Source organism: Saccostrea echinata, unplaced genomic scaffold, assembly GCF_033153115.1.
Source record: "Saccostrea echinata isolate AGI-Se365-2 ecotype Australia unplaced genomic scaffold, CSIRO_AGI_Sech_v1 ptg000001l, whole genome shotgun sequence".
Taxonomy (NCBI): Eukaryota; Metazoa; Mollusca; class Bivalvia; order Ostreida; family Ostreidae; genus Saccostrea; species Saccostrea echinata.
Window position 1 is genome coordinate 6,381,928 of NW_026889750.1, and position 72,089 is coordinate 6,454,016.

At 33.2% G+C, this 72,089-nt stretch overlaps 1 protein-coding gene and 1 pseudogene across 1 annotated transcript; both read right to left on the bottom strand.

Annotated features, from left to right (window-relative positions):
• Window positions 1–11,033: 11,033 nt before the first annotated feature.
• Window positions 11,034–12,131, bottom strand: LOC133181979 (uncharacterized; annotated as a pseudogene).
• A 20,075-nt stretch (window positions 12,132–32,206) lies between these two features.
• On the bottom strand, window positions 32,207–34,415 carry LOC133181987 (uncharacterized). The gene is made up of 2 exons (XM_061316672.1): window positions 33,992–34,415; window positions 32,207–32,319 (listed from the first exon to the last, which is right to left on the bottom strand). Exons 1-2 carry the CDS (start codon window positions 34,413–34,415, stop codon window positions 32,207–32,209), a joined length of 537 nt encoding a protein of 178 aa, XP_061172656.1.
• Between the last annotated feature and the right edge of the window lie 37,674 nt (window positions 34,416–72,089).

Here is a 72,089-nt window from a genome sequence, read left to right on the forward strand (position 1 = left end):
CTGATTTGAATGCTTCCTTTGCTTGCTGATTTAATGCTAGTGATCCTTATCCTGATGCTGTTTTATAATTAGGTCAATGCTACCGGAAGTAGCATCATGCTACCGGAAGTAGATAATGAATTTCAGCATTGCCGTTTAAAGCAATAAAAGTGCCTTTTACAATTATTTGATCATAATATCTCACTATGTATCAATAATGTGAATACTTTAACCAATATTCTTTCTTTCTTTTTTAATTTTTTACTGAATTAAAACTCATTGATTTTCTGATGCTAGTAGGATAATGCTGATTTTATGTAGGTCAATGCTGGTTTTATCCTTTGCTTGCTGATGCTGATCCTGGTAATGCTGTTTTTTAAATGCTGATCCTGATGCTAGCTCGATCCTGATGCTACTAATGCTTATGCTGATGCTGGTTTATGTAACAAAATTAGTTCCCTGCACTGTACTTCTAAAAGCGGGTTTGAAAATAAAATGATCAGAACATAAATCAATTTCCGCCTCTTTTGTATAACGTAGTAACATGGCATATGGACAAGCGCTTGTGGTACCTTTTGCAATAAGTACTTCATTTCCATCTCTATATTGATCGTTTTTGCATTTTTCAATAATAATTTTTAAATAATTTTGTTCAACAATGATATTATTGCATTTCAAAGAACTCAGTTCGTCAAATCTCAAAAAACCAGCAAAAGCTTTCAAAATCATAGTTAAATTTCTAAATAAAAGAACATCTGTACTGTCAGTATACAAATCACACAAATCTTGTAACATCTGACGGTCGACTGGATCTTTCCTGCGCACCGGTCTACCAGTTAAACGTTTTGCTGATTCCTGTAATGATTTCACGAAGGAATTTTCGGTAGGATCTGGATAACCACTAATTTCATGCATCCATTTAATCGAGTAAATAGCACTGTTCACTGTAGAATACGACGCACCAGAATCTGGCAAATAAGTAATATATAATGCAACGTGTACCGGCTGCGCTGGAATTTCACTCTGCTCGTGCTCATTTATGAACTTCTTCCATCGTTGAAAATTATGTTTGTAGGCCTTGTTGGTGCCGTCACTCTTCGATGATAAGAGATATCCACACATATGCTCACTGAAAGACCCCAGCTTGCTGCCCAATGAAATGCCACTATCAGTAACTGCTTTGTTTATATGTAACTGCACTCCTAATCCTGGAAAAAATATTCATTACCATTAAAAAATATATTCATAATCTTGTGCACTGTCAATTTTAGAATTGGATCCTCAATACCAACATCTTAAATTTCGATGGAAATTTTTGCAAATACTGATTTGTTACTCTTGCCAAGCGTTATTAATTTTTCATTAGGCAAATAATCATAAAATTCAACAAAATGTTTGAAACAGTTTCCTTCAAATATCAAAGGCCAATATGGAGATGACTTCCACTCTGGAATAATCAACGTTCCTGAGGCCTTTTCCGCTACCATTTTGTTAATAACTCTAGGTATAAAACTGGGCGGGGGAACTAACCAATTATTTTCACTTTCCCATACCTGTGTAAAAGCGTCAATTACCTCTGTACCAGGACACCAATATTTTGAATTGAATCTTTCACATTTTTTATTGTAATGAGTTGCAAACCTATCAACAGTATGAACTCCCCACAATTTCTCATAGATGTCAAATACCTCATTGTGAACTGACCAATCATCCATGTCAGTTACACGGCTCAAAAAATCTGCCCTTTTGTTTTCATATCTAGGCTTCCATACATTTTGAACCTGAACACTGTTTTCACTACAAGTCTCAAATATTTGATTTGCAATGACTTGTAAATATGGCTTTTTGCTCCCAACTTGCATAATTTTGGAAACGTTTTTACTGTCCGAAATTACATTTACCTTTGTGTTTTCAATGATATTGACTTTACTTTTCATAACCCTGTTAACAGTTTCAAGCTCTCTCCATGTTGAGCTCTGCATCGCTTCTTCTTCTGTCCAATTTCCAACTACACTACCCATAAAAACATTTTCATTTCTCTCATTCAAACTTTCAAAATAACCACCAAAGCCTACATCTGAGGCATCGCAATATAAATACAAATTGCATACATCTGATGCGCTTACCAAATCAATTGAACAACCATTTTCATTCAATGTTGACACACTTCTGCGCCAAAACTCAATTTCTTTCAAAGCTTCCGCAGTTATTTTTACCTGAGCTTCCCAGCTAGCTTTGCTTGATATGCAGTAATATAAAAATCTTGTTCTCATTCTAACAATATCACCAAAAACGACTTTCATAGATATTATTTGACCAACAATTTTAGCCAAAAATTTTACATGAAAATGAAGAACATTTTTCTGTACTTGGCAGTGTAAAGCATCTAAGCAAGAATTTTAACGTTGAATTCTGTCTCCACTGATGTGAACTTGACCTTTTTCTGTATTCCACTGCAGACCTAACCATAAACAATTTTGACTTGGAACCCAATTACATTTTTCTTCTGCAAACAAGAAGCCCAAATTTTGAAAAATGTGTTTTATTGAATTACTTGCATTTGATGCCTCATCAAAATTTCTGCCTGCAGCTATACCGTCATCTAAAAATGTAATAATTTTTATTCCTTCTGACCTTAAGCGTTTCACCGTTTCTCGAAGAACTTTAGAAAATATGTACCCTGCTGTAGAAATGCCAAAAGGTAGTACATTAAAAACAAAATAAGAAACTTTTCCATTTTCTTTCCATGAAAACCCTAAATATTGTCGATGTTCCTCGTATATTTCTAAATGATGATAAGCTGATTTTAATTCAAAAGTAAACATAAAATCTCCGACTTTAAGGAGGTTGGATCCTGACATTAAAAGTAATGAGAATTTTTTATCAAGTATATTTTTAGAATTTATACAAATAGCTTAATTAAAAATCAAAACAAAAAACTGGGGTCAATGCGCTTCTTTTGGCGCTACAGAGCATATAGTTTGACCTTTTTGCACTGTAAAAACGTCTTACACATAAATCAACTTTTTAAGTTTTTCCTCCGATATTTTTTATTCAAATAAGTTATGGGAACAAACACAGTTTTATTTCATCTTGAATAGACCCATTAAAATTTTTGACAACGAAAACATTTTTTAAATTACTCCGCACATTCAATTATTTGACCTTTTTGCACTCAAAACATTTCATTTTGCTAGCATTACAAATTTAACAAGCAAAAAACTCATTTAAAAGTAATGACATTTAACTGAATTTAAGAAGAATGGTTAAAAGTATCTTGTATATTCAGAAAAGAAAGTTAAAAGTGGGGGTCTGTGATGTTAATTTTTGGATATTACTAAAATAGTGCTAATTCTGAGCTTAAATTAGGGCTTTTTTTTTTCTTGATTTTCACAATATATTTGATTTACTTATCAAATATGATGATTGAATTCATGACAGTTTATTAAATATATAATTTAGGACCAGTATAAAACAGTTCACTGCACAAAATAACTCTGTGTGCAGACTGCATGTAAAAATAGGAATCCAAACTTAACATACTTTAAATATTTCAAAAGAGAAAAAATGATCATTTTCTTCTAAAAAAACCTTCCGTCACAAAATATAGTTCCTTACTTAATGCTTTTGGTATGGAATTTAATCATCACTACTGGCTTTCAAAACCCCTGTCCGTATGAAAATCCCCTGTCTTTCTCTGTAACCTACAGCATTTCCACAATTATCTACGGTATATCTACAGTATGGTACGGTATGTCTCCTCTGCATATACAGTAATTCTCAGTATGCCACTGTATGTATCCCCAGCATGCCACAGTTACCTACAGTAGGCCCCAGTACCCCTACGGTAGGCCCCAGTATGGCTACTGCTTCCTACAGTGACCTACGGTATGCCACAGTATATGCCCCAGTAGGCCCCTGTATTGTTCACCGAAGCAAAACGGAAGAAGTATACACACTTCCAGAGGCGCTGTTTATCTAAGATGTGAGGTTGTCAGTTCAGTACACAGGATTATTTCCTTGAGAAACTTTTGAACATTATTTTATACACATAGTAATACAACTGAAGTCAACTGATACGGGTCTCGTGATCCACATTAGGCAAAAACTTCATGCATATGTTATTGCCACAAAGAAAATATCGAAATGGTCAATAATGTTGACTGATCTGAAGTGTACATTTCTTGCTGACAAAATAACAAAAATACGCTAAAAACATTAAAACTGTTATGATTATTGATTTATTCGTACATTTCATTATGTTTACAATTGTTAAGAGACTTATAGGGTTATGCAGTGATTCTGAAAAGTTTACAAATCATTGCTTCAAAAAAAAAAAAAATCATCAATTAATGAATTTTATTTATTTTTTTCATTTTTTATTTATTTATTTATTTATTCATTCATTCAAAAAATATTTAATTTAAAGCATCAAATTGGGAAGGGCATACATTACGACCAATAATTCTGCAATGAAGATTTTGTTCACATAGTACGGCTACATTAGAGACCTAAATGTATATACTAATATATATGCTCCTGGCTAGTGGCTACATGTGCTTGTAAAATATATTCCTTGGTGTTTTAATAAACTTGAACACGTCGTGTAACTAATGACCTATATCCTTAGTATAAAGGTCCCTGGTGTAAGTAAATCTCACCGATGCAAATATTTGAAAAAGCAATCCGCGTCGATACAGGAATGTAAAATTTATTTTATTTAGATTTTCTGCCTGCTCAGCGAAAAAAAAGTAACCATTCTAATAAATGAACATAGCTGTATACGACAGCAGTGTGTCTGTCATAGTATCTAATGACAAGGTAACACAGCTCTTTTTCTTTATTGTCAACCGATTAATTTTCTTTTTTTAATCGACCTTTGTTTATTATCTTCAACTTTAACATTTTTTTTTTGACAATTATATTTTACATATAATAACATGCTGTCCAGGCGCGGATCCAAGAATTTTTCCAGGGGGGATATTCCACCCAAATTCCAAAAAAAAAAAAAACCCACAAATTCCATTTCCTTAACGCGAAAAAAACCTATTTCGTGGTGGGATCCACGCTTTCTGGGGGGGGGGGGGTTCAAAGTCATGTTTTATTTGCTTCAATATAACTTGGTTCGGAATGCCCCCCCCCCAGGTTAGAGCATGCTGTCAGTATTAATTTTAATCGGAGAAATTCAATATTAAACGTATAATACAAGATAAGTTTATGCAAAAGAGGCACAAGTAAATTATATGTAATTGCCGACGGACAGTGAATTGTGTAATCTGTATAAAAACTGTATACATGATTTTCTAAGAAATATTGGCATTACAAATTTACAAAATAACGATTTAAATGTTCTATTCATATATCTATTAACTCATTTCCCACGTCAAAATGCGAGTTTCAAATATAATGCATATAACATACACTGTAAGACAAAGAAAAATCACACGCATGTAATTAATATATATTGCTAACAGTGATTTATAGGTCCGATGGGCCGGGTGTTGTACATATATGCTTATTTGTCTAATGAACGTAAAATTATTGTAAACACAAGTCACTATGTATAATAAAATATTTACTTACTTACTTATTGTATAAAATTTTAAAGCAAAATGGATGCGAAAACCCTTTTTTTCTATTTTTCTGTCTTTTTTTTCCTAGGGGGCAAAGCAAACAAGCCAACAATTTTTTTTTTAAATCTGACGTTTTGTGTTTAATGAGGGAACAAGTTTACTATTAAACAGAGATGAATTACAAATATATTGAACCTATTAATTCCGGCTTGGTTGACAAGAAGTGCGACATCTATTTTGTACATGGAAATTTCGGGGGGGGGGGGGGTATTTTATACAATGGAAAATTAAATCGAAAGTCAAATATTTATTATCAAAACACGTTTACTTAGAACAACAATATTTGACAGACAAGAAGCTCATCTTGAGTTCCCCCTACGAAATATATACGTTTAGAAAGGTACATGAAAAATTCAACAGAAATGTATGTGTTAACCAGCACGAAGAGGACTAAGTAAGTAAGTAAAATGTTTTCATAAAAAAACATCAAAGGGTTGATTATTTTAGACACCGTTTTGATTTTCTTAAAAATATAGTATAACTACATCACAAATGTTTCATCATAATGTTACGGGATCGAGATCCGGAAAAACTCCTCAAAAGAAATCGCAAGAGGCTGACCTTGACAGATGAATTAAACGAGGACGCATTTTTCTTCATCTTCTTTCTGAATGTATTATAGTAAGTTAAAGCTGTAGTGTGTGTTTCTCATAGTGAATCCTAAAAGGTGCAATTGTCATGATTGTGCGGGACTTCATTACTTTTTTTTATTACTCAGTGGACACTGGTTGTCACAGGAGTTCGCAATTTTATCAATAAAGTCAATAGAATCACTCGATTGACCAAGCATGAGCTATGCGTTCGCATATTGGCTGTGCTAACGCATACATGTAGCTCATGCTAGGTCAATCGATGCTAGGTCAATCAAATGATTTAACTTTATTTATAAAATTAACTTTATTGATAAAATTGCGAACTCCTGTGATTGAGGCTGTAAATAATCTGGTAATACAACTTCCATTATCAATAACGTACGTAGTAATTGTCAGTGATTTTTTTTCCCGAAATCCTTAGTATGAAGACAATCCAATTAAATGACAGCTTTTCCATGTAAGCAGACTTAGCAAGCCACTTGTTCATGCTAAAAAAACAGAAAATGGTATGGATTCTCTGTGATCGGGTTGGTGACAGTGACGATGCAAATGGACCTGATTAGCTGTATCAGCCTAACGTAATATTGTACAGTGTAACAGTAATACTTTGTTGTGACTTGACTTCTACATTTTGATCAATGTGAATGGATTATGTTTACTGTAGCATGACATATTTTTAATGGAAATGGATTAATGGAAAAATCTTTAGTTAAAACGAATTCGTTATTTGTGTCAGTGATTGTGATGTTCATATTATGAAACACAATATAGACCCATAGCTGTGTTAAAAATATATTGAACACGTTCGACAATTTCAAGAAATGGAGACCCTAAAAATTATTTTGCCATGTCTGGCAATTAAAAAAAAGTTACTCAGTATTTGATATTAATTTCTTTCTTTCTTTCTTTTTTTTTTTTGGGGGGGGGGGTTATTTCTAATTGTCAGGGATGAATATACATATATATGACGTGTATATACTAAAAATGCATGTTTACAAAAAAATGCTTTTATATTTGCTCATCTTAAGTTAATTGTAATTTAGAATTTGTGTTTCCATTCTCTTTGCAGTAAAGCAGCACATAAAATTATAATAAATAACTAGATTGAAGAACAGTCTTCGTTTACTGTTCATAGTGCTAGCTGTAGATACTTATGTCTAGAATAATGATAACGTAGTTAAGAGCAAGAAGTACGTAAAGTTAGCATTTTAGATTGAGGATTTAGGATATTACGATATTTATCGCATACTGTTAGACGAAGGATAAATGTACATGTATCACATTGACATGACATTCACAGGTATTGGTTGGGAAGTCCTTTCCCCAGCATTGTCGTGCATTTCATATCATGTATCAAACAACGAATGCGAACAACTCCGCTTGTTTTGGCGTTTTTGCATTGTAGATGTATGTATACACGGAAATATAATTTTTAACCCCCCCCCCCCCCCGAAGCAGCGTACATGTTAAAAGATTTCATTCACTCTTATAATATAAATTTCTTTTACAGTATAACAGGATTTAATTCTCATTTTCACTGTTTAGTTCAATGAATTCTAATAAAAGATAATTCAATTATACAAGGGACTTTAATTTCAATCCATTTGTCCTTAATTACAGATCAAAGAATTATATCAGACTTCGATCTCGCTTAGCTTGCGTTGGTGTTGGGAAAATTGATAACCCACTCTAATTTATGTTGAATAATCAAATTATTGATTTTAAATGTTTGATTATTTTGATATTACTGTCATGTCTTTATTTAATTACATGTATTTACAAACAATATAAACTTTTACATCTTCGGGCCAGTCTACATGCCGGGAGAATCGTAAATAAATTCATATTCGCACGTGTCACAATTTTCAATTTTTAAAGGACAAAAAAGTGTATGCATCTGCAGTGCCTTGGTATTTATAATGGAGTCAGAAATTTATCATCGCAGGTAAAAAACTCTTCGGTGTTTGATTTCTGAGAATAAATTGAAAATAACATGATAGTTCGTTGCGCCAAATTGTATACCTGATCTTGATCTGATCAGGAGCCCGTGGACTGTGGAATCATGTACATGATTAACAGAATTTATAAATGTTGCTGATATATGTAATGCAGAATAGACCATGGGTAAACGTTATCGTTTTTTTTTTTATTTCTAACCCCGACACTTAGCATCGTTTTGAGGGTGAGGAAATGGGGGGAATAGGCTTTTTAAAAAGTCAGATTTCTTTCTTTCTTTTTTTTTTTTGACGCTCTGAATTGTTTGAGAAATAAAAAATAGTCATGCATATTTCCGTGCCCTGTCTTGTGTCTAAGTATGTTCTTGAGGTTATAGTCAGAAAGAATGAGTTTGATACGACACAGTTTAAAATAAATTTTCAAAATAAATGATACGACTTATAGAATTTCAGGAATTAATAAAGACTTAGTATTGAATTATCTTCTTCTTTTTTTCCAAAGGTTTGAGAGATATATCCAGGTGTTTTAAATTCCGAATTTTTTTCACATCAATTAGCGTACGATACAAACTGCATATAAAGCAGAGTAAATTTTAAATTAAATTTGATTAATCTAAAGTGTAATTATGTTTCTCTCTCTCTCTCTCTCTCTCTCTCTCTCTGGACTCGAATTAGTTTAATGTCTGCTTATTTCAATGTACCAGTGAATAAGAGGATCATAGGCATTCGTGCCTGCTTTTCAATGCATTTTACATTACAAATATATGATATTTTTAAAACAGAAATTGTATAGCCGAAACTTATATTATTAATTCATGCGTTTCGCCCCTTAAAGAAGCGCATGAGAAACAACATCGATGTTGAAAGTATTAGCAAGGATAAAGTACAAATTAGCAGTAATAATTGCAAATATATTGTTTTTCAGTGTTCATTTTTTTTTTGATATTTTTTTTAAATTAAAGTTTTCCAGCATATCTATACTATAAATTAAACTGATATTTCATAGTGAATGTGAAAACGGTCTTGTTACGAGTGGTCAGTCAGTTGTTTATTTAGTCCTAACACCAGTGGTCAGACGCAGACAGAGAACAATAGGCAATTAGGACCTATTGTTAAGCTGACCACTGCAAATTACATTAGATATATATATATATACTAGAACCTACCCTGGTTCTGCCTCAGTGCATATAATGAAGTTGATAAAAGAAAAGCGCGGGGCGGATCAATGATTCTTAATCATAAGTGGGTCTGAAAATTGAAACTAGATGATAGAGTAAATGAAATTATTATTAAATTATAAATTCATTTCATTTTAAACAAAATTAATTCTGTATCATCATAAGAACCATAAGAGCATACTAATTAATTTTATGATCGGAAATCGGAAAATTTTGTTCTGATAAGGTCCAAATTATGCAGAATTTCATCACGATATTTAACAAAAAGGTGACGTAGAATTAATGTCTAAAACTGTGTACAAGTAATCAGGCCCTGTCTTTACATGTAGCGTATTTTACGGAGACAAGAGGGGGTGGCTTATAAACTTAATAGCTTTATACAATCCTCCAATTATAAAAAGTTAAAGCTCTCAGCAGTTTGAAATAATTATAAAAGTTGCGTATAAATTAAAAAGAAAATGATTGATCGATTTCACAATCGAAACTTGATTGACTTTTTGCAGAATATAACGTAAATCAAAACGAAGATTAGGATTCGTCAGAAATGCAACAAAAAGAATGGAAAATTACATTCAAATGATTTCTTGACCGTTTTAAAATAACGAGAAAAAGAGAAAAGAATAATAACATTTCAGTGCTGTTAATAATTGTTTCTGAAATCGTTACATAAATACATAAAAATTAAATATCTGAATACGACTTATAATTCAATTTTATCAAGTAAGCGTCAGGAAGAATAATTTGTTATCACGTCCCTCTGTTCATTAGCCACTGTCATTTTTATTAATGGCATCATTTTAAACAATATTTATCGGGAATTATGCTCCTAGATAAAAAAAAAACCTTCTTTACAAACATGTTATTTTTATCTGATTGAAAAAACATGCGGTCTTAATACGAACTATAATTCTTCTTTTTAATAAGTTCGAAGAAAGTCCAAATATGTTCATTCAATGTGTCAAAACAGACTGACCTTGTTGATGATTCGATGATTCAAAGTGATATAAAGATTCTCAGCCACTTACAACAGGACAGAACTTTTTCTTGAAATAATAGTGATTAATTTTCGTTATTTCTAATATAATGACCGTAATCCCCGTCAGAAATAAATCTATTATACTATTTTTTTTTAAATTTTATTTGTTACAACATAGCAAGTATATCGTTACTTTAGAGATGTAATGTACAAAAATCATCATAATCTTCTTCATAAATAATTTTTAGCGATGAATAGCTTCAACTGTAGAAACATTGCCTCTTAAAACATTGTGTACTTCTACCGTTTTGCTTCGGTTAACAATACAGGGGCCTACTGGGGCATATACTGTGGCATACCGTAGATCACTGTAGGAAGCAGTAGCCATACTGGGGCCTACCGTAGGGGTACTGGGGCCTACTGTAGGTAACTGTGGCATGCTGGGGATACATACAGTGGCATACTGAGAATTACTGTATATGCAGAGGAGACATACCGTACCATACTGTAGATATACCGTAGATAATTGTGGAAATGCTGTAGGTTACAGAGAAAGACAGGGGATTTTCATACGGACAGGGCTTTTGAAAGCCAGTAGTGCATGGAGTTTTAACTGAATATAGTTTATTTGGCATTGTAGAATCCAAATTTATTGTAAGAATTAAAGCATTACTCAGATTTTTTTAAATATAGGTTAAAATAAAAATCTGCTCAAAAGCTCAGGAGCGAACCTCGTTTAGCATTTCCTTTGCTGTTATAACATCCTCGTATCTAAACTTAATCTTGTGTAAATGAGGATTAATATGTCTACAATCAAGTACCAACCTTGACTTACCGTTTCTATTTTTAGCCACAGTCAAAGGATTTACACTGTAGGTTTTTCAGACACCCGTGACACACACCCCTTTTCTACCAAATTTTTGATCTCACCTGTGACGAAATCTGGTTCATCTCTCGCTGACCTATTGTTGTTTAGTTCAATAGCCACAGGGTTAGTTTTGAATGGAATTCTATAACCTGACTTTATTACATCCAAGACTGTTTTACCTGTTCCAATTTTCTCCCACTCATCGTATTGTGATCTTAAGCGACAAACTGGAGATTTTTTATTTATTATATCATTAAAATGTGCCAAATTTGAAATAGATAAAAAATCATCTAAGTTTTCACTTATCTTATTTGATTTGTCATCTTTCTTTGTGCAATCTCGACTCCAGTGCCCCTTTGCCCCGCAATCAAAACATCTGCCGGGTTTTCCATTGCTCGTTGACTTCTCGTCAGTCTCCATGCGAGTGGCTGTTGCCGGTTTCTTTTGATAGGGTTCAAATCTAGATCGCTTCTTTCCTCTCGGCCCTCATCTGTGCTCTGTACATCTTCTTCTCATCATCCGAATCGTCTGCTATCGGGTTGGCTTCGTACTCTTGAACCACTCTCCAACCGAGCTGCGACGAATCGGCTAACTTAATAACTTTTTGACGATTCTTAACCAATTCTATACCTTCAGCGATACTGCTTTTGGCTGACTCCACTCCGTCGTCGCTGTTCAAATGCTCCCTGGCCTCCTTCAGTTTGGTTAGAACTTTCGCTTCATGCTTATATTGGTTCTCATTTCCTTTTTTACGGAAAACATAATGCTCATTCAAATTTTCCTCAATTTTGCTGATTTGAGACGTGGAAATTTGCTGAATGTTTTGTTGGAATACTGTCAAACGACTGTCCATCATATTTTTTAGATTTTCTAACAATTCCGACTGTTGCCGAGACACAGCTCGATTAACTTCTTCAGAAATTGCACTCTGTACCTGCCTGGCGTCCATGACCAAAACACGACTCGCTCGGGATAGCGTGCGCTAGAAAGTGAACTCTTACTAACCACCCGTAAATACAATCGAACACGTTTTCTCAATACCGACATTTCATTGGCTGAAACCTACCTAACAATTTCACCTTAGTAACACCACACTTTCCTATTCGTTTACATGTCGTCAGGACAATTATTTTTCGCTATACTTCGTAACGCGAAAAAATGTAAGTTTATCCACATTGGATAAACCTTATAAAATTATCATTTAAAACATGTACATGCTGACATTTTCACCGAAATCAGAAAGTGTTACTCATGTGGAGACACTTATAACCCTAGGCTCTCTGACAAGAGAATAATATGCTTGAATAATTAAAAATTGTACACGGCTGAGGATTAATTTCTGTTTTACTGAAATTCTCCAGGATGAAATCGCTTACCCTAAAACCTTTATAATTAAATGATGAAACCAACGGATGCCTGCACTAAAGGACATGCGAAATTTGCGACAAAATAAACTTTCAATACAAGTATTTTTTTATTGCAGGAATGGTTAACATCTAATCTACAACTCTACGTAATTACATTAAATAAAAATAATGTATTTACTAGGCACGAATCTGTTTTCAAAGGCAGGGGCCATCACAATTTCTTGATATTTCGTACAATAATGAGGACGCCCACTTTTTACTGACATAGTCAGCACATGTGTGTCAATTGCTCTCCATTTAACAGTAGTTGTATATTTATTTGCATTAATAATGTTGTGTTAAAAGGAGATTAAAAAACAAACATGCACTCATGGTTTGAAAGAGAAAAAAAAGCTTCTCACATTCTCTCTCTCTCTCTCTCTCTGTTGTAACCAATTTGCAAGGGTTGTGAAATGTTGAATATTATAATTCACCACGTGATTTCTTCTCTTAGGTACAAGTGTAACTATGAATACAAAGTTACGTCACGTTACTTGTAAGGTAGTATGTTTTGTGCAAACTAGGATACAGTGTTCGAACACGTTAATTTGTCAGGTATTGAAATAAAATTTTCTTTATTCACGTGGACGTGCTGATATTGTTGATTTCGTTTTGAAAAGATTATTTTTATACATGTCATTCATTGTTATTTATCTAGTTTCATTTAAGACCAGGCTTCATGACCATAAAACAATAAAATTGTTCTCAAGATTTAAGAAATTTCTCAGCTGAGAATTTCAGAAAAATCTTAGACCATAAATAGAGTTGAGAATTCTCTCACTTGAGAAATTTCTTAACTCATTAAGACGCGCTTCGACGCACGCGCCGCTGTTTCCAAGGATTTTTACCAAGGAACATCGCACTTGCTGAAGGAACTCTTCAGATTTTTACGGTAAGAAAGTCATAGCAACAATAAACAAAAAATATTCGTCTGCTATAGCTCTCTATTTACATAAGCAAAAATGACAAAAAGATCAGCCAACTGGACAGCGGATGAAGAGATTGTTTTGGTAGAAGAAGTGGGGAGGCGGGAGGAGTTATTATTTGGAAAAATGAAAGGGGATGGGACTGTTAAAATTGGGGAAATTCGGGCTAAAGGATGGAAAGAAATTACAGATGTGTTAAATGCGTAAGTTGTATAAGTTGTGCATTTCAAAACATAATACTTGATAACATTAACGAAAAGGCATATATAAATATATTTTATGATATTCTTGTTACATGCTTCAACGAGTTCATTTGGACTTGAAGTACGATTCTGGAAAACCCCTGAATCCAATTTTAGATAAATCAACAATAATAAAAAGGATTTACTTCCCTTTTCTTACAAAGCGTGTGCTAGGGCCTATGATTCGTTTAAAAAAAAAACTCCAAATATTTTCATGAAAAATATTGAAAATCTGCCATGACTTTTCTTATACGTTCATTTAAATACCTTTAATTCCTGAAAATCCTTAAAAGTTCTTCCAAAGCTAGAAAGTTCGTTATGCTCAGTTCTGCATTATACAACACGTTTGTCTAAAATGACTATATGGTACTCAATATATCTTTTTTTCATACAGTATGTATGACTGTAGAATAAATACTCTCTCATTGAAAGATTTTCTTTTAAATTCCTGATCGTACCGTTGTCCGATGCTTTCCATGACCTTATACTAACAAAACGAATTATATGCTGTCGCACGTCATTCATGGGGTTCAAGAAGGGAATTTTTAAAATAAAGTTCTATCAGTTTTCGTCTCCGTTTTTCAGTGTCTGCATTTATACAGGCAACATAAAGTAAAACAAACATGAAATTGTTATAGTTATCATCTAGCTACATATATTGTAGGGAAAAGTTACTGTATATTAAAATGAAGTAATTTTTGTTACAGAAGATTCAGTTTAAAAAGAAGAGAAGAATAAGAGATAAAAAAAAATACTACAACATCAAGCAACGCAGTAATTTAATTTATTTAGGAATGACTCTAATTCTTGGCCAAATTATTCGAGTATAACCTGGTTTGGGTCAGTTTACGCTTTATAATCCGCGAAGCGGATTATAAAACAGCGTAAACTGACCCAAACCAGGTTATGCTCGAATAATTTGGCGAAGGATTAGAGTCATTCCTTATAATTTAATTTTAAAATCATTAAATAACTATGGGTGTAAAATTTCGTTACTTTTTATTAGTTCAAATTTGCCGCTCAATAATACAACCGTAGTAACGGAAGTAACGGAAGTGATGGGAATCGAGGGGAGGTAAAAACTGATACATAGGCCTAGCAGCCATGTTGTTTGGTTACATGTGGTAGGATCGAATTATCGTTTGAAATTAAAGGTACATTTATTAAATCTGGAATTTTCCATGAATCCTGAGGACTGGAAATGAGAGGATTGTATGGAAACAGATGATTCAGCTGGTTGTCAAGGGGTTGTGTCCCCATACCAAACCAGTTATACAGAAATAATTTGTGTTCCTTTTTGGATATTAACCAATCATAGGCTAGAATACAAACAAAATTAAATTATTACCACATATTGATATTAAATTAGTTGTTTCAAACATATATCTTAATTTCTACAGGAATTATTGAAAATATTTATTTCAACAGGCCCGTAGCGGCGTTTTTTCCAAAAAAAAAGGGGGGTGAGTGGGTCTGGATTTTTTTTTTAATAAAGGGTATTCTGTTTCACAAATTTAGAAATTCTTAATGGGTTGGGAATATATGTAATACTCATGTTTAGGCAGAAAATACCTCTGGTGAAAGTATCCCAAAAATGCCACGAGGAAACAAAAAATGGGGGAGGGGGGTAGCTTTGTACTTAATTTTCAGTAAAAGACTATTCTCAAAAATGGGGCGGGCTCCCTCTGTACTAGATGCCAGTTCAAAATCTAAAATGAATATTATATATATATATATATATATATATATATATATATATATATATATATATATATATATATATATATATATATATATATATATATAATTTTATATATATATATATATATATATATATATATATATATATATATATATATATATATATATATATATATATATATATAAAATAACATATAAACAACAAGAATCATCCTATCATAAAAACTTTATAGATAGGCAAGGACAAGCTGGATCAAATAAAACGCCCCAAAACTGGAGGTGGTAAACCTATCACAATGACAACAGCAGAAGATCTGTTTCTTCAATCCATGGAGGGAAGACCTCAGATAGAAGGGATTGAATCTGGGATTGATACAGATGGTGTGACTATATTTGAAAATTTATGATGTTTGAGATATGAAATGACAAGATCAGTTATGCTCAATTTTACTTATAATTCGGGGGGTCGTAACATAAAGGATACTTAAATCTAAAACCATGCTTAAGTAGAACTTAAATACAGTCTTAAACTTAAGACCGTAACTAGAAACGTGCTAAGATTTGACAATCTTAGCAAAACTTAGGCGGCCGGTAGAGGTGACTTAAGTATGTCTTAACTTTCTCAAACATATATTTAGAACTATTTAAGGTTGACTTTCTATGTTAATATATCCCTCTATTTATATTATGCATTAAAAAATAATTTTCTATATTTAATATACTGGTATAAGAATTTTAGTTTTTCGTCTCGTCGGGGGGGGGGGGGGTCATCACTGATTCCAATGTCACTCTCCAAATGACATATACATGTAAATGCAAAATATTATTTTGGGGATACGTTTGAAATATTAGTGGGACCTAGGTTATAAACACTAATCATTATAAGTAAATTGTATACAGTAATCAGGGATTTGTTTGTTCACTGTGAAAAAATGAGATGAAATGATTTTAAAAATTGTCGGCGAATTAAAGGATGATGACTAGAAAACTGATAAAGATTATCTGTAAATTAGATTGAATGTAGAACGCAACAAGCGAGGATTCAGACAGAGTTCACTACCGTTAACGTTCGAGAGAGAGAGAGAGAGAGAGAGAGAGAGAGAGAGAGAGAGTTGTTGACAAGTTGGAGATATATGAAAAATTATTTTCTGAAAACGATTCTTTTCCATCCTTCATTAAATTGTAAATATGTATATCATAAAACGTCTGCAGTCTCTGCTTGCTGATATGGGAGGAAACAAATTCAAAATGTCCCCATTGTTTTGTACTTTTTTATTAGAGTTTCAGATTAAAGTACATAGATGTTCGGTTATCGTGCCATGTCTGCGAGAATGACAATTTGAAAGCAAGTGAACATTTGTCAAACGAAAGAATAACAACAAACAGTAAACTGAAAACATCGCAGTCTCGAGTGATAAACAATATTCACGCATTTACAATGAACCACTAATGCCACTTTGTGACCGTGCAATATTTGTTTTCAAATATTTCGAATAATTTAAACAGAATTAACTTTAATTAAATATGAAATCTAATCTAACCTAGCTAAAACCGATAGGTAAAGACCTCAACTTTAATATATATGTGATTAAAAACGTAACTAAATCATTTTTACAAATATATATATATATATATATATAGATAGATAGATAGATAGATAGATAGATAGATAGATTGAAAAACTAGGATGATTCATAACAAATATTTTGAACTTAAGTTTGACTTAGCTGAGACCTACCTAAGTCCGTTTTATGTTACGGTTTAAGACATACTTAAGTAGTACTTAGGCAGGTCTTAAGACTGCACCTTAAACATACTTATGACCCTACTTAAGTCAAAAACTTAGCAAGCTTTATGTTACGACCCCCGGAAGCATAACCAAAAGTTAGTCTATGTTTATTTTCAACAGAAATCACATCGAGATTTGAAACCACAATTAATGTTGGGCCTACATGCAGTGCAATTCAAGAGGAAAACCAGCGTAATTTTATTAAGTATTTTCATTTGAAAAGAAATGAGATTTCATTAAAAAAATTAAAAAAAATCAAAATACTATATAAAACTAGAGCGAGCTCGTTGCAAAGCAACGAATAGGTCTTCCGTTGGAGCTGCGGAAGGAAGAAGTGACCTTGAGTCAAGGTCATGCCACATTCTAAAGTTATACATGTAAGCAATCTTGTAAGGGGAAGCAACTTACAATATTTCGCTAGGAAAAACTGTAAAGGAATGTACGTGACCTTGAACATTCCAAATGCCTTGCGTCAAACCATGACACACTCTCGTCATAAAACCCAATCTGTGTGTTACCGACTTGAAAGTTCACAGTGACACGTCATGTTCTTTTAGTCCATACATACAGTCAACACATCTTATCCTTAGTGACCTTGAACTTGAGTCAAGGCCATGTCACACTCTGCATGATACCAGCAATGTTTCACTAGTACATATACGGTAGCGAAATTACGGTTTCTCTGTCAGTGACCTTGACTCGACCAAATGACCTTGCATCAAGGCCATAACACACACTGGTTAAAAGCAATCCCAGTCTGTGAGTTTCTGAATGGATAAGTTCAGCCATGTTTTTCAGATCATACAGCGAGTCGGAATAATTTGTTAGGTTCAACATAATGATTAAAAAATTCATTGAGAATGTTTTATGCCCAGTTTGGATAAGTAGTAAAACGTGGAGATCGGTCCTTTGGATGAGACCGTATAAGGTCTCGTGTCGGGGTAAGTGCTAGCGTGAAAAGGATCTCTCATGCTATAAATTTTGAATTTACCGGGTGGCAGTAAATACTGACAACCGGTAAGTTCAAAATTTACAACATGACAGATCCATGGCACCTGATTCTACCTCTGATTTCAAAAGATTTGCACTGTTCCTGATTTGTATTGTTTGAATGGTCTTTTAAGCTTGAATGCTGCACAGGTGCTTGTGGACAGGACCCCCCCCCCCAATATACACCCCAGGGTCCAAGAATATTTTTATTCGTCTTTTTCCATAAATTAATCTTCTAGTACACATTTACAATGTACTCCATATGAAAAATCCATAAAAATAACGTAGAATTAACGTTTTATTAAAAAATCATACCCGCGGTATTATGAAATAGAGAAGGTAAGTCACTTCCATTTGTTAACACTGGACCCCTCTTGGATATCAGGCCTAAAATATCATATACATGTACCTACCACATGTCACCAAAATATGTTATTATATCTTGTTTCATCGTCGCAAGCCACGGGTTTTGTGTCCATTCTATTTCCACAAACCCGTGGCTGCCTCCTTCAAATTTCTCTCGTTCTCATGAATATTAATAACATACATTTAACCAATGGAATAACATCTGACGCTTCAAGTCAGAACCAATGAAAATGATCAGTCTATCTTGTATTTGGATGTAACCATAACCACGAGCTGTACATCAACTTCGGTTCGAATTTCCTTTCTTAACGAGTAACGCTATTCAGCGTTCTCACACAACGTCTACATTCGAAACCCTGTATTTTAATGTAAAACCTTGTAAGTATTTTAGAATATACGTTACTCACATCTGTTCTTCAGGATCTATCGTATTTTTTTTTCAATAAATCTGCCACGCTTTGCAAACATGATTTCATTATGGGCACCGCCATTTAAGCGTACCAAAAATTGCTACAGAGTGATTTCATTGGTCAGGGTAAATCTGGCGTCACTTAATAAATATTCAATGATTCAGTCGCGAGAACGAGAGAATTTGGTAGGAGGCAGCCACGGGTTTGTAGAAATAGAATGGACACAAAACCCGTGGCTTGCGACGATGATCTTGTTTCGGTAGATATTTTTTTGTCTTTAATCGTGCTATTTAAACGGAAGACCTTAAATAGTGTCTGTAGCTGTCACTATTTCGGTGTTTTCCAGAAACTTGATCGTAGAATTAGTCAAAGTCCACAACTGGACAATAAACTGATAAATCGGCTACAGTATATTATCTGTTCACAGAAACGACATATTGAAACTTGAAAAAAATAATCCAGAAGCAATTCATTTCATTGAAATTCTATCATGAATATTTTGTTTTAATCGATGGACTCGATAAATCAATAAACTGACCGAAGGAAAAACGTTGCACGTGCCGTAACATTCTGTACGTTTTTTTTTTATTTTACATTCTACTTGCATAATATATGCACATGTACATGTACATATATATTAAACAGAAACATAAATACCAAGCCCGTCGGCATTTAAAAAAAAGTAATAAAACATAATTTGATTTGATCTATTTTATTTTATTTAAACTCTATTAATTTGTTTTAAAAGTATGATTGATCTTTTTCCTTTTAACATACACTCAGGGTAAAAAAAAAGAAGTATATATTGACTCGCGTAACTTTCATGGTTGTAGTTACATTTGAAAATGAAGAAATAATGAAATAATGAAACGTTGAAGGGACTGGTGTGTTGTATGGCTAGACAACGCCTTGCACATGCAGAGAAAATTACCACAGGTACTCTAGGACAGGTGTGAAACCCCTAGGGCATGCCGTTTCCTGCTCTTGCTCTGCTAATCCCTATACACAGAAAATGATCGCGACTAATACTTAATACACAAAGAAACAGAATATATTCAAGTAAACTTGGCATTGATTTTTTTCTTGAGTATTATTGAGAATAATAAGTTTTAGTGATACCCCCCCCCCCCGTTTTAATTGTTTTGTGAAGTTCATCACCATGCACATTCCATCTTCTGTAATTGGAGAAATGTTTAAATTAAAAACCACTGTTTACAAAAGAAGTAAATATCGAGGGGAAAAAATTGTTATATTTTATTGATATCTTTTATAACGTTCACGCGCCTACTCAATGCAAACGCTCACCATCGAATATTACAGCTTTCCGGTCATTCGACAATTTCAGGGAAATGCTTGCACATTAATACAGTGAAGTGAAATTATTTAAATGAATTATATTGTTCTAAATTTGGTAAAAAAAAAAACCATGAACAGTATATAGATATATTTTCTTCCTCATAGGAATGCTGAAAACTGTTAATCGGAACTCGCACTGACTATTGTTTAGCACGTGTATGTAACATTGCAGTTCGCATATAATTTGAAAAGAGAAGTTATTAGAACTTATATTTCCGACATTAAAATTTGTCACGTTAAACTCTCAAATGACTCAGCTTATAAATAGTTTTCTTGATACTATTTTAAAAAAGATGTCGCTTTAGTATTGATATATAACTTAACAAAATTAATAATAATAAATAAAATTTAAAAAAAAAAACGATTAAATATATTCTACTTTACATTTTTTTTTTTGTTCATTCATTATTTTCACCTTTTGCGAAATACAAGAAAATACTTTCATAAATATACATACACTGCGGGATTTTAATTTGTTTTTTTTTTTAAAGAGGGAATTTCGCAAAATTCCTGTTCGGGGAGATAACTCCCGTTTGTTTACGATACTAGTTGATCGATGATTTAACCGCAGCGGGGACAGGTAGGTGATGAATTTCCCGCGGAGGGAACGCGGTTTACCAGTCTCACCTGGCCAAATCCAGCGTTGTGTTTATACCGCGACGGGGCGCGGGAAATACGGGATCCGCGTTGCATGTACTGTACATGTATAGTCAATCAGATTAGAAATACAGCGACTATCAGAATTTCGGGCCGTAAAAAAGATCTGATTTTGATTAGATTTCAGGTGTAGGCGAATGTGTGTGTACTGAGGGGTTAGTTAATTCATTCAAGATTTATGATATTGTTCGTTTGGACGAAGGCTTCATAAAAATATACACACTGCTTGTACAGGTACACATCAATGAATGTTCAGATTAATTCAAAAATCGGCGGACATTAATTTATTTTAGTTATCTAAAGGCAATGTTATTTCCAGAGACATTTATATTTTCTGTTTTTTGTCTCGGATTTTTCTTTTTTGTGATTTACCGGTTTACAAAGGCCTGTGATTTAACAGCTGTTCATAAACGCTGTCAATTAATATATGATCAGAGAAAACGAGACATCTCCCGGTAATTCATTTCTTATGGAACATCTTAGTATTTACCTGTGTAATTACGATGTTACAAACCGTGACGATGACTGGCCAGAAGGACTACCCGTTATGAAAACAACTCATGATCAACTCAGCGGACCTATAATTGACTTTAATATATGCTGTAAATCAATAAAATCATTTCAGTTTAACTGATATTTAATTGCAAAGATAATGGGAAAAAAGACTTGGGATTTAGAATTTTTCTGAATTTCAAACGCTCGATATGCATATATTTGGGGCGCTCTTGCATATGCACTTATAAAACGTGCATGTTCTCTACTTGCATGCGTGTACATTGTATGTATCCGTAAAACCTTAAGAGAGCTGATAAATGTGTTCTGATTTTCAGAAAAAATAATGGGAACCTATAAATAATTACATGTTTTTCATTTTGTTCGCATACAATAACAAGTTTAGTAGAAAAAAATAATTTGTTCAAGGTTAGGTGTCTAATAAATTTGTAATATTCAAATACAGTTACACATGTATGTCTCATTCTACATATTTTGGAGGCGCATGTGAATGTGGGATTTTGTATTTCCATACGCTCGATATGCATATATTTGGGGCGCTTTGTATATGTACAGTTGTACATTTTAAGGGCGTCGACAAAAGAACGTATATTAGATTACATACATGTACATTTAAGTTTCAAAAGTTCCATTACTAGTAGGAATTAATTAAGGTTACATATTTTGAATTTTATTATGAATAAAACAGACAATTAACTCGATATCGAGAAATAAATTGTTTATAAAAATAACTATGCAACTTTCCTGTAATTCAGCGAATAAAATATTAAATAAAATACATTAGCGATTTTATCAAAGATATTATGAAATAATCTGAAAAATTCAACATATTTATCCACTCATGACTTAGTTTACAAAATGAATTTGGAATGGCCATTCTATGATTTGTTTTTTGTATGACTAGGTCGCTGGATCACACACGTCGATCGATCCCCGGTGACCTCCTTTGCTACGCGCTATCGAGGGAGGTGTTACATAATTGCAAACACACAAAGTGAATGTAAAAGGCGCACACTTAATGGCTGTAAATAGTCTAAGCTTCAAAGTTATGTTTTATTTTCTCAGTATATTGTTTGTTTTTATATGATAAGAAGAAAAGGTTATCTTTTTTCCCCTTTTTTTAGTAGACTGGTTTATTCGACTTTGAAAAAAAGAAATAAAACGAAAAGTTGTCAAAAAATAACTTGGAAATAAAGCACAAAACACTTCAAGAACCTTATTCTAAAGAATATTAGCATCTAATGTAGCCAGATTTATTATTTATAGTAAGTTTATTTTAGTTACACGCATGAAGAGCTCTCGTTTACTTGCTGAATGAAAACAGTTACCTGTAAATGGGTCAAGCTTCTGGCGCATTTAAAACACAAGACTCGAACAAAATAACATTTTCATGAAATCAATAAGATGTTAAAGAACAACTTTTTTAACGACAGCCATTTCGAAATATTTACCGTTTTTGAGTTATAAAGCAAAAACTTTAAAGGGCTACAGATCCCTAATTTGAGGGGCCAGCCCCATTTTAGTGGTGTCAAATGAAAGGCCTTGAAATTGTGCACAACTTTTATTCTACATGTCTTATCAAAATATTTTTAGTTTTAAAGATACAAAGGAAAATATGTCTAAATTTTCGCTCTTTTAGGCGTTCTAAATTTTGACCCCTAATAAGCGCCATTTTGAATACAGAAATCGAAAAACAAAAACCGATGTGCACAACTTCAATCCTTCTATTATCTAAATTCGGTAGAATTTCTGCTCCAGCTTTTGTAGTCTCGGAGCCTTTGTCTGGAAATGAAGCCTAATAAATTTTCATTTAAAGGGCAATAACTCAAAAGCGAAAGTGACTTTTTGAACTGTTTGACAGCATTCTGATAGAGTTTTGTAACGTCTATAAACTCTGCAAATTTGAGCAAAATCCGTTGAGAAATGAGCGAGATATGAGGTCTCAAAGTTGGCGTCTAGGAAAAAGAAGAAAAAAAAAAGAACTAGAGCAGAGCTCGTTGCAAAGCAACGAGTAGGTCTTCCGTTGGAGCTGCGAACAGGAAGAAGTGACCTTGAGTCAAGGTCATGCCACATTCTAAGGTTATAAGCAATCTTGTAAGGGGTATCAACTTGCAATGTCTCACCAGTAGAAAGACAGTTAAGGAATGTTGTTTCTGACCTTGAACTCGTTCAAATGACCTTGCATCAAACCATGACACACTCTGGTTTTAAGCAAACCCCATCTATGTGTTACCGACTCGACAAGTTAACACATGTTCTTTCAGACCATTCATCCAGTCAAAACATTCTTTCCTTAGTAACCCTAAATTTAATCAACATGGCCGTAGGAACCGAGGGAGGGGGGGGGGGGCGTGCCCCCCCAAAAATTTGCCGATATATAGATTACTATAGTAGACATAGATACTATAGCTTGTGCCACCTCAATAAAAACGTCTGATAACCTTCTTTTTTTTTGCTTGTCAAGGAATTTTTGGTAGTTTGTGACCTTTTTTTTTTTTGCTTGTCAGGAAATTTATGGTAGTAGTGCCCCCTCAACTGTCAACTGAAAATGTATGGCTGTGCCCCCCCCCCCCCCAAAAAAAACCCCTGAATTTGCTTCCTATGGGCCTGATCAAGGCAATGATACACTCTGTATGGTATCAGCGATACCCTTTTGTGTGTTTCGGAATTGACAAGTTCACAGTTTGCATTTATTGCATGATAGTGAGGGAGTCATGAAGATTTCTTCGCCCATAAAAAATCATATTCCCCGAGGGCAACATGAAGATTTCTTTGCCCATGAAAAATCATACTCCCCGAAGGCAACGCCCGAGAGAAATATGATTTTTCATTTGCGAAGAAATCTTTATGTCTCCCTCACTATTATGCAATAAATTGTTTATAATACCGAATTAACCAAAATGCAGGAATTACAAAGGAGATCCAATGAATAAAGCAAACATGCATTTGATGAGAACGATATGAAAGAGATGTAAGTTACAGGTACACCAATAGCCTCGTTTCATTAAAAAAAAATTCCTACGTGACAAGTTTGTGTGATCACACCAGTAACATTCAAACACCATTACATTTTTACACATTTAAATCGACACAATCAATCAACGATAATATGTTGACGGTGCGACCGTTGGGCGAGTGCATTGTTCACTTAATTTTAAGATCCGCCTCTTCAAACAGCACGAGACATTTGGAACGTCTAGACTGTGACGTCTCATGACGTATGTTAGCTGTATTTCCATAAACGAATTTTGAAAAGTGAAAACATTTTAACAAAGAACGTTTAATCTACTATCTGTATGCAATTCCATTAATTAAGGTGATTTTTTGGGGTGAATTTTTAGTTGTTGTTACCGCGCGAACGAAGTTAGCAGCGTCGCTATAAACAATCTAACTCCTCACTCGTTTAATTGTGACGTCACAATCGTGAAACACGACGTTTTGTTGCAGGGCAAACATGATGGACACGTGACTTTCTCGGCCAATCAAATTCTATTTTACTAGTGATTTTTCACTTGTAAGCTAGTTTTCACAGAGGTATAATAAACGTTTTTTTAGACCATACATCGAAATAAATTATCATAATTTCTATAGTCGTAATTTATTAGGTTCAACTCACTGCTTTAAAGGATCATTGTAAATGTTTTGTGCCCGATTTGGATACTGAACAACGTGTGATTTTTGAAACACTGATGCCCCCATATGGCATCTTATGGCAAAAGTTAAAAGTTTCTCAAATGCAGGTCAAACTCCATGGTCAAGATCAAAAGATAAAAAAAAATGTTATTACCCAAATAAAGGTCTTAAACAAAGAAAATACTGTGAAATATATACTAGTATGAAAGCCACAACAGCAACAGTTTAAAAGTTATGGCCAAGGTTAATTTCTTTAAAAGGTCAAACTCCAAGGTCAAGGGATCATAATTGTTTGTACTTGAGGGAAGGTCTTAATTGTTACAAGGAATACACATGTGGTATTAAAAAACATAAGCCTTAGCACCAACTGTTCAAAAGTTAAAACCAAGGTTAAAATTTTCAAAAGTAGGACATACTCAAATGTCAAGGTAAAATGGTCAAAATTAAAGGTATACAATGACAGGCCTTGTCACAAGAAAATTACCTATATAATATAAAAGCCCTAGTACTAGTCATTCAAAAGTTATTGTCAGGGCTAAAGTTGTTTAAAAGTTGGTCAAACTCCAAGGTCAAATGGTCAAACATATTTATACCCAAGGAGGAGACTTATCACAAGGGATACAGATGTGAAGTATAAAAGCCATAGCACCAACTGTTCAAAAGTTTTGGCCAAGGTTATAGTTTGGTAAAATTTTGCGAAAGAGGATCAAACTCCAAGTTCAAGGTCAAGAGGTCAAATATGTTGGTACCTGAAGGAAGTCCTTGTTACTAGGAATACACATAAGAAATATGAAAGCAGTAGTTCCAACCAATCAAATTTTATGGGCATAGTTAAAGTTTTTGGGGACAAAGAGGCTAACACAGTCTAACAGACAAATAGACAGGTGGACAGGACAAAAACCGTATGCCCCCCGGATCTTCGATTACAGTAGCATAATAAAATATCGGCGTCTTTGGGTTTTCGCATTGGCCTTAAATCTGAAAATCCAAAGGATTACAAGGTGCATTACGATACGCTTTCACATCATGTTCTATAACCCAGAGCATATTGTCTGCAAAGATAAATATTTAATTCAGTATTTAATTAGCTATGCATAATTATCTATGTTGTTTTAAAAAGGAAATATAAAAAAAATATTTGTTTTATATTTTCGATGTAGAGATATACAGAAAATGTTTTCCAATTTTAAGTCCTATCGCAATACACATTTAAAAAAAAAGTGTGTGTTGGAGGGGGGGGGGGTGTCATTACATTTTTGCTGGGATTCGCCTATGTATGACCGTAGAGAAACAAAGAGTGGGGAGGGTGCAAGCAGCAACTAAATCAAAATTTACATATTAAAACTACAACAAAAGACTATTTTCAGAAGGTCTGCCCCCCCCCCCCCCCCGTACAATCCGTACAACGGACCTGTGAGAAAAATACTGATCCTACATTCAGAGTCCCAGGGCACCAGGAAAGAGTGGTAAAAAGAGAATATCGGTTTATTTCAGTCTATAAGTCGAATCAAAATATCTTTTCCTCAAGAGTCTTCTTTCTTTGAGTTCTTCCCAGTGATCGTGTGATTTATTTCATTTAATTTACGTTCTGTACTGGACTTGGAAAATGAGGACATCTTTAGGTTCCTGAGCTGGCCTTGAAGCCCGCAGAACAGATTTTCTGCTTTATGATAAATTCAAGTGATATGTAATACGGTATTAATTTTGTGTTGATTTTATTAATGTTAATTTCATCAAGAAATATGAAAAATTAATGTTTTAACTATACATAGTGAGGCATTTTTTGTGTGGAACGATTTTTTTTTGGGGTTTTCACGATTTTTTCATATGGTACACATGATGAGTAAGTGCAATAAATATAATTTGTGGAAAAAATGTCCAACAAGCCCCGGGGTTGAATATCGGGGGGGGGGGTCTGTCCACAAGTACCTGTTGTCAAGCCCGTAGAAAACAATTTCAGTTTTTTGGGGAAGGGGGGGGGCAAATAGAAATTTCCACAGGTACTTGTACTCGATTTTTTCCTATGGTACACATGATGAATAAGTGTAATAAATATAATCTGTGGGAAAAAAATGTCCAACAAACTTTGGGGTTGAATTTGGGGGGGGGGGGGTCCTGTCCACAAGTACCTGTGGAAATTTCTTGATACATAAACAGAATTTTTAAAGCATGTATTAGACATCTTTTGAAGGGGAGAGGGCACGGCCGTAATTAAAAGTTATATAGAGACTAGGAAGGAATGTACTGTCATTAAATTTTGGTTAAGAACTAAATTACCTAAACTCTTCACTTTCACATTTTCAATTACAGATTTCTTGTTTTTAAAAAGCTATACATGTACATTTATATGTATCTATTAGATGCATAAATTATGTTATTAATCATTTTATCTTAAAGGAAAAGTAAAAAATCTCAATCAAACTTGTTCCGCATATTATGCTCTCTGATTCATTACTCAACAGATGCTTCATATACATGTAAGAAGGGAAGACTGCAGGTGTGATAAATTCACAGCATGCAGCTCCAGCCTTAATTCCAACTTTGTTCCAAAATATTATTATTCAACGCGAAAAATTAGAATTAGCCGATAGAATATTTTGAATCACTTCGGAAATGCTGCCGTAACACCAGACTGAGTTCACAATATCGAGTAATTTTGATTGACAGGTGTAGCGCCGTTGTGCATGGATTTCGTGTAACTATATATACATGCACTGCAGATTGTGGTTGAAAATAATAAACAAACAGATCTAAAGAAAAGATATTGTATACTGTACATATATTTGTTAAGAACCAGTTCATTCATGAAACGAATTTAGTCGTATTATGTGGGCCCATGTTAGATTTGACAGGTTGATTTACTAGTAGAAATTCAATGGACCACAGTCATTTAGGGTATTCCGAATCACCCCGCACATCGCGACTCTCGGTAATTTACCTTACCGCTGTACCTCGCACGACACATGCACAGGTGTGACAACCAACCAGTCATTATTAGTAAGGTCTATACTTATTGCATACAACAAATAAAGAGGTAAACATAATGCGTTAACTAAAAGAATTAATTATTTTAATTCATTAACTTCCTATCCTTTTCGAAGAAAATGCCCGTGTAGAAACGTATTTCTCATCGATGTCGTGGCGTTGTTGGTGGATGAAACATGGCATATAAGGTATCGATAGAACGGCAATTTTATAAGCTTTTGTGAGTATTATTTGTTTTTTATAACACCTCAAAAATATACTAGTTATGGCCGCATTTGTAGCCCCCTACAGTTTCGAACCACGTGTGTACATGCCCCTAGCCAAATAAATTGCACACGCTACATGTATACTTGTTATATGTCAGATTATTATTTTTTTATAACATTGTTTTTCTTAAATGCAAGGGGTATGAAAGTAATGATTTGACAAAGCAAGAGGTATAATAAGACTATCCCGGGTCCCGGTATACACTTGATCAGTGTTGATCAATGTTCATATGTACGAGTACACGTATGCAAATAATTCGATAGCTTTTGAAGATTTCAACATACATTTTTGTAACACGCATATTTGTAATAACCACTTTATATACAAAACAAAATTTCATTCTCTTATATGGTAATATGGACGTCGTAATAGATCTGACTGAATGCTTGACATGCCTGTTTCAAAAACGTTTCCTAAGTTATCTTAAGATAAGCCTAAGTTATAACTTTAGAAGTTCCTAAGATTTATCACAGCTGTATCGCGAAACAATCTTATCTAAAAAAAATTCATGTCATTTCTTAAGTTGTGCCTTTAAGGACTAATAAAATAACATTCCCGCTCTATATACAACTCTCAGTATGGTATATCTTTTTAGATTCAAAAAGGAAGGGTGCGAGGATTGGGGATTGCCCCCACTTTTAAAGGATTTGGACACAAGTATGCTTAACTTTGCGAAGTGTGTTGCTAGATCTAAGCATTCACAGACACACCCTTTCAAGCCATCTTCCCTTCCGAACACACGATATTTGTATTTTAATTTTTAAACATTGTTCTAGGTGTTATACATTTACTTTATTTTGTTCTTAATAAGGTATCTACATGTAAATAAAATTTTAAAATGAATGCTTCGTAGCGAACACATGCGAGTTTATATTTTTCAAACAATCTTTGCCAATTACTACACTGCATGTACACGTTAGTTGTTTGTGCGGTGAAGAGCAACTATCAGAGTACACAATGTATTTCAACATCGAGGTGCCCGCGGCTCTCTGTGGCCACGTGTATGTAAACGAGGACTGGACTACAACACTTAAAGACACAAAGCGGCAGAGATGGATGAAACTGTTTGCTATATTACAAAGACTTGAATTATAGTACATGTATATTTGAAGGAATTTTTATTTATGTTAATGTTTATTTCATTCTATAAATAATAAATGGACATTCACAAGAGTGATGGTAAAAATAATATGTGCGTAGCATGCGTAGTAATTACAATTATTTACCGAATCCCCCATTCAATTACAATTGCAGATGAACACGGGATAGAGCAATACTTTTTTTAAATGTATATTGTTGCGTGAACAGACAAAAACAGCGATTAAAATTCAAAATGATTTTTATGCACCAGTGTTTGGAATTAAGATTATAAAAGATCGGTAAAGTAATCTTACTGATTCGATATAATTAAAAACATAACTTTCCATTAATTAATAGCTCTTTGTACAAAATTGACATTATACGCGATCACAAATACTAGCTTTGTTTATGGCCACAGGTGGCTAGTACACTGGTGACCTCGTTCAACAGCGTGGGAATTTGCGCGTTGGGTTACATAACTAAACATCGAGCTGAACATGGAGACCGTAATATGCATACAGCTAATGATCGTGAATTATTCAATGCATACAGTTTAAAATCACTTACAAAGTTTGTTGTAATAATAAACGTAGAAAGATAGATTTAATATTCTCCGCTTTTGAACACTATTAACCTAATTTAAAAAAGAAAAAAAGAAAGACTAGTTGTAATAAATAATTTAATAGTGAACCATAAACCACGTTTTAAACCTTATTAAAAAGAAAATTAACATTAAATACCGCAGGGTATATTATTGATAGCAAGTCTGTTTAAGTTATACACATGAAGAGGTCTGATTTCCTTGCCGAATGAAAAACGTTACCTGTTTACCTGGCCTGCTTTCTAATACGTATTACGCAGTACCTATGGTATACTCGAACAAAACAACATTTTCATTAGATCAAAAAGGTGTAAAAGAACAATTTTGTTCCCAAGATCCAGATCGAAATTATTACCGTTTTTGAGTTATAAAGCAAAAACTTTTAAGGGCCCAAGATCCCTAATCATAGGGGCCAGCCCCTTTTAAATAGTATAATATGAAAGCCCTTGCAATTATGCACAACTTTTGTTCTACATGTCTTAACAAAATATTTCTAGTTTTCAAGATATAAAGGAAAATATGTCAAATTTTTTGCTGTTTTCCGCGTTCTAACTTTTGACCCCTCTCTAGCGCCATTTTTAATGCAAAAATCAAAAAACAAAAACCGATGTGCACAACTTCAATGCTTCCTCTTTTCAATTTCAAATGGTTTTGTGCTCCAATTATAACCATTTCTGAGCCTTTGTCTGGAAATCGGAGGCATGCAAAATTCAATCAAAGGGGAATAACTCGTGAACAGAAGGTCATTTCCGAATTGTATTACGGTATTCTGACAGTGTTTTGTAAAGTCTAAAAGCTCTGAAAATTTGAACAAAATCTGTTTAAAAATGAGGAAGATATGAAGCGTCAAAGTTGGCGTCTAGGAAAAAAAAAAAAAAGAATAATCTTAATCATTACAATCAGTAGAAGGTCTTCCTTTGGAAACGGAAGACCTTAATAATAATCTTAACCATCAGAATCAGTAGAAGGTCTTCCGTTGGAAACGGAAGACCTTAATAAGCATTAATTCATTCATTTAATAATTTAACAGTATTTAAAAAAAAAAAAAAAAAAATTGTAAATGCACAAGAACCTAGCATCGGATCCTCAGCAACTGCTACAAAACATGACATCTCAAAGAAAGGTAAACTGTATGAAAATTTTTTTTTTACTATTTTGACCCAATCAGATAATTTAAAATGACGATTTTTTATAACTGTTTCATTTTACATATATAGCTGGTGCACGCAGCAGAAGGAAGTTGACGGAACTTGAAGAGGAAAATTTGCAGCTAGATAATGAGAGGCTTCGTCTAGAAATAGACCAGCTCAAAACAAACAAAGAAATCTTGGCACTTCAAAAAGAAATTCTAATACTAAAGAAATGGAAACTTGAATTTGATATACAGGCTCACTATCCCTTTTTCACAGATGCGCTTTCAACTACAAATCAATGTACAAATATTTCTGAGTGTTAATGGTAATGCCATTTACAATCTAATTATAATTGATTAATAAGAACGTTTGATCCGTCGAACTTGGATCACTGCATATCATGTTGTAGAGGATCAAGGGTTGTGAGGAAATATCCTCCAGGTAGTAGGATACATGTATTGCACAAGTTGATAGGGAGAAGAATGTAACAGTACTGTTCATATCATTCAATATGAAATGATATTAAAGTTTTTGACTTAAAAGGCATATGATCATTAATTTTTATATTGATTTAAATTTTCAAATATTCATTACAAATAAATAGTCAGAGCGTAAAAAATGATTTGGTAAATTATGCTTCAACTGTTTTCACTGATGAAATAAACACTATTTTAGACTTAAATTACAAAGTAACTCAAGAGAAAAATAATTCTGCAATTTCATCTCTCTTCCTACAACCGTCATGGTTTCCTGGAATCTGAACTCTGATATTGATACCCTGCGTAACAGCAAGATCGAAACAATTGTCATTCACCGTGATGTCGGATCTGTTAAAACCAATGTTATGCAACATAACGCATGCAGTTATATATTGTATTGCTCTGGAGTACAATACAATCCAAAATGAAGACACTGGAACCTTTTCTTCAGTATCCCGTATGTCTGCTCAATTAAAACTCTTGTGCAGCATTATGATCTATTAAAATTTTCTTGTGCTTCGTTCATGGGAGCATTGTATCGAGTCATCAAGTAGCGCGTACAGGAGTATCCGGAGTCCCCGAGAATCAGTCCGACGTGTACACCTTCAAAATATATACACATTCATTTGTGAGTAAAATATGTAAGCAGAGTAGATTGTTGATTAATTGAAATAATTTCAAATGGGAAAAGGTCGTAACCCCCCATCCCCACCCATTTTCTAAGTTCTGTTGAAAATGCTCACAAAAATGATAATTGCTACACCAAAAAAAAAAAAATAAATAAATAAATAAATAAATAAAAAAAAAATAAATAAATAAATTTCATACTTCATTTTGAGACTTTAAATACCGGTAATCATTTCAGAGGAATCATTTCTTGGCTGAGGAGTGTCAATCCAAATAGAGAATGTATAGTTGTTACACAAGTGTATCTAGGTACAATGTACCTGTTTCAAACTGATGACATAAAGCTGAAGATCGCCACACTCAACTATCGTGCGTTGAACCTGGCCATTTTGAACAGAGTGAAGTTACTCTAAAATTTGGATCGCAAACCATCTACAACATTAAAAGCTGTGAATTATTGTTATCATGTTTACCTTTATTCAGATAATCTGACATAAATTCAGAAAATTTTCAACTGTTTTTTCACTGGTCCTAACACAAGTATTCAACTGGAATTTAAATAGGGCAGAATATCATACCTTATATAATTATTGCTGTTTCGAGGTCAATACGAATACTCAGAGAATTTTTAAATCTACTTAGGTGCCATGTAGAAAAAAATAATGTCAGGCACGAAGAATCAAGTTTGAAGGGGGGGGGGTGTTATAAGAAAAAAAAGACAATTGTGGAGGAGCAATCAGCCTTTCAATGAACATTTTCATTCTTAATTTTACGTTCAGAAATTCTCAAGGGGGGGGGGGGGGTACCAACCATTCCTCACGTGCCTGTGGTGGGTGAGAGATTCATTTCTGCTTAAATTCTTAATATTCCTAGAATTTTGTCTTTGAACCATCAACTTTAAAATATAGGAATGGAATACTCTGATTATCAAATTATAAAAGAATATACTCGTATTGAATGCACCTGAACGTTCAATGAATGGTATCCTTTTCTATTGACAAAGTCAACTTCATTCACGGATGGCATCTTTATTCTAATAAATGTCCCGTCGACACATCCAAGAACTTGTGGAAATCCTATTTTAAAACAAAGTAGATAAGTATTTATTTTATTGTTTATAGATCTGCTAATTCTTCATCTACAGTGGTTATTGGTTTCTAAAATTCGCCGTTTCTCTATAAATGTAAAAATTATCATTAATGTGTGCTTTTATTTCAATTCTTTGCCTTTCATAGGGAAAAATCTTTTCTATGTTTTCATCTTTTCTTTCCCCACGAATGAGCGAAGGTAAAATAACTTTTTATCACTTTTTTTACATGCACAAAAAATATCCCAAGAAAGGGCCTCATGCATCATCTAATTTTAGAATAAACAAAAATAAATAAAATAAATATGAATTAATTACTTTACAGTAATTTATAAAAAAAGTCTTTACTTATACTTAAGTTTTTTTGTTGATGTTGTAATATTCTGTTTTTATTGAAAATAAACTTTATGATAATTAAAGGTGGCGCTTTTGTAGCATTTATTTTCAGGGATGTAAGCAGCCATCAAAGTTGTTGATGGCGTGGAAATATGCATGGTGTGCATGACTTAGAATTAAGGTAGGATATCAAAGTCCTTGAAATAACTGTTGTAATATAAATACCCGCAATCTTTCTGAATCCCTCCATAACTTTATGTGCCATTTCACCTACAGGGAAGATGATAACTCGCCTGAAGGCGCGGATAATTAAGGAAGTCACAGCCCGAATTTCCCTACCGGCAGCATTCCTGGAGATGTGGAGGCTGTCTCCTATCAGCAATTGTGAAGCACCGGTGGCCAAAAATCTCAGACATAATATGAGAGACAGAATCAGGGATAGAGCCATATTCCTCTTCGTTTCGCGTTCTGAACCAAACCGCAATTCCTCATGAATATACAAGATGGTGGGCCTTCTAAAACGGTATCTCTCAAAGAGTTCCTCGTCAGAGTAAGATAAAGGGTCCATCCGATCTCTAAAAACCCGTGGAGCAGGCAGTGCCCTAGCATAACGACGGTTGCGTCGAATACGTTGATGTGCAGCAGCCATGTTGAATTTTCTTGAGAAAATTCTTAAGTATGCTAAGAATCAAACTCAAGAATTTTCTTGACTTGAGAAAAAAATTGTCTGAGAATTTTTTATGGTCAGTAATTTTGCTCAAAGTTGAGAAAATAAAAAAATCTGAGAAAAAATTTAAGTTGAAAACTTTTTCTGTCTGAGAATTGTTTTATGGTCATGATCATGAAGCCAGTTCTGACAATGTTAGCTGCACCTCTCATGCATACCTATTCAATCAACGACGGGTAAATGTAAATTCTGTAAGGAGAAAAACATAGACTTACTTTATTTATTTCATTGCACCACTGTTTAAAATCAATTTAATTTAAATTTGGTTTCAATTTGACTGGGTTCGTTCATAAATATACTAATTGAAATTAGGTTTAGATATAAAAGCAACAGAAGCGACCTAAAAATACCTAAAACCAGGTGTTAAGTCAGTCATCCTTTATTTAACAATTATTTTCGTTAATAATAAGAAGAGAAAAATATATATCAGATGTTGAAATGAAAGAGTCTGAAGGGCGAAAATAAATAGAATCCAGGATATTTTTCACGTTTTGTGACTATCTTGTCGGATTTTATCTACTAGGTGCTTGTCAGGTAGAGCAAGAGTGTCGAAATAAATGGTTCCACCAGACGTCTGATTTAGACTACTGCCTGCACTACGGGAGTGTTCCTATGTCAGGACAGTACAGCTGCCATTTTTGATGTGTAACAGATAGATGTAATGCCGGGCAGGTTCCAGATAAATCCACTTATTATTCTAAAGTATGAAATTATTTATGAGAATAATAAAGAGAATCATTCAATTTTCACATAGGCTCAATTAAAACAGACTCTGAAACCCTGAACTAGTTCTAGACAATTTCTTAAATATTCCATACCTAAGAGATCAGATGAAAAATCTTTAACCAATAGACATATCATCTGGGTTTTCTTATGGTGTGTAACAGGAGAGGAGAAAAATGCAGCGGACCAGACAGGGATTCGAACCCGGGCCCCCTGAATCTCCAGTCAGGTGCTCTACCAACTGAGCTATCTGGCCACCGGCGATCGAACCCGTCTGACCGCCACATTCCTCCCTCCTTAAAGGTCTTTTGCCCCCAAAGACTCCAACCCAGGCTCTTCCCTGGCAGGCCTCTAACCTGTCACTTCCAGGGCATGGCACGGCACCAAATGTAACAGGAGAGGAGAAAAATGCAGCGGACCAGACCGGGATTCGAACCCGGGCCCCCTGAATCTCCAGTCAAGTGCTGTACCAACTGAGCTATCTGGCCACCGGCGATCGAACCCGTCTGACCGCCACAGGTGTGTAAAATGTTTCTTGCATAAGAGGAGCCTCGCAAGTGATTTAAGGCTAGGTTAAGGCGTTTCTATGCAAATGAGCTAATAAAAATGCAAAAGAGGTATATTTATTATACAGAGAAAGCTTAAATTCATTTTCTTATACATACTTAGTTCCCAAGGCATGTTATAGCTAGTGAACATTATGACGTCATATTATGACGTCATTGTTCTTTAGTACTCAAAGTAATAAAACACATCAACAAACGGCTTTGGCGCAAGGGCATACCCTGTTTAATTTTAAGTAAATAATGTATAATACAGCGAAGAATATTCTAAAGATTAATAAAAGTGCTGCACAAATCATATGCACTTTCTCTTTTGATGAAAAATTGGAGGAAACTTACGCTGGACTGTGAATTTTTACCCCGTTTCAACTCAAAACTTACAAATAATAACTAAACAATTGATCTGTCGACATTTGTGCAGCAATATCACAAATCCCTGGAATATTCTGCTTCTCATTAGACCCTGTTTCGGTAAAAATAAATAGGGTATGCCCTTGTGCCGAAGCTTTTTTATTTTTTTGATGTTCTTTATAACTTGTGTAGTAGAGAGCAATGACGTCATAATATGACGTCATAAAGTGTACTGGCTACATGTATCACTTGTCGCGGGTACCAAGTTTGCATAAGAAAATAAGTTTTAACCTTTTCTGTATAATAAGTATAGCCCCTATGCGTTTTAATTACTGTATAGGGGATTAATTTCACGGGTTGTAATTTTCACCATTTTCTCTCCTCTGACGCGGTCGCGGTTTGTTGAATTCGCGAAATTGGTATATATTAAAAGTTACCTCCCTTGTCTATATCCGTTTAATTCATTAATAGCATAGCTAAAGCGGCATTAATCAGCCTTATGTATTCACTTCAGGAAAAACAGGGTATACGTAGGGTTATATAAAATTGTAATATTTAATAATTACTTGACGATTAATTAAAACAAATGCAGTTATTAAAAGTCCTTGATTATAAACGTCGAATGATTTTCCTATATGCTTTTACGATGAGTGCATGTACACACCAAGATCTTCTTTCCAAAGGGATAATACATCGCGGCGAAAAACCACTGGACGGTAATAAATGTGTTAATGTATGTCGACGAAATAATATCCTTCCACATCTTCAGCAAGTTCGATAGTTATTTGAATGATTTTTTAAAACCAAAATGTCGATAAAAACTATTACGCATAATAATGCAGGTAACAAATACACGGGGTAACATAAGTTACGCACGGGTAATCAAAACCCATGACCCACGTGTTTGGATTGACGAAACATGTAGCGTTGGCTATTAAAACAGCTTTTTAACAAATACATGTTATTATCTGCTGATTTGAATTAAAGTAAAGCGTGATAATTAAAATAATTGAAGGACAAGTACTACTCGTAATTACTGAAATGACCATGTACTGCACGTAAAAATACCTATCGTAGTCTATTCAAAATTTTCAAATAAAATATGGAGGTTATTGAAAACTTATTCACTGTTTCTTGAATTCACGGATTTATTAACACCGTGAATATAGCGAATATTAACACCGCGAGTTATTTTCCCTCTATACAGTAGTTCATTTTCATAGAAACGTCTATTTTTAGCCCTAAGTCACTTGCGCAGAGATAGTACTATAAAACCTTGCTAATATAAAGCTTACCTGAATGTTATTAAACGGTTTTTACTAAGTATGCTTTACCCTCATTGATATTCCATTAGTCATTAAGAAAATCTTAGAAAAAATGGTAACTGAAATGGACATGTAACTTGTCATTTTATACAGTCATTCAGATATTCTAATTAAAGTTCGTTATTATGAAAGAAATAATTTAATTGACAATTACATGATCCAGTCTTCATAAAAGGAATTACAAAACAAACAATCATTCTGAGAGTATTGCATTAGCAATACTAGTCCCCTACCGGCAAGTGTAATCTGGTTCCCGTTAGAAATTGAAAATGCCATAATTCAGTCAAAAATCATTGAAGCAGGACGAAATGCAAACTTGATCTATAACTCATCAAGGTTAAGTCACATGCCAAAAATCAGCTCAATATCTGCAAGCGTTTAGAAGAAAATTGCGGAAAACCCCTAAAAATTGAAAAGGCCGTAATTCCGTCAAAAATCAATGAAGCGGAACGAAATGCAAACTTGATCTGTAACTCATCAAGATACACTCACATACGAAAAATCAGCTCAATATCTGCAAGCGTTTAGGAAAAAAGTGCGGAAAACCAAGTGGGACAGACTGACAGACAGACAGAGGGACAGACGGACAGACAGACAGACGGACAGACGGACGGACAGACTCAGAGGAAACCTATAGTCCCCTCCGGTTTCACCGGTAGGGGACTAATAAATGATGATAGAAGAAAAAGAGTTTTAAATCTATTAGTAGTTTTCTAGTGTTGGAATCTTTTCCTAGCTTTGTTTTGATCTTTTGTTCTTAGTTTTTATGAATCTTGAATTTCATTTAGATTTGATCTCTCCCTTTTATACACAGAGGTAGCAAATTTACTTTAGAGAAGCCAAAGATGATCTTTTTTTGACCAGCTTAGTTTACATCATGTAAACAAACAAAAACTTTCATGTCCCAGTGGAAAAGGGAATCAGCCATCCATGTTTCATGATCTCTTTAAGGTCCTGAAATAAAAAAGAATAATCTTATGAACCTTTATGAATGGTTTCCAGAATATTTGTGCTGAGATTGTCTTTCAAAGATATAGTTTTTGAATTCCAGCACTTGTTATTAGTTTAAACTGTGGCATATAATATCAGATTATGATAAGGAGCACAAATGTTTGATATATTTAGCTCAAAATGTAGATCAAAATCTCTCCCCTGATCGTGATGATCAGCAAGGTCCAAGTTATTCAGTGTAAGTTTATCACAATGAGGTGGCATTAAAAAAATCAAGGCTTATTTCAAATAAAATGCCAACTGAGTGTGCTCTGTAAAAATATGACATATTAATAAAAAATGTAACCTCCTATAAAGCAGAGAGAGAGAGAGAGAGAGAGAGAGAGTATGTATTCCAGACATGCCCGCTTCCAAATACCAAGGTTCTATATCTTGCCCAGTATTTTATCCTTGGATCTACACTAACTGTAATCTTCTAGTTGTTGCAGATATCCTCAATCATAAATGATCAGGTGGATTTTGGAGAAGGTCTGATTCGCAGTATCCAGATCGAATTCTTCCTTGTCTAGGTTTCATGCAAATTTTACTCTCATTAATGGATATGTTTTATCTTTGTTTCGGATATTCCGTCTGACCTACGGTTTTATTGTCATCAAAAGTTGCATGGCTACTGCCAGTAAGGAGAGATACTACCAAATATATTTCGAATGCTCCAGGTGACCTATATTTTTTGGATAAAAGATAAAATTTAAATACTAGAGAAGGCCAATTTCAAACTCTTATATTGACTAATCTTTCTCCATGGTTGGAATCTTTATTTGACCAAGAGGGTTTAAAAATTAAAAGGAACTATTGAAATAAAAAAAAGACTAGGGAATGCTATTTTATAAATCGACGTTTCAATTTAATGGATACTAGCATATTAAGAGGATTAGCATTGTAAGATCTTTCAAAATCGTTTATCAAGTTTTGCAGACCAATTATATAAATTGTACTCAAAATACTTTTAAACGAATAAAAAGTTTCCAGGGAAATAATGTCTGTCTATTTGCCCTTATATAATATGATCTTTAATGATTGAAAAATAAAGAATACTAGAACAGAATCATTTATAAGTTATTTTTCTTTTTAAAATACTTAGAGGTTGTTAAATTGACATAATTATTCATAGATTGCTAAAGCATAAAATAAGATTCATATGAGAAAATAAAGGTATTCTCATTGCAGAGCATATTTCGAGATAAATATGCAATGGACACATCTCTTGTTTTTACTGGAAAAAATGAATACAAATAAAATGTGAAAAAAATTAGAGAAAGAAGATTGATTGTTAGTATCAAAACTATGGGGATTGTACACAAGAAATATTCTTATCAGTAGGCATTTAGTTGTTAGCAATTTTGGTCTCTTTGAACTTTGAACACTGATATATCACATTAACTCACTAGACACTACACACATGATAACGTATTGCGTTAGGTAACAATGTACAATGACACAATCAAGATCCGGGATAGGTATGCCGAGAGGTCGAGGTGAGAGAAATAAGGTCAATTGATAAGTATGTTAATGTGAGTACTTATTTGTCATTTAGTAATTCTAAAAAGAACAACATTAGCTGTATATGGCCTCTCCATCGATATATATTTTTAAAAGGGAATAAGCTGTAAAATGATGGCATACATTTTATTTTTAAAATCTCAGTTGCATACAAACATATATTAATGACCAAAGAGCACATTTAGTTCGTTTAGTTCTTATACAAAAATTTAAAAAATTAAAAAAAAAATTGTTTAGTTCTTATACAAAAATGTATAAGTAAAATAACACTTACAGTGTAATATATATATTTAAGTATTGAATTTTTATTTTTTGAAAGAAGTAGCCTCAAGTTGTGCAAACAAATTGAGTAACGCTGGCTGCTAATTTGTTTTCACACGCTGTTGCAGTTATGAGACTACATCTTTCAAAAATAATAATTCAATGCTTAGATTTACATTTTTTACTCCCTGCATTGTCTGCAAATATTAAATATTTTAAATTAAAATCCCTGTCGTGAATAATCCTTCATGTAAGTTACACTCGATGGAAGAGCCAATGCATCAGCTAACCGTCAGACTTATGCAAAGCGAACGTGGATTTTTTTTGCTGCACTTGCACAAAGTTCAACGTTTGTGACGACAAAAAATGTAAGCAGGCATTGTTTTGTAAATTTGAAATTTGCTGACAGTCAATTCATTTCAAAACAAAAAAGGTACTAGCCCTTGTTTACATGATAAAGAATTGTAGACTTAATTGATAGCTGGCATTCAGATCTGAAATGGATCCTTCTCATATTGATTGTATTTAAAAATTCATGAAATTTTCACAGTTTGAAGAAGAAAATATCACAAATTGATGTTGCCAACTAAATTAAATTTTACCTATTTTATCTTAGGAGTAAAGTCAGGCTAAAGTCTTTATTTTTTCCTTGACATTGAGGATAAAAAAAATACTGTTTGAAATCACATTTCTATTTCAATTTTTTTTTTTGCATATAAATATGTTACCACTTAGTTTTTATCAGATGATGCTACCAAATTGAGAATTAATTAAAGTGAATAGTGGCAAACCCGAATTTCCTCTATTTTTCTTTTATTTTTAGGGACCGTAAGTTAGTCTTTATGCTTCGAATATTTAAATTTTTTGCTATTTTCACATGTGGTGAAGTAGTCATATGAAGATGCAAAATGATACCAAAAAAAAAAAAAAAAAAGGTTTGACGGTTTAATAAGAGAGAAAAAACTTTTTACTGATTTTTTGCTCAAATCTGTTTTTAGATTGGAATCTTTCAAAAGCTAACAAGATTGTAGTTTGTTGGGAATATCATATTCATATATTTTGAAACTTTGGTCCATAATCATGAATTCACTTACATCAGCATTTTCCTTAGTCTTTAATTGTTTAAAAATGTTAACGAATTCATTATTTCTATGATAATTTTGGAGAAACAGAAAAAGGGCTTTTTACATATGCCGCCTTCCGACAGAAATGTAGTCCATATGCTTGATGTGAACTCCGTGTACTATTTCTATTACAATAATGAGAAGGAAAGAAAAATATGATTTTTTAAATCCCTAAAATCTAAAATTACGACAATTAAGCAAATATATTTTGAAAGGAAACCAGACAAAAATCCTTCCTTAAATGCATTTTGAAAGTGGAAAAATATTAAAATTGAAATCGTTGCGTTTCCCAGTTAATGACACATTTAAAGTAAGAACCGATAACGTCAATGAAGGAAGGTATGCGGAATCTTTTTATTTGGGATGGGGGAGGGGGATGTCTGCGCTATGGGAAATGTTTTTGGTCTACAGCATCGTACAATCTTTGTACAACTATCAATAAATTAGAGAACTATACATATTTTAATAGCAAAAGACATTAATGGCAAAACTCACGACAAAACATTATGATAAACGTGATGACTTCAAATTCTCTATCGTCAACTATCCTTATTTATGTAACAATATACCATTATCACCTGCATAAAGAGTTAATGTCTCCCAGTTGATTCGATACGAAAGAGCATGCTCTACGTACGAACAATTTTTAAAACGAGCCATGCTATTTACAAATAGGTTGATGTTACAAGGATATAAAACAGTCCCGATTAAAGTCAATATTTTGCAAATTCTATGATTGATACAATATCCTAGTTAGCAAATACAATCTATCGTTAAATTGAATGTTGGCTGACGTTTTTTATACAAATTGTAAGGTCATTATTTTCACACTGAATTGTCTACGGATTTATTCGTTGGCCCGATCATGACAAGGAGCATACGGCGGGTGTGACCGGTCGACAGGGATGCTTACTCCTCCTCTATGGCACCTCATCCCACCTCTGATGGTTTTAGAGATCCGTCTTTGCTCTGCTCCAAATCTGTATTATTCCAATAGACTTTTGACCTTGATTACTGTTCATTATCTCTATATTTAATGTTATAAAGGCATCAATATCCCCCTTTCCTCCAAAAAGTCAAAATCTAAATTTCTATCAATTTTTTTTAATGAAACTTTGTGTAAAGAAAAAAAAAGCTGACATAAACGATAGTAGAACAAGTATACAGTAAAAAAAATCCATTGATGAATTCTACTGGAAAAAAATTCTCCGTTCACACATAAATAATTTCATATCTTATGTAAAGATTTATTTCCCCTTACGCCGAATGAATTTATTCAGACACTCTCACTCTTGGTTCCTCTTAGGATGAACAACTATGTGATGCTTCTCACACAAATTTAAAACAGTATTTTTTAAACAAACTCTAAAATCTTGACGTAATTCCAATATCGGGTGATCTAGTAGTTTGTCATTTTTTCCCAAAAAGAAAATCGTACTTTTGCTTTAACTATCACAAGTGGTTGGCGTTATGAAAGGGAAAATAAAGAGCTCAAACATAACTCTACAGAAGTAGTTTTAAATAGTATTTCTTTGCAGATTGTTACGCAGAATATATTGAATACAATATTATGAAATTAAACAATAAGGAAAAAAATTGTTAACATCGACGTCGATTAAAGTTAATGCCATCTTTTGATTAAGTTGACTCAACCATTCTTGCCTATCCATCCATCCGTCTCTGGTGGGCAGGTTTATCATTGACACCTTACATGTATCTTTCACAGAATACACACAATTCTTAGGGCGATTGTAAGTTTGTCGTTCATTGCTATTATGTCTTGAAACAATAATATTGTCAAAAACTCTTTTCGTGGTCATTTGAACATGTTGAAAACAAAACTTTTTCCAGTCTGGTTCGCAATAAAACCACTAGGGTCTGAGGCTCTCAAAGTCGCAGAAATCGTCAACGATATTTTAACGATATTTTAACAAAAAAGGGCAGCTTTACGATTGTTTTGTGAATTTAAGTGTCTTTGAACAGTGATGTGTTAATCTCAGGACTTATAATCTATCTTTAGATAGATTTTTTCTGTTCACAAATATTTAATGACAGAAGAGCAGCACGCGATTATTGCATGCTATTATTTTCAGCGACAATCGTAGGGGATTATTTGAATGTCACTTGAACATGCTAAGATTCACCTTGTCATTTTTGACATGGTTTCAGGCAAGAGTGTACATGTGTGCATATTTTATACGTTACATACAGTTGAACTTCGATATCTTAAACATTGATATCTCGAATAACATGGATATGTCGAAGTGATTTGGAAGACCCAACCCCTTTTTCTTTAAATATTTTATCTCGAATCCTTAGATATCTCGCAGTTTTTTTCTTGATCCCATAGAAATCAAAACCTTAAATTGCTTGTTTTACAAAAAAAATCTACGTTTACAAAAATTTGCTTCTATATTTCATAAGTCGAAAACATATTAAGTTATCTTTTCTTTTTACATAATTGATGCCAAAGATTCCTGAAAATGACTGTAAGCGCGCATTGCAAAGCTTCTAGCAGGAAATTCCCGAAATGAAGTTAAAAGAGTGTAAGTTGCTGTTGCAAAAATACACCATAACATGCATCTACGTGCCTGTGCCTCTCATGATGACAATTATGATCAATGGCTACTTCAATCGGGATCTAGTAATTCGAGTGCAGCATCTGCAAAACAGGCACTCTAAGAAAGAAATGGCAAAATATTTCTTTCCCTCAAGTCAAGAGACTGATGAACTCGTAGAATCCGAGCTGAAACTAATGTACATGGCGACACACTCGCTATTGAACTTGCCGTGGGGTAGGGGTGGGGTGGGGTGGGTGAATGCTTACCGGTTAATTTCTAAGTTCAAATTTCAGGTGTTTTTTAATCAGTTATCTCTTACTGTAAAAAAAAATGTTGAATTGTGAATATCATTAAATGAAAATATTTAAATGCTTGCTGTGTGTCTTTTGCATGTCAGTATACATGTATTTAACATATAAACTAGTGTTGTCAAATCGGAGTAGCCCGCGTGGTGCAGTGATTAGAGCGTCTGCTCTAGAGTCGCTAAGTAAGGAGTTGATCCTTACGTCGCGGGTTCGAATCCCACTGTGGGACGTGGAGACCGGTCCTTTGGATGAGACCGTATAAACCGAGGTCCCGTGTCGCATTAGGTGCTGGCACGAAAAAGATCCCTCACTGCTCAATGGCCGTAAGTGCCGAGTATAGGACAAAAATTGCAGCTCTCCACCGGCAAGTGGTGGTCTCCATATGAGTGAAAAATTCTCGAGAGGGACGTTAAACAACATACAAACAAGAAACAAATCGGACGATTTTTAGCAACCGGTTACTCGCCTACTTTTCCGATCGAGTAACCGATGAGTTTTCTTTGGACACTGTGCCACGCGGGCCGATTGTATTTGTAAAATGCCAGGTCGAGACTAAGGTTAAATAACGGTAAATAAAATGAGGACGTCAATAACAAAAATACATTAATCCTACTTATTTGCTTTATAAAATTCAATTTATCCGAGTAACCGAGTAGCAGTTTTACTACATGTAACCGATACTCGATTAACCGGTGAACAGGGTATCCGTTGACAACACTAATATAAAAACATTTTTACTCGTGAATACTATTTCTCTTAATCAATGAGCAGCGTTCTCTTCAATTTTAGTGCCTTTCCAAATGTAGATAGTATAAGAGAGGTGTTAACCTTCTGAATTCACCTTACTTGCAATATCTCTATTTCTAACGATTTGTCAATCAACCTTCTGTCGCTAAAAAATTGAAATGGAATACTAGTATACGGCAAACCATTGTTACGATTGTAATCTTTGAAATTCAGATTGTAGATTGATTTATAACAAGGCAAATCACATACTTTTAAGTAACCTTACACTTCTGATTTCTCCTTATTTTTGGAGCAACAAAATAACAAGTAAATTTCTTCTGTCTTCAAATTGCTTGTTTAATTATCTTTTATCGCCGAAATATATTCCAGGAAGGACATATTTACCTGCTGTTATTTCTTATCATGACAATCTAAAGACCGTTGTTCTTAAACAAAACTTCTCTCGATTCACCAGCAATTTGATTGTTCATGCGGAATAAAATGAGAATTTGGGTCCTTTTATTATTCCTCTTGGCAGGTAATTTTTAATTTGTGAAAGGTTCATTTGTTGCATCAAATAGAACAGGTAAAAGATGCACATTTTTGAATTCAAATTTTCAAATGATAGTGATATTTTGTGCATTAAAATGTTAACTATAATACAATATTTGTTTATCCCTTCGATAACGAAATAGATACTGTATGTGTACTTAAAAAAGAGGGTTTCATATTTTAGCGGCTTTGGCGCAGACAACGATTCGTTAATTCATGAATACCGCTAAGAAATCATTTATAAACACAATATACGGCACGGACATTTATAGCGCTAATTCATGATTTCGCCAACAACTCCATACCCAGTGATTGCGCTAAATTGTGAATACGCCAATTTATGTGCACGTACAGTATTCAGTATAAAGCTCAGCTGAAGAATTCACGACATTTTCCATCAGATTCTTTGAGATAAATTTACCCAAATACTCAAACTTCGTATATATATATATATATATATATATATATATATATATATATATATATATATATATATATATATATATATATATATATATATATATATATATATATATATATATAATGTAGATATGACTCTTTCTTTAAGGAATGTGCACTAAGATCACAGCGAACGGTGAGGAAATTCTCATGGTTTGGTATATATTCGTACATTGAAAATTTTTTTTTAATAAAGAAAGACCAGTTTGTGGAAAGAGAAAGACATATAGCAACAAAAGTAAAATATCTGAAATATTTTTCTACCTATTACGGTCACTGCCATTTATCCATACGTCATAATTAATAATTAAAAAAATGTTGTTCTAACAAAAGGATGCCATCATGATCAAGACTGTACAGACCATTATTGTGATGATGACAAAACACCTTACTGTCAAATCAACTCACATCACTATAACTCCCACCACGGTGACTGGGAAAAACGTCAATCCCACAGTGGTAGCTGTCATTGTAAAGGTACAGTTGTATTTACCACATTTTAATAATGCAGTTGAACCGGTGTTATAAAGAACCCGTTTATAAGAAAATCTTGGCTAAAAGGAACTTTTTAAAATTCCCATAGAAGACGTCTGTGTTCTTTATACAGATATAGAGAATCTGAGTTATATGGAGGCAAAATTCGAAGTCCCAGTGACTTTCTTATATCCGAGTTTTACTGTATATTGACGCTAAACATTACGTACGATTACTCCTAATCAATAAATATATGTTCTTGTCACAGTGTCTAAAGGTAATATGAACTTGAATAAATCAATAAGCTATGGTAACGATTAGGAAGGAAGGAAAGGTTCTTTTTTTAAAGTTACACAAGATCGTTTATATGGAGTTACATAAGGAAACAATTTTATATATTATCCAACTTTGACATACTTTACATAACAGTCTTTGACATATGCATGTATGCGTTTGACTGATTTTCTGCATTTTAATCCATTGGACAAGTCTTTTCATCAAATTCAAATTATGTTGATTATTTACGCAGAATTCCTTTAACAATAAATCAGTATTAAGTATAGTAACCTCGTAGTTTGCATGTACGTCCCTTAGTAAAGATATCTATTTTTATGCCTTTAGGGGGCCGACTGGGTTTCTCATTACGCAGTGCTTCGCACATCATATTAAAATCAAGCGTATTTACGATTTTAAAGGAACTATTTTCATATATTTATCAAATTTTACAAATTTAAAAATCACAGGTTAAAAAATCTAAGAACAAATTTAAAGAACTGAGTTTTTAACGAATTTTCGATTAATAGGTAGATGGACGTCATAATAGTGTGTTAATGACGTTATGATAAACTGAAGTTCTAGGAGGTGGTCATTGAAAATGTTTCTAAAGAAAAAGCATTAAGTATATGATCTTGAAATTTGAAACACATTTTCTGATATTTTTAATATAATTAGTATAAGTCGTATTTTTTAGCACTCCAAAAAAACTTTTGAGATGCCCTCTATGAAACCAAACGATAGAATTTTTTGTTTCTTTCATATAATGTACAATATAGTATTACTCATCATATATCAAAATTTGATCAAAAAGTATATTGTAGTATTTGTAAAATTTGCTTTGAAGTGCGAAAAACTAGCACTTTCCCATATAATCCTACTATACATTAAATGTACTGTATCTGTATTTTGAGATGGTCCCTAAATTTACTCAGACAATAGATTTTCCCGAAACTTGGCATGTACACTGCAGTCATGTATGTTACATATGACATAAAATTAAAGAGTTTTTCTGTTGTAGTTTTTACACCAAAAACCCCAGTCGGCCCCCTTAATACAACTTAAAGCAACACCAATGATAAGGTTGTTACTATTTGCAAAAGCAAAAAAGCAAAAAAGAAAAAAAGATATTTAAGATTTGTGTATTATTGTAGACAGGCCTTCTTGCCAAAGACATTCTGATTGTTCTAGTTGCTCTGGTCAGCAGGTTGGATACTGTAATCATGATCACCACTATTGTAGCTGTTCAGGTAAATGAATTTACATCGTGCAACACAAGCACTGTAAAGAAAAAGACATTATTTATTCTTTTAAAAATTAAACTAGTTATGCATGCTCCTCTATGTACATGTACATGTATAATACATCCTCATTAAACAAAGTTGTTATAAAAAAATGAAATATAAAAAAAATATTTTTTTTTGTAGGAATGCTTATATATTAAACATATTTTTTTTTCAATATCCATTAGTTCATTTTTATTATAGTATGACATTATACTATAAATTACGTATCAAATTCGTGAATCAAAAAAGTCTCTCTGTGTGTATGTGTGTTTTTTAAAATTTATATAATGTAGTGGTTCCCTGGCGAATTTGTTCGGCGAAAATAGTGATTCGCTGCAGTCTGCACCATAGTTTGTTTGTTTGTATGTTGTTTAAGGAGGTTGGATCCTGTCATCAAAAGTAATGAGAATTTTTTATCAAGCAAATTTTTAGAATCAATACACATAGCTTAATTAAAAATCAAAACAAAAACGGGGGTCAGTGCGCTTCTTTTGGCACTACGGAACATTTAATATGTCCTTTTTGCACTGTCATTACGTCTAACACATTAATAAATTTTTCAAAGTTTTCCACTAATATTTTTTATCCCAATAAATTATGGGAACAAACAAAGTCTTTTTTCTTCTTGATTAGTCACATTAAAATTTGGGACAACAAAACAAGTTCCAAATAACTTTGCCTATTTAATTATTTGACATTTCTGCACTCAAAAATGTCCTTTTTCTGGCATTAAAAATTTAACTAGCAATAAAATCATCTGAAAGTAAAGACATTTTTCTGAATTTAAGCAGAATGGTTAAAATTATCTTATATATTCAGAAAAAATAATGATATATAATTATGTTTATAGAAATAAGAAGTGGGGGTCTGTGATGTTGATTTTTAGATATGACTAAGAAAGTGTTAATGTTAAGCTTAAATTGGACTACTTTTTCCCCAGGACTTTCACAATATGTTTGCTATATTTGCCAAATATGATGATAGAATTCATGACAGTTAATTCAATATATAACTGATATAGGACCAGCATAAAATATTTCACTGCACCAAATAATTCTGTGTGCAGGCTGCATGTAAAAATAGGAATCCAAGCTTAACAATACTGTAAATACTTCGAAAGAGAAAAATTGATCTTTTTCTTATTAAAAAGAACCCTTCCGCCACAAAATATAGTTCCTCACTTAATTTTTCCGGTATCGAATGTAATCATGGGAATTTAATTAAATATAGTTTAAAAAGCAATGTAGAATCCAAATTTATTGTAAAAATTAATAAAAACATTATGTAGAATTTTTTCAATAGAGGTCAAGACAAAAATCTGCTCAAAAGCTGAGGAGCGAACCTCTTTAACGTCCCTTTCGGGAATTTTTCACTCATATGGAGACGCCACCACTTGCCGGTGCAGGGCTGCAAATTTTAAGCTATGCTCGGCACTCAGGGCCATTGGGCACTTAGGGATCATTTTCGTGCCAACACCTACTGCGACATGAGACTTCGGTTTATACAGTCTCATCCGAAGAACTGGCTTCGGGGCCACCAACATATAAAAATCTCAGCTCAACCTCAAATCATAGATTTCTGCCTCAACTGAGATTTTCCTATAACACCGTGCCACCAACATTTCTGAGATTCAACTCACGTAAGCCGTTTTTGTTGAGATTTATACATGTACCTCAGAATGGCCATACATGTAAGTCAAGTTTATTCTCATAAATAATATGAACGATCAAGAATATAAGTTTACTCACAATGCATTGTGAGTATATAAAGTCGATCCCAATTCTCAATTAAGAATTTTATAGATTTATTTAAGAACCAAATTAGACAGACTGCTATCATCAGTAAAATAAATGGCGATTTATATATTATTTCGAAAGATTAAATTACTTGTTCATGGAATTTGAGACAGATTTCTTTCAATATCTGCGTATAATTTACAGGAATAAGTATATTGTACCTCAAGTAAAATATAACTACAAGAGAAAAAAAACAAAGAAGGGGCTGGGTAGGTTTGACATTTTATCTAGACATATTTCCTTTTCTGATATACATGGATGTTGCAAATTACATGTAATAAATTTGCCATGGCACAAATAGCACTCTAAAATATGCATTTAATTAATTATTAATTAAATTAATTTCTGAATAAATGAAGATATACATATTAATGTTATGTATAAAGTGTCACTAGATTGATTGATTGATTGTATGTTGTTTTACGTCCCATTCGAGAATTTTTCACACATATAGAGACGTCACCATATACCGGTGAAGGGTTTCAAATTTTGACCTTTACTCGGCACTCAGGGCCATTGAGCAGTGAGGGATCTTTATCGTGCCAACGCCTGCCGTGACACGGGGCCTCGGTTTTTAAGGTCTCATCCGAAAGACCCGCAACTTTCACTTCAAAGTGCCGAGCGCATGGCGAAGGAACAGTTGCTACCCATTTTATCGACTTGGGTCTGTCGCGGCCGAGATTCGAACTCACGACCTCCCGATCACGGAGCGAGCGCTCTACCGACTGAGCTACCGTGAACGGTAAAGTGTCACTAGAATATTCCTGTAAATTAATTCTTTCTTTTTTTCTTTATTATCATTATTATTTTTTTTTTATCTTTTAGTAAAGTTTAAAGTGCTTGATTCCATGCGTGGAAAATATTATAATAAGAATAGTTTACATGAGTGTAATTAACACCTCCCCCCCTCCTCACAGGATGATCGAGTTTTGGGAGAAATTAACATTCTTTCTGTGCTTGTATGTTAATTGCGTGTATTCATGGATTAAAATGTGCACTGTCATAACATTTGCGATCATTTTACCATAAAATAATTTTGTGAGATTTTGTTTGAGACTGGTATACATCAATCTCAAGATTTTCTGAGAAATCTAAGATTTTTTTCTCAGCTGAGTCGGAAAAAACATTGGTGGCACGCATGTTTGAAAAAAAATCTCAAATTTGAGAAAAATCTCAGATTTAAGAAAAAACTCAAAAGATAAGTCTGAGTTTGAGAAAATATTAATTCGGTGGCACAGTTTGGTGAGAAAAACTCAAATTTTCTGAGAAATCTCAGATTTGAGAAAATCTCAGCGTTGGTGGCCCCGAAGCCTGGTCTCCACGTCCCGCAGTGGATTCGAACCCGCGACATAAGGATCAACTCTTTATTCAGAGACTCTAGAGCAAACGCTCTAACCACTGAGCCACGCGGGCGACCTGAGCCATAGTAAGATTTCGAGAGATGAAGAACCCTATTTCTTTTCTTTTCTTTCTTTCTTTCTTTCTTTCTTTTTTTTTTACCTTTCTTGACTATAGTTTTAATATCTTTTTAATGCACCTTAGATTTCCAGATTTCCAATCTTCCTTGAATATTATAGATAAATTTTAGTCCATGAAAGTGCAATCATATATGATAATCAAACTCGTTAAAAATTGGTAGTTTTCGTAACTTTCACATAAAAAAAACCCCAATCTAATCAGGGTTTTATAGTATATCGGTCAAAAATATCTATTGCAACTTTTGAAGATTATAAAAGTCAAATCGGTGACATTGTCCTAGTTTCATCAATATTCCTGCTCTTTTCGGGGATACACTTTTAAACAATAGTCCCTATATTTGATAGTTCTTGTTCAACACATTTTATATTTATATATATATATATATATATATATATATATATATATATATATATATATATATATATATATATATATATATATAAGGTGATCTACATTCTCTATATTCTGATGTTTTGTATATAGATATACTAATCTGGTTATCAAATATTCTAATAGACTCACTTCACTGTAATCATGGCTGTGATTCTTATACGTGTGAAACCAACATGTATCCTACCTGTAGCTTTGTGCATGGTCATCGTCGATGTGTCTGTGCACGTAAGTAATTTTCAATTTAAAAAGCAATAAAAGGATGAGAAGTGCTAGAGAGTAAAAAATTGATAAGAATGTATAATATTTAACGTTAAATTTAAACATTAATAATGTGATAGTGCTGTGTGTGAATAATTTGTAGATACTAGTATTTATATCTTACATGTGCCTCTTTGCTTCTTTAATTTCTGCATGAAGTTTAAGTAAAAGCATATAAAAGAAAACATAAATCATTTCTAATCAAAACACACTCCAATTCCAATTCCTTAGCTTTAAACTAAATCAATCAACTTTAAGTATGATGTAATATCCATTTTAAGTAGCAAGATAATGCATTACCTACAGTTGTTAAGAATATTTTTCCAATTCAGTTGAGACACTTGTATTCCTTTAATCAAGTGATACATAGTGAGTTTTTGTTATATTACAGAAAATTAAAGGAAGACAAGCTCGTAGAAAATGTTATAAAACATAATACATTCAAAGTGTGTTTTTTAAATTCCTCTTTTCATCATTAGTAGTTTTATCTTTTTGAATGACCCAGGGTGTCTCAGTTAAGCGTTCAATAAAGCATATCTATCTACTTTTAAATGTTGCTATACCATGCCATTATCTCATTTTAAACCTAATACGTGTATTGTTGTAGTGATCATAAATGTATTAATATAATTTCACATTTTTCTAGATCAACCCGTCAAACATCCAGGTATGCATGTTTTCAAATAGTAGTTTTATAAAATTGTGAGATATATAATTACTTTGGGTAAATTTTCAGACTCATTGAAATTTATTACTTTCTTCGACCAATATGTTCCTTATCTTGATATTTGATATCGATAACTAAAAATAACCACTTAGGTTTGTTCACTTGTATATATACAAAAATCTATTGTAGCAACGACTCAATCTGTTGGTGAGAAAATATTTTTCATATTGAAATATGGAGAAATTCAAATCGTATTTTAACATTACTTGTCTACGATACTTTTTATGTACATGTTATATCAGATGAATAAATCAACAATTTATTTTAGCTACGACACTGGCACCAGGTAAAAAAAAAAAAGATTTCCATAATTTTTTTTGGTTTAAAACTATTTAAGACAAGAATTCAATGAAAAAATGTCTGTGCACAAAATAATAAAAATATTAACTGCAAATAAATTAACTTATATAATCTAATAAAATAATATAAATGCAAATCTATGTATCATAATAGTTATTTTTAGTAATTATTTACTATTTATTAATTTATAGTTATTAATAATTATTTTTTCGTATAAATCATTTGTCAACATCTCGAGACACATTACTTTCTATTTTTTATTTAATTTATCAAGTTGACCAGTCTCTCACGCTCTGTACTGAGCATTCTGATTGTACCAACCACATATGTTCCAATGAGACACCGATTCCATATTGCAAACACGATTATGTTTTATTTGTAATTGAAATCTGGCGTCACTGTGCCTGTACGGGTAAGAATAAAAGTACGGACTGAGCGTACAATGTTATCTGGATTACATGATATTTTGTATTTTAAGTAAGTAAGTAATATGGTTTCATGTCCCAGGTCTCTAAGTTCAAGGTAAACAATTCTACATGAATCATTTACTTATAGCATGTACGTGTATATATTTGACAAATGAATAATAATGAAAAAGACTTAGAAAAAATATTTGAATTGTGGAATGATATTTAGCGAACCACTGAATACTTTTATTAAAGCTATAAGTGGCTGTTGAAAGGGTAAATGGGAGATAAAAAAAGGGTCGATATGAGAGAAATTAGGGGTGCGACGTGCAATATAGAGAGGAAAGGGATCTAGCGGAATGGAGGAGGAAGGAGTAGGGGGTGTGAAAATTAGAAGAAAAGGAGGGGGAGGAGAAAATTTCTCATTGATTAGGGGGTAGGGGTTAAGAGGAAGTGATTATAGGAAAAGATCCCCTATCACCGCGCAAAAATTATCAATAAAAAGAACATACATATAATTCAAGTCTTTCATTTGCTATGTACTTTTAGTTTAAATCAACTAATAAAATATATACTTTCATAATTGCTATACAGGTTGTTTGGAAGATAAAGATTGTAATTGTTCAGCTGGAACAACACCTCACTGCGACCATTACCATTCCAACAGTTTCGGGTCTTGTCAATGTAATCCAACGATAAGTATGTACATATATTAGCCACTAATTAATACATACATAACGTGTTATTGACATCACATATACTAGATTTTTTTAAATCCATATCTACATTTATTTTATTTTTCTAAATTAGCCCTTTTAAGATACATGTATTGAGTAAATGACGAACATTTGAACACTGGCAAACAATATGCATTTTACCGACTGCATATTTGGATCTGAAACTTGTGGATATTTTTCACTACTGTCAGACAAAATGTCGATATTTTATTAACACAACTGTGAAAACAAAATTCCCAGAGTGTTTTTATTTCCTGTTGATCTTTAAAACAAAAACAGATCAATATGCTTTCAAACGGGAATCAGATTTTGGAACGCAGTTCGCAATTCAAAATTTAAACATAAGTCATGGGGTCTGAAATTTTGAGGGTAGGGTACTAGTGGTCAGTTACCACTTCTATGGAAAATGGTGATGGTACCATCTCTAGTTTCCGAGATATAGCCCTCCAGTTTTTAGGCCTACTATATAATACATGTACTATATGAATAAACATCGGGCTCGGGGACATGGAAGTCCCCTATCCCGGGGTCTGAAATTTTTAGGGTAGGGTATTAGGGGTCAGTTACCACTTCTGTGAAAATATTGTGATGGTACCATCTCTAGTTTTCGAGATCCACCCCTCCACTTTTTATGGCTACTATATAATACTAAGTGAATAAACATCGGGCTCGGGGACATCGAAGTCCCCTTTCCTGAAATCTGAACTTTTTGGGGTGGGGTACTAGGGGATAGTTACCACTTCTGTGAAAATATGGTGATGGTACCATCTCTAGTTTCTGAGATCCATCCCTCCACTTTTTATGGCTACTATATAATACTAAGTGAATAAACATCGGGCTCGGGGACATCGAAGTCCCCTTTCCTGAAATCTGAACTTTTTGGGGTGGGGTACTAGGGGATAGTTACCACTTCTGTGAAAATATGGTGATGGTTCCATCTCTAGTTTCCGAGATGCACCCCTCCACTTTTTATGGCTACTTTTTAATAATGAGTAAATAAACATCGGACTCGGGGACATGGAAGTCCCCTGCCCCGTGGTCTGAAATTTTTAGTACTCGTCTTAAATTGAAAGATATATTGGATTTATTAAATCTTTTCAAGAATTATTGGACCATAACAGGTGGAGCACAATATTAACCCTTAATTTGGAGATATTTCCAAGTTGTTTTGATTCCCTTTTTTAATCTTAAAGAGTTGGCTAAAATTGAGATCAAATCTTATTACAAGTAGAAGAGAAAAAACTCTTTTCCAGAACTTCAGTTCCAATATAGTCACATTGATATCAAAGCATGCGTATGCTGTATTGATTCAGATACCACTTCGAGTAAGGTCTATAATAATTAATGAATCACAGTTTTTAATGAAAAAAAGAGAAATTTCTTTTAAATGGAAGCAGGGCAAAAGTTTCTCAGGTTTGCATTTTGGCCCAGGTCCACCTGTGTTATTCATTAGGAATTTCATGAAGCCAATTGACTTCCGACTTAGAACTTCGAAGACTTGTACAACAGGGATAAATTTAAGTGCTGGATAATATGAAACATATTCGAGACGCATTGGATATTATTGTCAAAAAACCTTTATGAAAAACATGGTGATGCCTTCGTGTTTTGCGATTTAAGATCCGGCCTCGAATCTTGATCCTTTCGATAGGACCCGCATTTTTTAAACACCATGCTCAACAATTATGAAAACCCCTAACATAGGGGATTGAAATTTTTAGTGGGGATCTAGTCGTCAAATTAAACTAACCACTTCCAGAAAGATTTCTAGAACAGAGGCTCCAGGGCCCAATGTCACCTGAGTATAATGTCACAATGTAAAGAATCAGGAGAAAACAAAGACGCTGATAAATAAAGCTATGTTGCCCCAAAACAAGAGAAATATGAACATAGTGAACAGAGATCAGCAACAAAAATTAATTTATTTCTCAAGAACAAATATAAAAATTAGTTTATTTACTTGCCTGTACTTGCCCAATTTGTCACTATCCTCATGCAGGCTAAACAACACAATAGTTCTTGAGCACTGTTTGTAAACCTATCTCATTCTCTCTCACATTGGCCTCTTTTTTATTCAGCTATTATTTGAATGTCTACCTGACATTATTTAAGAATATACTTCTTGTCATAAATAATTGTATAATTCTGTTATTCTGTTGACCCTTCAATAACATTTACAGTGTTTAACTATCATAGGTGAATAACAAAGTGGAATAACTTCTGTCTGTAGTATACAAAATGATAAATTGACCAAATGGTGCAGAATTTCAAAAACCTTGTAAAAATAATCTTATTTATTTCAGCTTTATATATACTCTTTTTCCCTCCTAAATATCCAGGAGCAGAGACGAAGGATTTCAAAGAAATAATGCATTTTCACTACAGATTCAACCTAGCCCCATCCTAACACCAGAGCCTTTAACCCAGAGGCCATAACATTTACAATTTTGGAAGAGACGCCCTTGCTTATCATAGTCATGCATATAGTTTGATTACTAAATACCCATGGATAGAGATTTTCAAAGAAATACTGCATTTTTACTATACAGTCAACAGAGCCAAACCCCTGACCCGCGTGGTGCAGTGGTTAGAGCGTTTGCTGTAGAGTCGCAGAGTAAGGAGTTGATCCTTACGTCGCCGGTTCGAATCCCTTTGTGGGACGTGGAGACCGGTCCTTTGGATGAGACATATAAACCGAGGTCTCATGTCACAGTAGGTGCTGGCACAAAAAAGATCCCTCACTGCATAATGGCTCTGAGTGCAGAGTATAGGTCTCCACCGTCAAGTGCTGGCGTCTCCATAAGAATGAAAAAATTCCCGAGAGGGGTGTTAAACAAAAAACAAACAAACAAACACATTCCTGACACAGGGGTTATTAATTTCAATTTTTTGAAGAGGCATCCTTGAGAATCCCAATCTTGCAGTTAGTTTGTCTGCTAACTTTCCAGGGACAGGGAAGATTTTCAAAGAAAATATTACATTATCACTATATTTCATTTTCACAGTATTCATGTATTCCACAGACATGCCCCGACCTAGTTTTCCATTGGCCCCAAGAAAATTCGGGCTGCCCAGTTAATCCAAAACATTTTAAAGACCTTATGTTATCTATCCCTGTTATATAAATGGCACTCGCAGATTAGTTTTGCAATATTTATTGATAGTATCTGAGTTCTCTCAATTATGATTATTCGTGTTCAAAAAGAATGAATTGTATAAATCTTGTCACCTGACTCACGAGATTTTTCGATAACATTAACAAATCATAAACGAAACTGAAAGTAAACGAGGCTTTCAGATCCTCTAGTCTTGAGAGGAGTTGTTATTTCATAAATAATTTGAATAGGTGATATCACCTTTTCGATTAATTGATATCACCATTTCAATATGAGGTGATATACCTGTTAGAATAGGTGATATCACCAATTCAGAAGCTGAATAGGTGATATAATAGGTGATATCATTATTCGAATAGGTGATACTGGTATCACCAATTGAATAGGTGATTCGATTAGGTGATATCACCTATTTGAATAGGTGATATCACTTTATGGAAGTAAATACCGAAACGGCGCCTCATAGAGGAAACTGAAAATAATCGAATGTTTACGACAGACAAAACAAATAGCAAGAAATTAAATGAACTTAATATTGAGTACTTCGAGACTGGTCCTTTGGCTGTGAGACCGTATAAACCGAGGTCCCTTGTCGTAGAAGATGCTGGCACGAAAAAGATCCCTCACTGCTCAATGGCCCTAAGTGGCGAGTATTGGTCAAAATTGCTCTCCATCGGCAAGTGTTGGCGTCTCCATATAAGAGAAAAATTCTCGAAAGGGACGTTAATCAAAGAACAAACAAACAAACACCTTAAGTAAACTCGTTATAAATAACCCCCCCCCCCCAACCAACCAAACAAGCATCCACATAGGAACACTAACTTTATCAGATTTTTTTTTTTTAGATTTTGGAATCTCTCTTTCTCTCTCTCTCTCTGTATTACAAACTCAAAGCACGATTAGAAAGGATATACACTTCTTTCATGAGTCTATAGTTATTATTTATATTTAAGGTATCTTCAACCCCATTTGACGTCATAGGTTTTGAGCTTCGTGGATAATAAGAATGATTCTCTTTAAAAAATGCTTTCTTTTGGTGTAATAAAAATATTGTAAAAAAGATATCTTTCAAAAATATATTTCTTTTATAGTTTGTCAATGGTAAAAAAAAGTTTGGCAAGGGTAGTTCCTTCTACTTATGTTTTTTTTTTTTCATACATGTTCATATTTATACTTCTAATTGAACAGTAGGACTTAAGTTTTGGATCTTCAACCCGTTTTTAAGCATCTTTATCAAGGTTGTTTACCGAAATGTTCCATATATACATTTTCACATATATGCTTATAAATGTTTTAATTTATGTCTGACATCTTTAAAAAAAAGTAGCCTATGTGTTTTATAATATCAAACCAAATGTAAAAATAAAGTTTTTTTTACTTTGAAAAAAGGTTTTGGATTTTCCTTTTAAAATATAGATATTTTTTCTACATATTTATGGGGGATGAATTCTAAAATTAGAAGAACATTTCGTTTTAAATTATATATATTGATATCTTCTATATATTGGATATCATCTTCCACTGTTTTAAAGTTCTTTCTCTGGACCCCAGCCCCCCCCCTTTTTTTTTTAAATTGCTGGAATCGTCTAAAAAATGGTGAACCTTACCTTGGAACAACCTATCAACCCGAATTACTTATCACACACACATGGACATGTATTCAGTTTATTTCTAGTTGACAGATTATTCAAGAATTTTTATGAAATACTATTATTCTGAAATGACCATAAATGAACATGAAATTTCAAAAGTGGATAACAATTATTGAAATACAAATCAAAATATTAAACAAATTGACAATCACTTTTCTTAATGATAACTAAAACATGTACATCAGATTGCAATGCTGTGAGGAATTTTAATTTCAATGGAGATGGGTTCATAGTAGTTCATTCATTGATGAAATCATAGGAGTTCATTCATTGATTCATTGTCTAGTATTCCCTTTAGGTGTTTAGTGATGCCTTTAGAGTTAAAGAAAAAAAGTTATAATATCAAGGAAGTTATGAGACTAGTGTTTTAAAATGTTCTTGTGTATATTAATTAAAATCTGTCCAAGCCCGATGTTTATTCACTTAGTATTACATGTGGTACCTCAACACAGTTTCGTATAAAATCCAGGGGTTTTCCCCAGAGAGAAGAATAACGTAAGGGGATTTCCCTGCTATTTATAGGAGGTCTACATATAATAGGCCAAAAAACTGGAGGGCTATATCTCGGAAACTAGAGATGGTACCATCACCATTTTTTCACAGAAGTGGTAACTGACCACTAGTACTCTACCCTCAAAATTTCAGACCCCATGACTTATGTTAAAATTTTGAATTGCGAACTGCGTTCTAGAATGCAGTTCACTTTTCAATTGCGAATTGCGAAGTGCGAACTTCGTTCCAAAATCTGATTGCCAATCGACTTGTTTGAGGCTTTTTAATCTACCTTCTTAAAAGAATCGGCATCTGCAATCAATCATTCTTTTTGCTAATTATATTTTAGTGTATTCATGAATATGGACTCAAAGGATTGCGTCAAAAAGTGGCATTGAGGAGTAAGAACACACGGATGATTGCATAATAGAATGAATTCCGTTGGAAGAAAATTACAAACTTGTTAATTTAATACTTGCATTTGGTCCATGTGATTACAAAGTAGCAATAATATTTGTTAAATCATTCTAACATTTCATGTAAGTCAAGGGCTAAGTGAAGTTTTCTAATACATGATTGTCAGTCGTAATTTTGTTTGTCTCTTCTTCTGTTTGTCTCATTTGACGTTTGTACATTGTAAACTGCTTACATTTTCAAGTTCTAAGACCAATTCAGAGCTCTAATTATTAAAATCCAGCGTGTTTGAATTCGAATTCTTTATATTTAGTTATGTGATAATGTTTTACAGAGATATATATGCATGTATATATATATATATATATATATTAATTTAAGAAATTACCAGTAAAAGGTATTTTTACTGTTTGTTATCTCCATATTTCATTCATCTGTTTTTAATTTTATTTTTATAGCACCTACAACAAGCGAAAGTAAGTGTAAACTTTATATAAATTGATAACAAGTCAAAGATAAACTAAACTAGATTAATAGCGTGATATATTATTTTCAAAATAATAATACTAATAATAACGATAGGAAATTATAATATGACTATGATTTATTCACATTACAAAACACATATCTTTGTATTTGTAACACTATTTTTAATAAATAATGAAATCCATACAAGCTACATATACATGGAAAGGTGAAGATAACCCTGATCGATCTAAAAAAAAAATCCACAAACAATACAAATCTGTGAACAGGGCATAAACACCGACCACCGGAAATTCTTGAGGTGGGATTAGGTGCCTGTATAAGAGAAATGAGCATCCCTTTCTACCGGTTAACCTGCCGTGAGCCCTAAATATTGATCAAATAGATGGAATATTCCGTGGTCAAATTTAGTATAAAAAGAAAGGCCTAACAAAAGATACGAAAAACGGAAGTCAAAATACGACCTAATGATAGGTTATATTTGCTAACAAGGTCATTATAATGACCATAAAAGTTTTGAAATACTGACATTAGACCAGGTTGTTGAAATCCCTTCAACATCAACATATTTGTCAGTGGCGTGTCTTGGTTTAAAATTGATCGTTCTCAGCGCATGCTCTTTAGTGTCGAAAAAGTAGGGAGATACAAAGCATATTTGCGGATGATAGCGGAATATTACTACATATAACCCTATTAGCAGACGATAGAGGAATATTACTTCATAAATAAGAAAAGGTGACGTTGTATGTAGTTTCTGTTATGTGCATGTAAGTAATTGTTACCTATTAATATGTTTACAGGTAGAAGAACAACTGGTAAGTACATGTACATGTAAATATTTTTCACTTCTCGCAGGCAAAATGCCGAGATTTTTATTAACACAACTGTAAAAATATAAATCTTTGAGTGTTTTCTAATCTTCTGTTGTCATTTAAAAAAAAAAAAAAATCATATTGATATACAAAGTTGGTGATATGGAGTGATAGATATACATGTACTGTGTTTAGACTAAGGCAGTCAGTCAATCGACTTGTTTAAAGGGGCCTGGACACATATTTGAAGTTAACTTTTTCTCAAAATTTCTGTATAATATCATGACATATGTTGCTATAGCATTACACACGAAAATGTAATAGAAGCGTGTTCAGAAACTTCTTTTATCTGGAAATTGTTGATTGACACATCCGTACACTTTCACAAAGTAAACCATATCCTCAATACTTAAAAAAGTAGAAATTTTGTTGTGTTTAATGAAAAATATTAAAACTATAATTCAGAAAATTTAGAGTAGAAATGTGAGAAAAGAAAAACCAACTCACCAGTATTGTCAATCCGTGCTCAGTGATGTGTGCAGAGTTTAACAAATTGATCACACCCGGTGAAATGTAAACACTAACAATAATAGAGCTCGTGGCCTTGTTCACAAAAACATGTTTGACGTGATGTAAAGAAAAAAATGTTGTCATTGAATTCTAAAAATATTTATGTAAGTTCAAGTCATTTAACTGGTTTTATGTTTTGAATAAGCTTAGAATTATAAAAAGTAAACAATACAACTGTGTCCATGTTAATAAAAGAAATCAATATCTGGCGTCAAGCATTCTTTTTACTAATTATCATGTTTTAGCGTATTCATGAATATGGACACGAAAAATTGCGTCAAAAAGTGGCTTTGAGGAGTAAGAATATACGGATGATTGCACAAAAGAATGAATTCAGTTGAAAGAAAATTACAAACTTGTTAATTTAACACTTGGTCCATGTAATTGCAATTGGAACGTGGCAATAATATATGTTAAATCATTTGTATACTTCTCTTCATTTCATGTAAGCCAATGGCCTAAGTGAATTTTTCTGATACATGATTGTCAGATGTAATTTTGTTTGTCTCTTCTTCTGTATGTCTCATTTGACGTTTTATACATTGTAAACTGCTTACATTTTCCAACTACCTAAAGACCAAAAAATTCAGATGATTATTAAAATCCAGCGTGTTTGAATTCAATTCTTTGTGTTTAATTATATGATAATGTTTTACAGAGATATTTTTTTTTTATTATTTAAGGAATCTATCACTAAAAGGTAGTTTTAGTGTTCGTTATCTCCATATTTCATTCATCTGTTTTTAATTTTATTTTTATAGCATCTACAGCAAGCGAAAGTAAGTGTAAACTTTATATAAATTGATAACAAGTCAAAGATAAACTAAACTAGATTAATAGCGTGATATATTATTTTCAAAATAATAATACTAATAATAACGATAGGAAATTATAATATGACTATGATTTATTCACATTACAAAACACATATCTTTGTATTTGTAACACTATTTTTAATAAATAATGAAATCCATACAAGCTACATCTATACATGGAAAGGTGAAGATAACCCTGATCGATCTATAAAAAAAAATCCACAAACAATACAAATCTGTGAACAGGGCATAAACACCGACCACCGGAAATTCTTGAGGTGGGATTAGGTGCCTGTGTAGGAGAAATAAGCATCCCTTTCTACCGGTTAACCTGCCGTGAGCCCTAAATATTGATCAAATAGATGGAATATTCCGTGGTCAAATTTAGTATAAAAAGAAAGGCCTAACAAAAGATACGAAAAACGGAAGTCAAAATACGACCTAATGATAGGTTATATTTGCTAACAAGGTCATTATAATGACCATAGAAGTTTTGAACTACTGACATTAGACCAGGTTGTTGAAATCCCTTCAACATCAACATATTTGTCAGTGGCGTGTCTTGGTTTAAAATTGATCGTTCTCAGCGCATGCTCTTTAGTGTCGAAAAAAGTAGGGAGATACAAAGCATATTTGCGGATGATAGCGGAATATTACTACATAAATAAGAAAAGGTGACGTTGTATGAAGTTATGTGCATGTAAGTAATTGTAATCTATTAATATGTTTACAGGTACAACAACTACTGGTAAGTTGCTTGGTGAACATTGTTTTCATTGCTAACCCTTTCCCCTCCAAAATAGAGACAATGTGCCTTGATTTTATAAATTATTCTGAAAGCAAAGGCTGATTAATCAAATAATTCTAAAGCTATGAATAAATGTTATAAATAAATGCATATATGTAGTTGTTTTGATAATACATCTTGGATTTGTTGTGATATAACTCTTTTGTCATATTCTTGAAAGCAAGTTCTCAGGGAAAATATACATGTATTTGTGTTCTTTCTTGATGTGATTCAAGTTTTTACATTTCATTTGAAAAAAAGATAAAATATGACAAATTGATCAGGAAATAATAGTATATGTAAATGATATATAGATTTACATAATGAAATCGTTTTTAATATTTATTGGAGACAAAGTTAATCAATGATCAGATATATATGATGAAATATTTTTCATTGTTGAATTTTCAAAGAATAAGGGATAACAATTTAAAAATTTGAAGGAAAAAGAAGAAGCATCATCATAATACAATGTATAACTGCACCTTGAAACCATAGCTAGAATGAAAACTTCGTTTGAATTAAATTTTTGCACAAAAAATATAAAGTTTTTTTGAATTATTCAAGTGATATGTATGCACAAAACAGTAGTTTTGTATCGAAGTGAACATTTGACATGGTTGGAATGAAAACCCTTGATACATGTATTTTTCTGGTGCTACAATTTGAATATATAATATATAGAAACGTACAGTTTGTAAATTGTTTTCACTGTTGAAAATTGATATTTATTAAATTGACCCAAAATACACATCTTTCGGATTTTGTGGTCCAGACGTCATTGAAAAAGGCCCGTTCTAAAATAATATCCGGCGCCTTTAAAATGTTTCAGAATAGAAACTTTAATTTTCACAGGTTTGAACGTGAGGTAAAACTATCTTGAAATGATAATTACATAAACCAATTCACAACATAAAAAATATTGTAACACCGTACCTTAGTTCTGATTTCATAAATACGTAGAAGAAATGGTCTGTATATATCGAACGCTCCTATATTTTTTATGCAGTTGATCACTGTTGAATATTCCATTAGTCAGTGCATTTTACTTTAAAAAAAAATGATAAAAAAAATAAAAAATAAATAAATAAACTAGATGCTGTCATGAGACAGAAATACCCGCACTAAGGTGTTTGCCTCTAAATGCACACTCCTTCATATTGGGCCTACCAAGCTAAAAGCCAAAATAATTCTATAATTTACACAGTACATGTATTTGTAAAATCGAGCATAAAATGCTCAGGTGACCATGTGACCTATGAGCCTCTTATAGATATTTCCTTTACTTAATTCATTACCAGTCTGAAATAACAGAATTTAATTAATGATGTAAATTAGGTTTTGATAAAAGTGGGGATATAAATTTTTGGCCCATAATTGAACTTTTTAAATTTATTTTCTCAACAACAAATAATGTTATTTTAGTACAAAGCGTTTTTAATGAATTTATCAAAATGTGCAAACTTTTTTTTTAGTATTTAATTAGGCAAAACCCCTCTTGAAAAGCCATACCCAATCAATTTTGTTACCCCCCCCCCCCCCCACACACACACAATTTGCCTGTTTTTGGAAATAGGCCTAGATGTTAAAACATCGTTATGATAATTTAAAATTTGTTCTTGTACTGTACATGTATGTGAACACCTTTTGGAAAAAATTCTTCATCACATTGGGTTTGCGTCACCCTACTAGTACTAGTTTTTTCATTATCATTTTTAGATTGCACATGCATTCGGCAAACCTTGGCTGATTCCGTCTCCTTCATCAAACGTTAGAACGTTAGATAAGGTACGAATCGGCCGAGGTGTGCCGAGTGATTGCACATGGTGCAGTGTGGTGAAAACATCATTACGTGTATATCAGTAGGAATTATTAATTCATTTTGTGTTTTAATTGGATTATACTTCATGAAGTTAACAGGACCTATGACAGTCGGTAAGTACAAATTTAAGTATAGATTGGGGTAAAATAAACCGAAATGCAAATGGTTAGGTTAAAGTTTAAAAAGGATCAAAGATCATCGGATGCCACAGTAGACGAATTTCACATTATGAAGAGTTATTTCCCGTTGTCGACATTACATTCAATTACTTGTATGCACAGATCCAGGAATTTTTTCGGGGGAGGGGGGGGGGGGGTCCACACCTCAGTCAAAAAAATTTCCGGCCCAGAATTTCCTTTGAAGCAAAAAACAAAACAAAAAAAAAAAAAAACAAAAAACAAAAAAAAAAAAACAAAACAAAAAACAAAAAACAAAAAACCAACAAACAAATAAAAACAATGATGGTGGGGTCCGTTTTTTATAGGGGGAGGGCGTCCAGTCATTTTTTAATTTGCTTCTGTAAATCAGTATAATCATAGTCCTATTTAAATAACTATGCAAATTCCAGAGGGGGGGGGGGCAGTCTCCCTAGCCGCTCCCTGTCCCTGAAATGACAAATGGTCATGTGACTCCAAAAAAGTAGAAAACTTTTCCATTTGACTATGCATAATTTTGTTTCTTGTGTTATTATGTTATGTATATCTAATGGTTTAAGGTTATGAACCCCTGGAGGTCATCCCCACTCTCTTAATGAACTGTAAATGTTCACAATATGACTACATCAAATTAAACAAAAGTGCGTCAATGATAAGATTACTTGACATTTCATTCATGAATTTAGGTCAACCCATGTACCCTCCTAGAATTAGGAATGAAAATCATTCAGAGATGGACCATTAAACTATTTGTATATATTCACATTTTTTATGTCAAAACAAAGTATTAGTTTGCATACATGAACAAACAGGGGTCTGGAAGAGGGGAAGGGGAGAGGGGAAGGAGTTATCTCTTTACATCTTAATTGTTGAAAACTCCTCCAATGAATGTAACCTTTAATCCGACTTGTACGTCTTCATTATTTTTAAGTGGTGGTGTCTCCATATGAATGAAAAATTCCCGAGAGGGGCATTTAACAACAAACAAATGACTTAAAAAACACAATATACATGTACATGTTTAATTGTCAACAGATATACTTCTGGTCATATCTCTAGTTCTCCTTGAATCAGAAATGATGATATAAATATTTTAAGAATGATTAAGAGTTGAAAAGGTTGTGCATCTTAAAATTGACTTAACCTAAGCTCTGTGGTTAAATTAGCTATACCACTTTAGCTTATTTTGCTACTCAAAGCACCTTAACATGCTTAAGATTAATTATTTTTAATCATACTGTTTTCTAAAATGTGCAGTTTTTTCAACATGGATACAAGTCATACATTTTCAGCTTCTTAAAACAATGCATGAAAAAAAAATAACTGCTTTTCAAATACTGTAACTCTTTCCAAGTCCTTGTGATCATAAGTTTTTAGCTCACTTAAGTTTTTCTGGTTTCATGATCACATTTTGTCTGTCATCCATCTGTTCGTCTGTAAACTTTTCACATTTCTGTCTTCTTCACTAGAACCACCAATTTTAACCAACCTTGCCACAAAGCATCTTCGGGTAAAGAGGATTCAAGATTGTTCAAATGAAGGGTCACACCCTCTTTCAAGGGGAGATAACCAAGAATTAATGAAAATTTGGTGGTATCATTTTAAAAAGTCTTATCAAGAACCACTGACTGGGCCCAAAAAGTTGAAACTTTCTTTTACATAGACTTAGTGTAGATTCAAATTTGTTCAAATTATGACCCACTGGGGTAGGGTGGAGCCACATATGGGGATCCAAAGATTTACATAGAAAAATGCAGGGGATTTTTTCCATCATAAATCTTCTCAAGAAAAGTAAGGGCACTATTGTCCCCTATTTTCGTGAAAGGGACCTAGGGGACATTAAATCTCATTTGTCTGTCAGTCTGTCTGTTTGTCAGTCTGTCCGTCTGTCACAATAAATTTAACCTTGGTCATAACTTTTGAATAATAAGAGATAGGGCTTTCATATTTCAAATGTACATAATCTACAAGAACTTTCTAAATATACAATGATCTTTGAACCCATGACCATGACCTTGAAGTTTGACCTACTTTTCAAAAAAATTAACATTATTTTAAATTGATCATTTTAAAAGAGAAAAGATAGGGCATTCATATTATACATGTATATTACCTGTGACAAAACCTTTCTAAATATATCATGACTTTTGACCCTGTGACATTGACCTTGAAGTTTAACCTACTTTTCAAAAATGTTATATTTCCTTATAACTTTTGATTGAGAAGAGATAGGACTTTCATATTTGACATGTACATTACCTGTAACAAGATGTTTCCGAGCATGCTATGATTTTTTTTTACCCTCTGACCTTGATATTTTACCTAATTTTCAAAAATTTTAACTTTGCAGATTACTTTTGAATGACATATGATAGGGCGTGCATATTTGAAACAATATACCATAAATAATGGCATCCCATCCACTAAGACACGGAAAGTAGGGGACCCAATTCTTTGAATTTGCTTGTTAGTCATTTTGATATGGAAACACCTCACATGTGTAGATTTAAGTTTTTTTTATGCCCCTCCATGAATATTGCCGAGGCATATAGTGTTTGTCATATCCGTCTTATATCCTTCCATCCTTCTGTCTGTCCTTCTGTCATGCTTTGCTTTTAGCTCAGTTCAAAGCTCAGTTCCAAAGAAACCATCCAAGATATTTTTATTAAACTTCATATGCTGATAGATATTGATAAGAGCTATGCAACTGCATTAACATTTTTAACCTTGACCTTTCCTTTGACCTTGACTTCACTTTTCTTAAACTAGTGTTTAGCTCAGTTTTAAAGATAACATTAAAGATAGTGTAATCAAACTTCATATGTTGATGCATACTGATGTAAGCTATTCAACTGCATCAACATTTTGACCTTGACTTTTCCTTTGACCTTGACTTCACTTTTCTTTAAATTAGTGTTTAGCTTATTTTTAATGAAATCATTCAAATTACTGTAATAAAACTTCATATGCTGATACATACTGATGTAAGCTTTTCAACTGCATCAACCTTTTTGACCTTGACCTTTCCTTTGACATTGACCTCACTTCTTAAATTAGTGTCTAGATCAGTTTTGGATAAACAATTCAAGATATATTTATCAAACTTCATATGCTGATACATACTGCTGACAGCTATGATTATCATCTACTTTTTTGACCTTGACTTTTCCTTTGACCTTGACTTCACTTTTTTAAATTAGTGTTTATCTACGTTTTAAATAAACCATTTATGATATTTTTATCAAACTTCATATGCTAATAGTAAATACATACTGATGTTAGCTTTTCAACTGCATCAACATTTTGACCTCAACCTTTCCTTTGACCTTGACCTCTCTTTTCTTAAATAAGTGTTAAGCTCAGTTTTAAATAAATCATTCAAGATATTTTTATCAAACCTAATATGCTGATATGTATTAGTGAGAGCTATTCAACTGCATCAAAAACTTTTCACCTTGCACTTTCCTGTGACCTTGACCTCCCTTCTCTTTAATTTGTGTTTTTCTTAGTATTAAAGAAACAATTTAAGATATTTTTATGTAAGCATGCACTTATACATAATTTGGTGCGAATTTATCATCTATATCCAATTGTTTTTAGATTTTAGTTTCAATTTTAAAGAAACTGTTCAAGATATTCTCATCAAACTTCATACACTCATACAAATTTTCACGTTGCATTAGTAATATACATTCGGCTGGGCATTCATGTCCTATGGACACATATTTCTAGTTTTCAAATCATGACCTCCAAGGGTAGGGTCAGGCCACAAGAAGTTTTATATATGAATAAAAGGGGAAACAATCTTCAAAATTCTTCTTTTCAAGAACAACAAGAGCATGATTAATATGGAAACATTCTCAAGAAGTTTAGATTCAAGTTTGTACACATCATGACCCTATGGGTTAGGGAGGGGTCATTTTTTTTCCTGCCCCTATTTGCCATCCACATGGGAATGCAAATTTTGAAACCATTTTACACATCCACAGGACAAAACCAATCATCTTCCTAATGATCATGATTTAAGGCTAATGCATAAAATATAAGGGAAGTTCTGGGAACCAGGGTGTTTAAACATGTTAAATATTTAGAAAAAAATTGAACCCCATTTGACTCCCAGGGTGAAAAATAAAAATTTCGAAACCTTACTGCACATCTACATGACACCATAAAACATCTCCCAAAAGATGATAAGACTACTGTGTAAAATGTAAGAGGAGTTCAGGGAACCAGGGGCTTTTTGCATTAAAAACATCATTTTTCAACCCCCATTTGACCCCCAGGGTGAAAATAAAAATTCCGAAACCTTACTGCACATCTTCATGACACCACCAACCATCTCCCAAAAGATGATTAGGCTACTGTGTAAAATGTAAGAGGAGTTCAGGGAACCAGGGGCTTTTTGCATTAAAAACATCATTTTTCGACCCCCATTTGACCCCAGGGTGAAAATGAAAATTCCGAAACCTTATTGCACATCTTCATGACACCACCAAACATCTCCCAAAAGATGATTAGGCTACTGTGTAAAATGTAAGAGGAGTTCAGGGAACCAGGGGCTTTTTGCATAAAAAACGTCATTTTTCGACCCCCATTTGACCCCTAGGGTGAAAATGAAAATTCCGAAACTTTACTGCACATCTACATGACACCACCAACCATCTCCCAAAAGATGATTAGGGCAGCTGTGTAAAATGTAAAAGGAGTTTGAGAAAGAAGAGTGTGACAGACGGACGGACGGACAGACATGAGTAACAACAATATATCCGAACTTTCTTTAGAAAGTGCGGATATAATAAAAATGGAGGGAAATTTGAAAATCTTTTTACAGAAGTAATGGAATTTTTAACCCTGGTTTGATGCCTGGTCAAATTTTTAGCTTTTCCGTTTATATTCCAATTTCAAAAAGATGCATTTAATAAGTCTAGAGCTGGGGATATAAATGTACGACTGAACATAATATCTGAATATGCAAATGAACGAGAAAGTATATACTTAATAAAAACTAAATGTGATACCTGATGAAACTGCAACTTCAAAAGAGTCATGTTTAAAAAAAATCCTGCTGCAAATAATGTAACTAATAAAAAAAATTACCATAAGACTGATGTTTAAAATTCAAGGGGAAAACATATATATTACCAAGCTGAGTCCATTTTTAACAGAATTGGTTCTAAGTTCAAATCTCTAGGAAATGAACGTGACAACTTCCGTTGATGTATTTAATTTTGTAAATAAAATGATTAATATCTAGTAAAGCCAGATATGTAAGCATTATTAATGTAGAAAATATATAATATACATGTACATTATTTTATACAAAGTTGTTTCTATAGCATTTTTCCACATCTCGTCTACATATGCAAATATCTATAAAAACCTAAATTCAAACTAAGAAAGACTATTTCTCACGATTTACACACACGGAAGAAAATATCGAGTAAAATTGTTAGATTATATTTATTGTTTCTTTAAAGTTTACTTGTCAAAAGAATTGTGATTTCGGATTTTTTTTTGCAGGGACAACAACTCTTGGTAAGTTGTTACAAGGCGCTTGATTATTGTTTCACATTTTATTTCAAACTACTTGAGAATTTGATTTTTGCCTTTAAAATACCTAATAAGTTATTTGCTTTATAACTTCATAACATAAATGAATATTTGTGTTTTGTGTATCAAATTTAAAGTTTCGATAAGCGAAATAATCTTGCTTTGGAGCGGTGAAGGGGGTATATACATCTATAAGCACTTTATTTTGTAAACTCTTAATACAAAACTGTTGAGACACATGCAAATCATAGTGACACGCAGAAATCACTCCCTCTGGTAATTACCGTCTGTGTCAACCAATCTGTCCTAGTACACAGAATTTGAATCTTAAAAAACAGGGATATGATTGAAGAATGTATTCGAAATTTCAAAAGAATTACAAAATGAGAGAATAATTTTCATGAAAAGTCAAATTTTAAGGACATTGGCAAGTCAGGGTTTTCCGGAGAAAAAAGGTTTAATAACTGGGTTTTTTTCCTTATAAAATAGTGATTGAGAGTGATCTCCCGTGTATAATTCTCCAAGCGGTGAAAACTAATAAAGCGTATGTTACAGAGGTAAACAAAAGCACGTGCACTTCCTTCAACGGGTAGAATCATCTATACAGCAAGAAAGAAAAGTAGTAATGGCTTTGTTGTACATTGTATTCAGGGAGAAAGAACCAACAGGTCGTCATCTACCATTGTTATGCTCAGTATGCTGGATGTCACATATACTAAATGGTAGGTCGACCATGCCGACTGAGAACAGTTCTTAGGTCGTGTGAAGGAATCAGCATTTAGTAATTATGAATAAAGTTAAAAATAAATCCATGCCAATGTTTTTATGACAATGTGTTGCAATCAATTCAGTCAATTACATGATAAAAACAATCAACCATTTAGCTGTTAAGGGACGCAACTCAAAAATGATGATCGGTGCCGGTATATCCATGTCTTGTTTCTATATATACATTTTCAGCCAAAATACAATGTATTTAGAAGTCATAGGAAATGAAGATACAATAATGTATATATATATATATTATTATAACAGTAACTTGATCCGAGGAGCCGTATCACGTCGAGTTGACAGGCGCAGATCATCAGATCAAACGAGACGCGAAGCGTCGAGTTTGATCTGATGATCCGCGCCTGTCAACGAGACGTGATACGGCTCCTCGGATCAAGTTACTGTTATAATGATAAATTTATTATATACCCCTTTACAACTAGCAAAGTATAATAAAAGGAAAACTTTTTTGGATCAATTACATAATTACATAACTTTTATCCATTAAACAAACCATTTTGTCAAGGAACTTTTTGATGCGCGAGAATAAAAACGTCATTTAT

Coding starts and splice junctions, on each gene's coding strand:
- LOC133181987 (XM_061316672.1), bottom strand. CDS start 34,415: ATGGCTGCTGCACATCAACGTATTCGACGCAACCGTCGTTATGCTAGG. Junction 32,320..33,991: donor GGGATTCAGAAAGATTGCGG/GTATTTATATTA, acceptor TATATTTTGAAG/GTGTACACGTCGGACTGATT.